The 69,871-nt window shown below is 37.8% G+C and overlaps 5 protein-coding genes across 8 annotated transcripts; 2 read left to right on the top strand and 3 right to left on the bottom strand.

The window, feature by feature from the left end:
* Positions 1-24,456: 24,456 nt before the first annotated feature.
* LOC132117084 (beta-galactoside-binding lectin-like) lies at positions 24,457-27,486 on the bottom strand. The gene is made up of 4 exons (XM_059526178.1): positions 27,336-27,486; positions 25,376-25,455; positions 25,130-25,301; positions 24,457-24,973 (listed from the first exon to the last, which is right to left on the bottom strand). Exons 1-4 carry the CDS (start codon positions 27,339-27,341, stop codon positions 24,827-24,829), a joined length of 405 nt encoding a protein of 134 aa, XP_059382161.1. The 5' UTR covers positions 27,342-27,486; the 3' UTR covers positions 24,457-24,826.
* Positions 27,487-29,041: 1,555 nt separating this feature from the next.
* eef2kmt (eukaryotic elongation factor 2 lysine methyltransferase) lies at positions 29,042-31,280 on the top strand. Its single transcript, XM_059555412.1, has 8 exons — positions 29,042-29,298; positions 29,543-29,605; positions 29,682-29,762; positions 29,856-29,957; positions 30,045-30,178; positions 30,486-30,733; positions 30,899-31,048; positions 31,138-31,280. Exons 1-8 carry the CDS (start codon positions 29,170-29,172, stop codon positions 31,236-31,238), a joined length of 1,008 nt encoding a protein of 335 aa, XP_059411395.1. The 5' UTR covers positions 29,042-29,169; the 3' UTR covers positions 31,239-31,280.
* On the bottom strand, positions 31,250-35,102 carry LOC132144835 (chitobiosyldiphosphodolichol beta-mannosyltransferase-like). The gene is made up of 13 exons (XM_059555403.1): positions 34,798-35,102; positions 34,537-34,614; positions 34,348-34,451; positions 33,917-34,065; positions 33,744-33,833; positions 33,502-33,612; positions 33,221-33,342; positions 33,089-33,127; positions 32,701-32,760; positions 32,494-32,604; positions 32,284-32,398; positions 32,129-32,204; positions 31,250-31,613 (listed from the first exon to the last, which is right to left on the bottom strand). The coding sequence occupies exons 1-13, from the start codon at positions 35,069-35,071 to the stop codon at positions 31,476-31,478; spliced, it is 1,467 nt and encodes a 488-aa protein (XP_059411386.1). The 5' UTR covers positions 35,072-35,102; the 3' UTR covers positions 31,250-31,475.
* Positions 35,103-37,627: 2,525 nt separating this feature from the next.
* Positions 37,628-47,931, bottom strand: ift70 (intraflagellar transport 70). Of its 2 annotated transcripts, none has more exons than XM_059555389.1 (19): positions 47,719-47,931; positions 47,490-47,555; positions 46,913-47,122; positions 46,287-46,343; positions 45,794-45,929; positions 45,376-45,480; positions 45,163-45,291; positions 44,074-44,123; positions 41,650-41,802; positions 41,438-41,503; positions 41,090-41,143; positions 40,944-41,009; positions 40,732-40,808; positions 40,340-40,550; positions 39,511-39,582; positions 39,326-39,429; positions 38,653-38,731; positions 38,179-38,308; positions 37,628-37,900 (listed from the first exon to the last, which is right to left on the bottom strand). In XM_059555389.1, the coding sequence occupies exons 1-19, from the start codon at positions 47,770-47,772 to the stop codon at positions 37,764-37,766; spliced, it is 1,956 nt and encodes a 651-aa protein (XP_059411372.1). In that variant the 5' UTR covers positions 47,773-47,931; the 3' UTR covers positions 37,628-37,763. The 2 variants fall into 2 exon arrangements, with proteins under 2 accessions (XP_059411372.1, XP_059411377.1); XM_059555394.1 differs by having other exon boundaries at positions 40,956-41,009.
* Positions 47,932-50,213: 2,282 nt separating this feature from the next.
* si:ch211-76l23.4 (uncharacterized) lies at positions 50,214-52,361 on the top strand. 3 transcript variants are annotated; one of them, XM_059555368.1, is made up of 5 exons: positions 50,220-50,320; positions 50,566-50,594; positions 50,850-50,970; positions 51,141-51,270; positions 51,527-52,361. In XM_059555368.1, exons 3-5 carry the CDS (start codon positions 50,868-50,870, stop codon positions 51,726-51,728), a joined length of 435 nt encoding a protein of 144 aa, XP_059411351.1. In that variant the 5' UTR covers positions 50,220-50,320; positions 50,566-50,594; positions 50,850-50,867; the 3' UTR covers positions 51,729-52,361. The 3 variants fall into 3 exon arrangements, with proteins under 3 accessions (XP_059411357.1, XP_059411351.1, XP_059411365.1); XM_059555382.1 differs by having other exon boundaries at positions 50,224-50,320; positions 50,555-50,594; XM_059555374.1 differs by lacking the exon at positions 50,566-50,594 and having other exon boundaries at positions 50,214-50,320.
* The last annotated feature ends 17,510 nt before the right edge of the window (positions 52,362-69,871 follow it).

Genomic DNA, 69,871 nt, shown 5'->3' with positions numbered 1-69,871 from the left:
CACTGAGATGACGAATTACCCTCTCCATCTATTGACAGACATACACAAACAAAAATAAGTGGAGGAATGTGAAATCTGGCAGGCCACCAACACCACTAGTAGATTTTTGAAACTCACTCAAGTCGAACGAACCCAGCTTGCATTCCTACCCCTGCAGAGATATTGAGGTGAGTGCTGATTGGTGTTCATTCCCCTAAACAGACCTGTCTCTTCTCTGTCAAACCATTCCCTGCCCCGCACACATCCCATCAGACTCGGAAGGGAAAGTAAACAGAGAGTAGTTTGATCTTCCATTACGGCCGTAATTCTATTATGGCTATTTACGGTATCGATTCTCCAGTGGAGTAGAGAGGAATAAGTCACCCAGGCTGTACAGGAGGGCCACCGAGGAGAGGCGGAATAAAAAGTCAGCCGTCGCTAACCCCAAGTGACACAAATTACTCTGAGTGACATGAGCATTCTCTAAACTCAGTGGGGAACGATGATGTGGCATTGATTAGAATTATTCAAATGTCACTCCTGTCTTCTGAAGGGTAGAATGTGAGATGGCTATGCGATTTTTCACAGCGCTTCGTCTTTTTGAAGATGAGACAACAAAATTAGCAGCACTCTTCTCTTCTTGTCCAAACCTGCCCTGTAGTCACAAAGTGCTTTAGGGAAATACAGCAGGTTGCCAACTCTTCTGCTTTCATCCTAGTTGTTACTCAAACTTGTTTTATAATCAAAATTAAAATGACAAAGTGGCAGTTGTAGAGCCACTGCCTTAGGCAGTTCAGCAAAGTAGGCAGGGAATCAGGAAAGATTGTATTACGCCTTCAGGAAAAGACAGAAAGGTTGTGAGGTGGCAGCAGCACCTCGGACTCCCTGAAGACAAAACAAGACCCCCATGAGAAGTTTTGAGATGAATAGCTACAAACACACTCGCACACACAGATAATACAAAGTCTCTCACATGAACAAACACTTTAAGGGGACTTTACTGCACCTGGGTGGCCAGACAAAGATGACAGGGTGCTTATCAGCTCGAACCGGGTAAGTCAAAAGGTACCAGCGCGAGAAAGCGACAAGATGAGAGAAAAAAGAAAAGGAGAGAGAGTTAGAAGAGGAAAGAGAGAGAGAGTCTGGGGTTACCCACCACTGCTCTCAAGGGCGAGAGTTCCATCATGCACGCTACTGATAAAATTAAACCGGTGCAGATACGTTTGGTGTAAAATACGGTTTTAAAATGTGCCGATTTCAAACGCCAAGAGCTATACCGAAGTGTCCAGTAAAACCGTGTGTGGACTGGTAAATGACTGTAAATACTGCCAATATACTAAACAAAATGTAAACAGTTTATTCCGAGCTCTACATTAATCCCAACAGAATCTTATTAGTATGGTAGTGGTTTTCAACTGGTGGGTCGTTTCAAGGATCTACAATATTTTGTCGAGGAGAGACGGAAAAACGCAATGCAAATAATGAAACGAACCATATAACTGTAAAACAAAAATAGACTTATTAGCCTTAATAGGAAGGAGAAAACACTCTCCATATCTTCTGTTGATGTTAAAGACCCTGTATCCACATTACATTATCACATCTAAATAGTGTTGCTTTTGTCAACAAAAATTATGACTAAAAACTGTTGTCAACAAACCTTTGGCGAAAATATAAATGCTGGTCATATGACAATGACTATAATTAAATGCATAATGAAATATTGTTGACGAATAAAAACGAGACCGTGGTTGTGTGGTTTACAAAATAAAAACTATGCTAAAAATATCTGTTAATTTTCATTGACCAAGTTATTTTGTCTCGTTTAGTCATGATGTTATTATTATTATTGTTTTGCATTATTTCTGTTTCCTGTGTCTCTCTTCAGGGGCTGCATCAGGTTGCACTGCACAGATGCAACCAATGTCAGTTTCTCAAAGCTCCACTCATGGTGTTATTTTAAAGACAACAACAAACAAAGTAAAGCAGGATTTTTACTTTCGCCTGGCTCCACTTCGCGAGCCTCCGCTGACTGCGAGCGCACCTTCCCAAACAGACAAGGTTTTTATACTTGTCAAGTTCGCCATTGCACTATTCTTTGAAATGACAGGAGCGACGAGGAGTAACTGTCCTCTAAAACCATCAAGAATCACCAGTGAGAAGTCATTCTTGTGATGTATGAGTTGATGAATTAATAATTTCTTTATGTACAAACTTAAAACAATCTTAAACTATTGGCTGTATTTTGCATCAAACACAAGACAACTTTAAGCAAATAGTGTATAATTAATATCTAAATGAATTCTAATTCTATTTCATACAATAAAAATAAAACGTACTTCAAATAAGAAGCCTAGCTTGGACAAACTATGTAGACATTTTTTCCAAAAAACAATGTTTTTGTCAAAATCACCTGATGGAGTATGAACTTCACATTAAACTGCTTCTGTTTCACACAAACGCCAGCACAGATGTGCATGTTCAGCTAGAATCGGCCTGATCTCGTGCATGTTCGGATGCGGAGCTATGCAGAAAGTTAAAAAAAAATGCTGTGCACTCCGCCACGTGAAATGAGTTTGCACGCACTCAAAGCGAATTTCCGGTAACACTGCCATGACGTCATATTTTCCGCGCTCACCCAAACAAACTTGCATACGTATCGAGTATAAGGGGGCTTTCACACTGGCAGTTTAGTGTGGAACGGGGCACGGTTCGCATGAAAATCGCTAATGTGAACTCTGTCATCAGACCCTGGTGCGCACTGGGGTACCGAACCCAAGACTACCTGGAGAAGATGGTCTGAGTTCGGTTGCTCCCGAACTGTGGCACGGTTCGCGTGAATGTGCAAGCGACACGGACTCGAGTGCGCTCTTGTTCAGGAAGTAAAGTATCCCGCACATTCGTAATGCTGCCGATATCATTGTTGCCTCAACACACGAGAGAAAAAAAGTCAAAAGTCTCCTAAAAGTCCAAATTAAATTAATTAAAATAAAACAATTAAAATTAATTATTATGCTGTGCATAATGGCAGCAAAATAAAAAAAAAAATTACAACTATGCTGAGTTGCATTGTGTTCTCCATGCATTTCCGTGTGCGTTTGCAATGAAATAAGGTGACTCCAAACGCACCTGGGTTCGATACAACTATTAAGTGTTAAAGCAGACCAATGTTGCGGGTGGCGCCGGGAACAACCGACCAGCCGGGGTTCGTTTGGGAGAAAAATTTGATTTAATCTTTTATTGTTTTAATTTATTTTATTAAAATGTATGTGTGTACTTCTAACATGTTTCGTTGGTAAAATAAATGTTGTAAATTCAAATCAGTGAGTCTATAAGGTAACAATAATATAATAAGATAACCTTGTTTGAAATGGGTTTGGCTAAAAGAAAATTTTGGTTTTGTCTATTCTACTATTTACTTTTACTATATTGACTGGGTTAAATAAAATGGCATTACTAAAAAGAGACTAAAATACAATTTTCATTGACTAAAACTAAACTAAATGTCATCAGTTTTCGTAGACTAAAACTAGACTAAAATGTAATCAGGTTTCTTTGACTAAAACTAGACTAAATGTCATCAGTTTTCGTTGACTAATCCTAGACTAAAATATCATCAGTTTTCGTCGACTAAAACTAGACTTGACTAACAAGAGTATGAACGTGACTGAAACTAATAAAAACTAAAATGACAGCTTCACACAAAGACTAGACTAAAACTAAAATTAAAACAGGCAGCCAAAAACAATACTACATCTAAAGGAGAGAGGCCATGACATGCACAGGGCTCAACGCTAAGGATTTTTTTTGGGCACTGGTCATTAGACGCTGTCACTTCAGATACAATGAATGGGTATAATATAGAGATACACATTTCTTTCTCAAAGGTTAACTGTTCACTTCGTATATAACCAATTGTCAAGGATACTTGCCAAGATGGGTATTTTGACATTCAAGCACAAGAAGTTGACAGAGAAGCGACTCCCTGTTCTGTTGTTTTTCATGTCTTCTTGCACTTGAATACTTTGAATCACTTCAGTGTTTAAATTTAAGGCTTAAAAACACCTGCAAATGATAAACTTTCGTGACGACATAGCAGTGTTTCCCAAAGAATTAGATTCTATTTGCGGTGGTGTGGTGTTTGGGGACCGGGGAAGGGGGGGAAGATTAAGTTTAATATATCATATATATATATATATATATATATATATATATATATATATATATATATATATATATATATATATATATAAATATATATATATCATATATTTTTTGTGACAAGTACACATTTCCAGTGCCAACACTTAGTGTCAGATACCTTAAAGGGATAGTTCACCCAAAAAGGAAAATTCTATCATCATTTACTCACCCTCAAGTTGTTCCAAACCTGTATGGGTTTCTTTGTTCTGTTGAACACAAAGGAAGATATTTGGAAGAATGTTTGTAACCAAACAGATGTCGGTCCCCATTGACTACCATAGTAGGAAAAAATATATAATATATTAGAAAATAAAAAGGGAAAATAATATATTACAATATATCACAATATATTTTAAGAAATATATTGGTAAATATATTTTCCTTTCGTAAGGGACACTCAAACACAGGCTCACACACTCAAACATTCAAAAAGACTCACACACACACTCACACACAGACTCAGACACACACAGGCTCACACACACACTAAACTGGACCTGGAGGTGGACACACACACACACACAAACCTGGAGATTGAGGTAGACAAAAACCAACACACACCAACCTGAACCTGGAGATAATAATAATATAATGTCTAGTCTGGTGGCTGTGATATATATAAACCTACCAACGTCCCTTGCCATGATTTTTGGAATGACTGATCGCGAGAGGAAAAGAATGACGTTTTAGTCGCATAACATCGGTTAATGGAAACGCCGTCATTTCGCAATAGTTGTTTATCGATATTTAGAAAAAAAACACAAAAGTTTTGCGCGAATCTGTAATGTAAACGCGACAGCACTTGACATAGACTATCTTCTCAGAGTTATGTTGAGCAACAGTGTTCATTACTAACCATTCAACTCCGGATTGATTCTGGAATCTTCGCTGGGGGAATAAGCATTAAGCACCGGCAACAATCCGTCCTCTAACTAACGCATGCTCATGTTTTGATTCAGATCGTGTTCGAAGAGGAGGGGCTAGTCGTGCGTGCCTCCGTTGTCAGTTTGTGAGAGGGAGGGAGCAAGCAGCGCGCAGCTCTACAATAAAATACAATTGTACCCATATTAAATAGTTTAAAAATCTGAATCAATCCGTAGCGGTCAGCGTTGATATTGTGGCGGGCCGCCACAAATTAATGAATGTATGGAAAACCCTGCGACATAGCAATGGCCCCACTGGGCCAGTGAAAAATCCATCAACTGTTCCGAGTGTCCTCCCCAGGCCTTTGGGCAGTCCTTATTGTCGAGACCTAATGCACTCCTCCTCAAATACCATGCAAACAAAATTATGCAGGTTAAAAGCAAATTTGTACCAGACAACATTAAAAATTAGTTCACTATAAGGAAAAGCTTGCTTTGTTTTGACCAGAATGTGTTTTGAGCTGTTGACGAGAGCAAGACATTAAAATTGAAGAAAAGATTTATAAATTAAAGTTGCTGTTGTTGTTTTTTCTATTAAGCATGTGTTATGTTAAAGGGGTCATAGATGCTTTTTTAAAGATCATTATTTTGTGAAATCCTTGACATGCTTTAATATTCAAATAAATATTATTTTTTCAAATACTGTAGATTATTGTAGGTCCTCTATGCCCCGCCTCTCTAAAACACGTAATTTTCTACAAAGTCCCTCCTTCTGACAAGCGCAGTCTGCTCTGATTGACCAACTGACCAAGTGCACTGTGATTGGCCGAACACCGCAAGCACTTGTCAGAAATGTAATGCCCATTTCAATAATCGCGAGCTTCATCTTTCAAAATAAATGTAAATACAGTTACTAATGTCCTTAGTTTTACCATCAGTTCAAGCCTGAAAGGGGAACAGAGATGCATGACAGACACAGTGATGATTATCGTATGTGTTTGCAGTACACAAGCCATGGACAGTTAAGACAGCTGACTCCACTGTGTGACCCCGTCTCTCTCTCTCTCTTTCTCTCTCTCTCTCTGACACACACACGCGCACACACACACACACACGCAACCCGCAAAACTCTGCATTTGAACATTCAATAGCAAATACTTAAACTAATGACAAACTATACTTACAGTAGCTGATTCAGAAGCGCCAGATTGTCGTAGCAAAGTCAGAATGACCTCCTCTCCTAGGTTCACAAAACGGTTGTCCATTAAATGTGTTGCTGTTCTGTTGTAAGTAATCTTAAAGATTGCTAAATGCATCTACTTTCAGAAGGTCAAATAAAGTGGTTTTGCTTCCGTCTAGATACACACAGCATCTCCCTGACATGGCTGCTTCAACACTAACTGTGGTTACTGAAACCACGCCTTCTTTCTTTGCGTGAACATTTGGGTGGCATTATGTAAATATTTCCACATAGTGACGTAGAGATGTGGGGGCGTGTTTGAATAAGCCGTTTTGGGTGGGGGGGGGGGGTTGACGACTATAACTTTTATAAAGACTATCTCTTTGGATTTTTGAGACTTTAGTCTTTGCTACTTCACAGATCTTCATCATTCACAATAGCTTGTAACACTCCAAAGAGAAAGGAAAATTTTAAATCGCATCATATGACCCCTTTAATAATATAGAAAATCATTGGATATATGCAGTTCATATAATATTAATAAAGTTTGATGTTTGAATGTAAAAGAACATTTTGTTTACTTACACCAAACAACTTGGGACTGTATCGGATCATCACTTGATCCCCCGAAGCAAGACCTGTTGAGATTAATGTGGAATAAACAATGAGATTATTGATCCATAACTACAATCAAGTAGAATTATAACACCATGACTCTCTATTACAGTCCTAGTGATATTTTGCAACAAACTGATTGCCATTATATGAGCATTTCCAGTCTGCAACAGGGAATTGTTGCATATATGAAAACAATATTAAGTAGTTAACTTGGATTGTGTAAATATTTAAGTATTACTGTCTTAAAGCCAATAAATACGTCAATAAAACACTGGATTCCATGTAAACACAGCATTGTGTTTGGATGTGGTTGCACACACAGTCACATCCAGGTATTCTCATGAATTGCTCTGCCTTTAGGCAGTGCTCTCTCTCTCTCTAAAGCACAAAGCTATATAAACAGACTTTCATTACCTTTCATTTTCTGTCTGGGTCAATGAGCAGCTGTGGTCTGATGCACTAGTACCCAATAAAAACTGGTACTGAATGAGACCACCAGGACCCCTCCAACTGACTCATGCTGACGAACTGTTACATATTGCTTTAACACTAGCCTCCCAAATGATCCACCATGAAAAGAAATTACAACAAAAGATTTAAAGCCAGATAGAGAGAACTTAATTGCTCATATGAAAAGATTTACAAACTAAGCTGTGCATTAGAAATACTGAATTAGAGATTCAGTTATCTGACGGACTTTATTCAGACAATGTAAGGCAGTATGGTTGAGTGCAAGTATAAAGAGCTTTAAAATTAAAATACATTTCACTTTTATAAAGCTTTGCTGCATTTGGCATGGTCATTTTAACTCACCAGTGCTCAATTTGGCCTGTAATGGATTAGATGGAATGTCAGCCGGAGACATTAAAATGAGCTTTAGTTGTTGTAGGTCTAATCTCATTGCATATAAATTTTAAAGGCTACTGGGATCCTTGGCCAAGCATCCTATAGAGAGGAAATGATTTAATCACAGACTGCTGTTCTCCACAGAGTCTCACACTGTGCGTATATGAGTGTGACACTGAAAGCGAGTGCAGAAGGGGAATAGTAAGGGCTGGTTTGAGAGAGCTGAAGGTCATATCAGAAGAGGAGCTCCATGCACAGCTGCAGGGGTTATCGTACTGAGAGTGAGAGTGGCAGCTGGGAGCACGTCTTTACACATTTAAAGCCACCTCAATGGCACCAGTAGGGAGGAAGGTCAGCGGGGCCGAAAACGCATAAACATGCACATAGAAATGGAACAGACATGCAAATAAATTTGTAGGTGATTTTAAATGTAACAGACACAATCGCATCCTCACAAAAAGGATTTCCAAGATAAAACTATTTGTGGAGAGAATTTGTGGAAGCGTCACATATAAACCCAGGACACATTGTGATAAACACACCATAAATCTACAAAGAGCAAGATTACACCTTATGCTGTAATGACACTGACTATCTCTGTTATGGAAACATCAACAACAACTATTCTCCAGATACAAATAATCATGACTGGTACAGTGAATCATCCGGCATCTCATTTATATCCTGATCAGGTCAGAAACATGTTTGGATTCACTACTTTCTATTCCTTGAGAATGCTATCATATGTGTAGAAATTCAGCAAAAAAATAACACATTCACATTCATGCCCTCACAAACAGAGGTTGCACTACAAATAATCATTATCTGTCATTTTGATAGACTGGGTTGTAAGTTTTACTTCATGCTGCACTTTTATCTGTCAGTAAAATATGGTAATGCTTGCTATTTAGAGTGTCATCATCACAAGAACTGCTGTGACAAGAGCTCTTTCAGTCTTAAGCCAGTGTGAGTTCTTTGACTTTACAAAACACAAGATACCTAATTTATCACTGTGAATGTTAGTCATTTTAACAGAAAAAAACCCTGCATGTTACCTTATCATATACTGTAGATAATGACATAAACTACTGTTCAAAAGTTTGGGTCAGTGTCAGTTAGGACAGGTTATTTTATTTTTTTACTAAACAATGACACATTATATGAAAAAGATAAGGCATTTATAATGTAACAAAGATTTTATTATTTCAAATTAATGCCATTTCTTTAATTTTTATATTCATCAAAGAATCCAGTTTCTACAAAAATATTAAACAGCAAACCTTTTTTTTATATTCATAATAATATATAAATTATATAATTTATTAAGCACCAAATTAGCATATTAGAATGCTTTCTGAAGGACCATGTGACACGGAAGATGAGTAGTGACTGAAGAAAATTCAAATTTGCCAAAGGAATCTATTTTTCTACAGCATTTTGATCAAATAAATGTAAGCTTTGTGAGCACAAGAGACTTGTTCCAAAAACATAAAAAAATCATCCAGACCTTAAACTTTTGCCAGGTATTTTATTTTCAAAGATAATACACCTAATTTAACTGAGAATTTCTTTTTTTTTTATTAAAAGAATATTAATTGTATTTATATTTAACAAGGAAATATATATACACTTGACATATTTTCAAAATGTGCTTTTATAAGTATGAATTGTTTAAAAAATAAGGCATTTCCACAATTGCCGGAACATTATCTTTTAAGGTAAGTTAATTTAAATGTAAAGCATATTATAGTGTTTCAAAATGGCATGCATTTTGAAATATCCATCACTGTTTTTAAAGCAAGCCATAAAGCCACTTGTGAGTGTGATACAAGCTCATACACACCAGTCTAATCTACACAGTCTCCTATGTTCAAAACACACTCAAAATCAGCCAATACACAGCAGCAGCAGCAGTCTGATAAGCACCAAGAAATCACTGTGCAGCCTGATACTTACAAACATACAGTATAATAAATTCTCAACAGATTTATGCTATAGAGCAACACACAGCAGAGCAGCAACAGCAGCAGCAGTCCAATACATATTTATCTCCAACAAAGCAGCATTAGGCTGATACAGCCAGGCAAAGGCATTCCGACTGCAGTTTGTGCATGAGCAACACTGAGGCCCACACGCATATCAATGTGGTCGATCACTCTGGTGCAGAAATCTGAAGTCACGCTGTCTAAATATAGAGCTAGGGTTTATGTAAGTCAGGGTGAATAACTCCTTTCCACAGATTCCTTCTCACACACCCGCCCTCTCTTTCTCTCTCTCTACCTCGAATCACATCTCAATAACCTACGGTTGTTATAAATACAATCAAACAGCTCTGCAAAGAAAGTACGATACAGATTTCACTCATATCTGGATGGTATGTAAACACATATGCATACTAGCACCGACAGTGTCTTCGGCTTTAATGAACCAGAAGTACGCCTGGCACGCTGACTCCTTTGCTGTGTAATCTCTACATTCAGCGATGTGGGAAATTGTTCTTAGTGAGGGTGGGTGATAGGGAGTAATATCTATAATGACATACTGTGGCAGCACTGCTGTCAAACATATTAACCTGATTACACTCACACTAGCCCTCATCAAAAAGAAATGGTAAAATCTTTTCCATCTGTTGAATGATAAGACAGGAACACATACTGTTGAAGGGAAGCATAAGTGTTGCTTGAATATACAAAATATTTATTCAGACTTCATTACCCCCTTTGAAAATATATTCGTTCATGTGAGGTAATTACTGAGGCTCTGGTAATGTAAAACTAAGTTACATTTCTGCATCCTCTGCTACTTTGTGAGAATGCGATTATTTCCTCCAGTGTTTGAGTGGTCAGCGTTGAAGAGGTCCAGCTGATGAGAGCAATTAAATACTGCTAATCATGTTTTAATGAGAGAGATTAGGCAGGTGCACTAATAAAAATGGTGTAAGATTTACACTGAGAAATTGCTAGCAAATTGCTTAAAAGAACACCATTGAAACATGCTATTTTGAAGGTTCCAAAAATCAATTTATTGATTTTTTTAACCTGCAATTTATTGATTCCAAAAATCAATAAAAAAAAAATTGTAAATAAAGCAGTGTGAGCTTTTCAGAGCAGAACTAATCTACGCTTCAAACAACTGCTCCAATTGATGAGTTCAATCTTCACTCACTCTTATCGTCACTCAAGACATACACACAAATACGTTGATAAACACAAATCAGACTGGAGGAGGGGAGGAGGTGAGGACATGGCCAAGGAGGAGAGGAGAAATGCGGAGGGAAGCAAGAGGTCTTGAGACAGGGCTAAAAATATCTGGTTGGTGAACTCAATGCTTTCACGCTTTCATGGAGCTCTTTCTCACACACACACACACACACACACACACACAAAGACAGACAGAGATCCAAACAAGCAAACAGTCTGGTCTGAAAATTTCTGTCTGAGACATGTATAAAGCAAGGTGGGTTACAAACATCTTCATCTTGATGATGCAACACACACAGAGACAATCACAATCCCTATACTAGTACATGAACCTGCAAAGAGCTGAACAGAGGAATTTAGTGTGATGGTAATATGGCTCTAATTGAAGCATGGAAGAAAGAGAAACTAGATGTGCACCATGTGTTTTGTAAGGCAGTTATATAATCATGTTAAAGTTAAAGTCAGGTATAAGGCCTTGGTTTGTTATACGAAATGCTATGTCTTGATTCTTTTGTGCAAAACAATGCAGTCACTTCACTTCACAGTTAAGTTAAAATGGTTAAATACATATAAAAAAGACAACACAAATCAAAAATCAGTATTAAAATAGACCTAAGAAAGAAAGATCAAAAGTGCCTGCAAATACCTTGATGTCATTGATATTGTTTACATTTCAAATTCTGTATATTCTTATACTGTAAATTCTTTTGTAATATTAATGTGATTAAGATTCTGTACATTTTGTCTTATTTAATCTTATATTTTCAAACTGTAACTTCACATTGTAACATGTATTGTTTCACACATATTGTAATGTACATGCAAGTGAAACAAATACATTTTAAACAATTTAATTGGTTTAATTGGAAGCAAATCTAAATGTGAGCCTGCAGTCGATTGTAGGAAAAGGCAAGGGTTAACAAGTATTAAATGACTAGAGAAGTGTTGCGTACGTCTCCAGAGAGATGCCTGTCACCTTACATGGAAGACTTATGACATATCCATTAAATATTAAGAGTTGACAACAAAAGCTTGTACAGAGATGAACCATTCACAAGAAGATTAATAACATGCTTGTTGTGATGAGTGGGGTGGGTCTGAGAGCCGTGGGAATGGATCGAGGTTGGTGGAGTAATTGAAAATGAGTGACACCTGCACCACTCCCTGGTCTCGAGTTCCACGGAGGAGCTCTGGAAGGATAAAAGGGGGAGTAACAACAGTGAAGGACGAGAGAGGTCCAGGCCTGGATTTTATTTTGTGTTTTGTTTCTGTTTGCGCTGTTTTGTGTTTATTTTATTATTAAAGTTTTATTTGAATGTTTGCTGGTGCCTGCCTCCCTCTTCCCATACTATGAACGCTGTTACATAGGTGCCGAAACCCGGGAGAAAGGAGGGACACGCTGTCAGAGAGCCCTCGCTGCTGAGGAAGATCCCGGTGCTGAGGAGACCGGGCAGCAGGAAGGCTTGGAGACTCCTCAACCTTCCATTCCTTTTCTCTCGCCTCGTCTGTCTGTCCATAACCCCAGGTGTGCCACGGCTGCCGAGTAGAGCGCAGTCTCGGGAGTACACGAGTACACGGCCTGCGAGGGGTGATGGGGGTATGTGATGAGTGGACTAGGTGGAGTAATTGAAAATGAGAGACACCTGCACAACTCACCGGTCTCGAGTCCCACGGAGGAGCTCCGGAAGGATAAAAGGAGGAATAACGACAGTGAAGGATGAGAGAGGACCAGGCCTGGGTCTTATTTAGTGTTTCTGTATGTGCGCTACTGTCGTCTGCGAGGGGCTGTCACGCTGTTTGTGTTTATTTTGTCATTAAACTTTTATTTGAATGTTCACCGGTTCCCACCTCCTTCTTGTGACTATGAACTTTTTTATAGTTTCAAATTTTCAAAAATAGATTGACGTTGGCCCTCCATGAACAGCTTTACTGCATGGCATCTGTTTAGGACATAGATTAACAGGAATCCACACAATAAGGAATTTCAGACTGAAATATTTCACCATTCAGAAAATGCAACAGGTTCAGTTGCAGATTAGCCACTGTTTTACCAACAGAGAAACGCTTGGTTTGAAAGTAACACACACAGAAGGCTGTTCTTATCGTTACATTATCCTACTTGAGCATTCCAATATAGACAAATATTGTCATAATGACATGACCGTCTGGAATTAATAAAATTATCAACATGATTTGTATTCAAAATTTTAAGCAAGCACTGCTTTGTTCAGTGTTGGTTTCACATTTTTAATCACAAATATGAACAACTGACATCAGTTAGATACAATTATTTTTTCTTACACAATCATAAAATGTACATGCTGTGTTCATGGTGTGTTCAAGCGCAACTTTTTAAACTAGGCACATATGACATAAGGCTTTTGTCACCACTAGTTCTTTGGTGTTGGTTTGGTGTGTCACAACCTTAAAGGTATAGTTCGCACAAATCTCATGAATGCACGTCAAAGACTGTCAAGGAAAATAAAAAATTGTTGAATAAAGTTGTTTGTTTTCTTTGCACACAAAAAGTATTCGAAAATGCTTTAGATTACAACACAATCTTTTTGTACCTTTTTTGTAATTATATTCAGTACCTCCATATAGGTATAAGGAAATAATATGCAAAGTTTGGGGAATAAAAGGCTAATAACCTGTAAAATTACATTTTATTTCTACTGTAAGTATTTTGAAACTAAGGGGTACCTATTCTAATATTATGTGGTATGTATGACCTAACAATCTTATATTTGCAAGCAAACATACGCTGTGCACTTATAGTCTACACATATAAAACACGCTTGGTTATTGTTTCAAACCAAATGCTCGGTTGAGACTGTTGAGTTAGGAAGCTGACTTGATTTGACCCCAATTTGGGTTGATATTAGTAATAAGTAACCTGACAGTGCTGGGTTAGGAAAGCATGCAGCAAGTCACGTTGAGTTCAAACATGAATGGTTCGGTGTGCGACGAAATCCATATGTGGTGCTTAAGATGGGAACATGTGTGGAAAATAGAACAAAACCAATCGAAGTGCAGACGAGGGATAACTTTGAAACAGTCTGTCTGTTTCTTTAAAACTGGACCAGTGAACATAGTGAGCGCAAACTGAAAACAGAATGGCACTTGAGACGAGTCTATCCATATTTGCAGTGCTCATGACAGGAATATGTGTCAAAAATACAAGAAAACTAATCGAAGCAAAGACGAGGGACAACTTGGAAACTGTCATTTATGTTCCTTTAAAACTGGACCAGTGAATGTGGTAAGCACGAACTGGAAACAGCTAGAATGGCATTTTAGACGATTGTGTCAGTGTTTGTGGCACTCATGACAGGAAAATGTGTAGAAAATACAAGAAAACGTCAGTTCACTATAATACACAGTTTAATCTTGACTTTCAGTGTTTATTACTGTGTGTTTACTGGAGTGATGGTTTGGCCTATAGGGGCTGCGTGATTAATCGCATGTGATTGTCATGCTGTTACAGTTGGGTGCCTGTTAACGTAGAAAACAAGCGCTCGAGGAAGGTCTTAATCAAATGAGGAGTTTACTGAACATCGATGGAGATAACAGACAATATACAACACTACTACATTAACACATTAACTAACATCAGGATACAACATCACATAACTACATCAACTTAACCAACATCAATCACGGACCAGGAAGAACTGAACAGACAGGGTATTTGGGAACACAGGAGGTAATCAGGGAACTGGAGACAGGTGGGGATCAATCAATTAACAAAACAAGAACAGGAAGAAGATCAAATAAGGGAACTGAAAGTTCCTCCCGGAGCCGTGCGTCCTCGCACTGCAAGAGGAATACCAGTGGAGGGAGGTTGGGGGGTTCTGGAGGCGGGCGTAGGGCAGGCAAGGGGCAGGCAAAGAGGGAGCAAGGAGCTAGGAACCAGCGCGGAGTGGATGGAGGGAGGAGCCCGGAGCAGGAGGAGCCAGATGGTGCTCCAGAGACCAGCCAGGATGGAGATCCACGGTGGAGTCGACGCCGGGAGGAGCCATGGTGGAGGAGGAGCCGACGACACCAGGGGGCTGACAGACGGAGACTGCGCCAGTGGGTGAGGAGCCCAAGATGTAGCAGAGCAGCCGCAGAGCCAGGGTGAAGCCGAGGAGTCCAGGGCTCGGAGGCTCGGAGGCTGGAGGCGGAGACAGGGAATCCACACGCCAAGGCGGAGCTGGAGACTGAAAGTCCTGCGGCGAACGATCGTGCCCAGATGGTGCGGATAGAGGGTGAGCTGCGGGACTGACTGGCACCAGCAGAGATGAGGTCGAGGAACTGGCTGGTCTAGGAGGAGATGAGAGAGGAAGGATGGGAGGAAACACAGGATCAGGGCTGGACAGGGCCAGCAGAGAGACAGGAGATATGGAGCTGGATTGAACCAGCAGAAGTGGATCAGGGGAACTGGCAGGTCTAGGAGGAGGTGGGAGAGGGAGGCTGGGAGGTAATACAGGAGATTCATGGCTGGGTAGAACCAGCGGAGAAACAGAAAATTCAGGGCTTGGCGGAACCAGCAGAGAAACAGGGGATTCAGGGCTGGGCAGAACCAGCGAAGAAGCAGAAAATTCAGGGGTGGGTCGGAACCAGTGGAGAAACAGAAAGTTCAGGGCTGGGCGGAACCAGCGGAGAAACAGGGGATTCAGGAATTACCTCCATAAACCAGTCCATAAGGTCCATATATTGCTCCATTTCATTTTCAGAAACCAAAAACAGCTCACCTTCAGTCGCAGAAGTGTGGGGAGGGCCTTCCTTCACGCCCTCTATCTCCACTAATACTCCCATGATGCACTGTGTTGCCGGCTTACACACCTGGTCAGTCGCGCTCTCGAGTTCCTGCTCCTTCTCAGTAATTGGCTCGGGCTCTGCGGCTGCGGTGGGCTCTAGCTCCGTGCGGCGTGATGGCGGCTGGCTGGTCTCTGGTTCGGGAGTGGGGCTGGAGATATCCTCTTCGGCGGTGCACATGGTACATGAAGATCCATTTTTCTCCAGCACCCACTCCACGAAGGCGGTGAAATCCTCTCGGGGACCGTTCACTGGTAGGCGTGCCTTACACCGCTCGCTCAGGCCGGAGTAGCAGAAATTAGAGAGCAAGCGGCCGGGGAAGTGGGTAAGGCACGCCAGATTGAGAAAGTCCCTAGTATGGTCCTCCAGCGAACGGTCCAGTTGCTCCAGGCACAGGAGTCGGACTGCTGGAATAGCCATTCCAGGAGAGGAAGGAAAACAAAAACAAAAAGAAAAAAACGGGTCCGTGATTCTGTTACAGCTGGGTGCCTGCTAACGTAGAAAACAAGCGCTCGAGGAGGGTATTAATCAAATGAGGAGTTTACTGAACATCGATGGAGATAACAGACATTATACAACACTACTACATTAACACATTAACTAACATCAGGATACAACATCACATAACTACATCAACTTAACCAACATCAATCACGGACCAGGAAGAACTGAACAGACAGGGTATTTGAGAACACAGGAGGTAATCAGGGAACTGGAGACAGGTGGGGACCAATCAATTAACAAAACAAAAACAGGAAGAAGATCAAATAAGGGAACTGAAAGTCACTGAACATAACACATGCGTGTCTCGTCAGTAAAGCTGCTTCTGTGATTAGCAGCAAATGTTCATCATCTGCTTTCAAATGGAGCGGCACTTAGTATACAGAGCCGTAGTTCGCTGACAAGCTACGCAATATCGCATTCATAACTGCATGCGATTCATCTGCGATTATGATGTGGTATTGCGTAGCTTGTCAGCAAACTATGGCTCTGTGTATTAAGTGCCGCTCCATTTGAAAGCAGGTGATGGATATTTAGTACTAATCACAGAAGCAGCTTTACTGACGAGACACGCATGACAATCGTATGCGATTAATCGTGCAGCCCTAGTTTAGCCATAATAGTTTAACTTCATCAGTAGGTAAAAACAAAATCTTAAATTTTAAATCTTAAAAGGTTTTCAAAAAAAATTGGTTTAACTGTGTAAGCTGTATTAGTATGGAGTTGCTTTGCTTTTTCTAAACTGATGTAATACATTTATGTATTTTATTATCTGTTGCCTGTGTTGTTACTTTTGTCATATTGTGTGTGATTTTAATTTAATATCTATTCATTAACCCAGCAGTGGGCCTATAGTACATTTCAAACAATATTTGTATTAAATAAAACAGTCAACCATGTTCATTTCTATATTGCCTGATATATAATGTATGACCTACTGTATTAACAATAATTTCAGAGCAATTTGAGGTAGCCACTTAACCTGTAACTACATGGAATAAAGGGAAAACAAATGTTGTATTTATCTTATAACTATATGGAATAAGGGGAGATCAAGCACTGCTTTAAATTACAGCCCCAAAATGTTGTATGTACCCTGTAACTACATGGAATAAAGGGGAAACAAGCACCATGTTAAATTACAGCCTGTAAATGTTTATTTACACTGTTAATACATAGAATAAGGGGGAACAAGAACCACTTTAAATTACAGCCCGCAACTGTTGTATTTGCCCTGTAACTACATGGAATAAGGGGGGAACAAGCACCACTTTAATTTACAGCCTGCAACGATTGTATTTAAACTGTAACTGTGGAACAAGGGAGGAACAAGTTGAACTTGAACACAGAACAAGTGAAAATTTGTTCAGTAATTACAGAGAAAAATATTGCACTAGTTTTAATTTAATTGTTCGATGGCCAAATTAAAACCTCTATTTGATTTATTTATTTATTTATTGCTATAAAACCTCACAGTATACTTCCATTGAAATTATAATTTACTATAATAACTATAAATATAAAAAAGTTAGCATTTAACTTTGGTACATGGAACATGGTAGTTCCCTTGCTGTCTTTGCAGTGTCAGAGAGATCTCTGATTTCATCAAAAATAACACAATTTGTGTTCTGAAGATGAACAAAGGTCTTAAAGGTTTGGAACGACATGAGGATGAGTAATTAATGACAGAATATTCTTTTTTTTATGAGCTCTCCCTTTCAGGTTTTAAGGCTTTAACATGATACACAGGATTAGGGGATTTTCTTGTTTTCTACAAATTTTCCAAATCATGTTTTTCTAGGCCAAGCATCTTTTCCAAAAGCAAAAGGAGACAAAGGTCCAAATAGCAGGGAGGAGAATGCCAATGAGTGAGAGAGATATGGGAACAGAGAGGGAGAGCAAGAAAGCATTGACATGGGAGGCAGTAACCTGGTCGTCATGGTATACAAATCTCTGCACTTCTCCAGGGAGATTACCTCTGAAACTCTGATTACCATGCACACACCTGAGACTCTAAAAAACAAATACTCAGACAAAGAGCAAAAACGTTTCCTTCTCTCATACACTCACACACAACATCTGTCTGTCTCTATCACACTGTCCCTCATGAGTAATCATACAGATACACAACACAAGGTAACACACAGCAGTCCCTCAGCGTATGTGTATGGTTTCTCTTGAGTTATGAGAAGAGACTGTTGGGACAGTATTTCAAGCTGGAGAACCAAAAAACACATTTATTGCATGCCGGAGACCAGCATTCAAAACACAACATGGTTGCTCTTCATCTGGTCCTTTCAGCAGGGTCACGTCAGGCAAAAGAGTGGACCCGCAGCTCACTGAATAAATTCTTAATGCCGTTCAATTCTCAACCAAAAAGCACTGTGAAGATCGTGGAAACTTGTGTATGCCATCGTCAAATGAGTCAGCATTTCATATAAACCAATGTTAACCCCAACAAAACATCTTATATTTGCTTAGTTGCAAAAGAGACCTGTTTGTCTTCCCACCTGTCTGCACAAGCTCTTATTTGTTAGCCATAATCCAAGGACTTTCACGAGGATGCATTATCTTACATCAGATTATATGATTAGGAGCCAGACGCAGGCATTCAGTACATTGGTGCTACTGCAGTAAATTACAGCCACCAAGGTCTAGTGACACGAGAGTAAGAGGATCTGATGAGACCGAGTCAAGTGCAGCGGGATGTGAAAGACGGACTGCGATAGGAAGATGCAGAAAGGAGCAGAGCGCTGAGAAAAAGAAAGCTTGATCTGGAAAAGGTGGAATAGCAAGAGATTTGGCAGCGTACAAAAAGTTTGAGGATAACACGAGGAGAGGGGAGAGCCAGAAATGCCAGCAGCTCTTAATCACTCTGGACACAACCCCCCCTATCACTGCAACAAGCAGCTATTCTCCTATCAGCCAGCAAAGCAGCACATCATGCTAGGAGCCTCAGGCAGCACCACCCAGGAAAGAATTCCTCTCTCCAACCCACCACTGTAGCTGAGCATCCAGCGGCTACAACCAGGTCATGGACTTGCTTCTTTCTGCCTCCCAGCTTTGCGCTGAATAAATGAGTCGATTACAGGCTTTTGATCAGAACCAAGGGCAAAAGGCACTCCTGTTCTGCAAACGCTGTAACACGAGTCAAGCGTTTAGGTGTCCTCTGGGTCTGGGCTTCGATCCTAAACCACTGCTTAAAATGACAGTCATCACTATTATAAGTTTTAAGATGGATAAATGAGACACACTTTGAATACTATTCTGAGAAATGCATTGTTAGATATTAATAACAGCCTCGTACTCGACTTCATGAAGGCGCACTCTTCTCCGGGAGACTTGGGTGAGAGGGTCTGTGTAGGACTCAGACCTCTGAGCTCCAGTGGGGTATGAACACACAGTCATCCATCTCACTTAGACTCAGCCCTGCACCCATGCACCAAAGTAACGGATGGGTCCCATTATCGTCTTAGTCTCTCACTGCCACTAAACACATTTCTCTACAACGGTTACTTATTCCATTTGTTTTTCCTGTCAGGACTCTTGACTCTGTCACTCCATCCGTTTAAATGGATAATGCATATGCAGTCTTTTTGCGCGACTCTGGGAGAGAAAAAGAAAGAAGCAGACAAAGAGAAAAGAACAAGTTGAATGATTTGACACTTGTAAAATAAAATGTAGTTTCCATATCTTTAGTACTGTTGTAACCACAGAGACTATGAGACACAGACTGGTAGATAATGTGATGGAGCTTTTTCAAGGCTATAACGATATTAAATTTCCACATAAATGAGAAAACTAGGCAGTGAATGAGTGAAGTATAGTGTGTTCAGTGAATTGTGTCAATAACAAAAAAACTTTCCTAAAACAACTTCATAAAAGTTGTGAGTTCTGAAAATGACATGTGATCTAGGACCCTCATACAGTGCATGCCACTGTAAAACCTTGACTTAATTTTCATATGCATAAAATTTAATATGGCATCTACACACTGAGGTATATGATGTTGTACAAAAATGTATAAACTGTTTCTATGAGGTGAGAAATATGTATGATTAAAAATAAATACAGAAAGTCACACTGTGTATACAAATGACCAAAACCAATAAAACTATGAAAAGACCATTGATGGAAAAATCAGCTTGTTCTTGGTTTCCTAGTGGCATCTAGTGGTTTTTTCAAGACCATATTTTGTCAAAGAGGTAAAAATGTACATTTACAGCTTCAAATATTTTTCTGCTCAGCTTTTAGGCAGTGGATAAAAAATGGAACTAGTGGGGACACAATATTCCTCATGATCTACAATAGAATTAAAACATTCAGTTTTTTCCCGGATAAACTCTTTTTTATGGGATGTGAGAGAAATGTGTATCAATTTTGCGATAATTAAAGTAAAAAAAAAAAAAAGCCTTCTAAGCACTAAGAATGCCCCATTCCTCAAACGGGCTGCCATCTGATTTCATCATAGTAGTTAAAAGAGCGTAAAATGAAGGAATCATCATACTGATTGCCCCATTAACTTGATTTTCCACTTGTTAATTATAGTAATTAGTATAATCTTATATATGCTTTGATAAATTGGTCAGAATGATATAGCTTATTCTAGAACGAAAGACACTTTGTCATTTATATACTTGAAAAATAACTCTGGCAAAGAGTTATGTATTCCCACAACAAAGGATTCCACAAGCGTCGCACATCACAGTATCTCTTACACAATAGTGAGTAGCCAATTATTTCATTTATGTGATAACAGAGGCCGGCAGCTAATCATTTGTCTTGCCCCTTGCCTGTACTTCTGTGGCTGGCACTGCAGACGATGATTTAGAGTAAATACCACCGTCTGACCTCTGTGAATGTTAAAACATGCTAATAACCACTGCACAACTCTACGCACATGCCCAGTACAGACCGTCCTTCCCGATTATGCATGTCCACTCTCAACACTCAGAATGTCAGCTCTCCATGGAAACCAGACCCCTGAAAAGCACCCAGTCAATGACAGAAGACATTCCATGGCAATGAATTAACATCCAGTAGAACAGCAAAGCGATCAAAGGAAATACAAACACAAAGACAGTCACAGAACAGTCACTGCATTTGGCAGTTTGCTATTATGAGATTGTGACAGAATAAATATTTATGTAAAGCAGAAATGTGAGCTACTCACTGTGGACAGAAATGCACATTACTGAATTAATCATTTAAATGTTTTTGTCTGACATTATGATAATCATAGTGGGTCAGCTAATTTAATATAAATTACTCTCCTCTGCTTTAAGAGGCAGTTTGTAAACCAAAGATGTTCTTTAATGTAAATTTGCCAAGGTAGAAAAGTCCACAGAGGGAATGAAATAAGATAAGTATGTGATAGACAGCAGTTAATCATGGCATTTCCACTTAACATGACAACAAGAACAAAAGTCACTTACCAACAACAGTTATATTGTTGCTGTAGTTCAACTGGTAGAGCATGGCGTTAACAAAGTTGAGTTCATGGGTTCATTTCCCAAGGAACACATTCTGGCAATCTGTGTACACTGAACTCACAATGTCATTTTGGATAAAATAATTTGCTAAATGCAATAATGTAAATGTAAAACCTATAGGCAAGGAAACATTTCCTCTCATACCTGTCAAAAGGTAGCTGTTACAGAGGCTGTTTTAGCTCTGTTGAGGGATATGTGGAATGGAAAAAGAACCTCTCTTATAAAAAGCTTTAACAACTAAATGTGCTTCTTACCATTTGTGTATGAATGCCCTCATATTTCTGTAGAGGTCAAGGTGTGTATCAGGCTCACGCGGGGGGTTATGGGACAAACAGCAGAAGAAGCTGAAATGTAAAAAAAAATGTAGAATAAATCATGTTTTAACATAAAGCAATGAAAGAGAAGGAGAAATTACAGGCAAATTAGAGACGAAAACAACATCACGGCTACCAATCACTGCATGATAATGACAGTTACGTCTGTCAGTAATGCTGAAGGAAGTTGCAACATTGAAAAAATAAAGTGCATACTTGTAATAGTACATGTTGACTTCATTGATCGTTCATAACTACACTTTCAACTGTAGCTATAGCAGTGGTTCCCAAACATTTTCTTCCAGGCCCCATTTTTGTAACAAAAAAAGAAAGCCTCTTATGCTCACCCAGGCTGCATTAATTTATATATACAAAAGACAGTAAATACTGTAATATTGAATATTGAAATGTGTCAATTTAAAATATCTATTTGAATGTTTTAACATATACTGTATTCCTGTGATCAAGGCTGATTTTTCAGCAGCATTACTCCAGTCGTCAGTGTCAAATGATCCTTCAGAAATTGTTCAAATAGGCCTATGCTGATTCGCTGCTCAGTAACCATTTCTGATTATTTTATGCTGAAAACAGTTGTGCAGCTTCATATTTTTGAGGAAACTATTTTTATCATGATTCTCTTATGAATATACATACATATATATATATATATATATATATATATATATATATATATATATATATATATATATATATATATATCCTATATGCACCCTCTCAAACATGACCTTGATTGCAAAATGATATATACTTATATAATTATTATTTATAGTAGGCTACTACTTAACTAGCCTACTTACCGTCTAAACTTCTTTAGGCTACACACCTTTTTACTGGTGAATCTGAGGGCGAGATATGCCTAGACATATTTTCTTGTCTTTTCACCACACTGGACTCGAAAAAGTACACATTTCAAATCCAATTGTCCTAGTCATCAGTTCACTATCACGGATTGTCGCGCCGCTGGCATCTGGTGAAGACACGTTGTTTTGGTATTAGTGAATCTTAAGTATATTCATCATCTGCGTTACGTACCTGGCACTGGCAGTACTTTCACAAACTTGTTACATGCTTAGAGCAGAACCATTCGTAGTTCTTTTCTATTTCTACACGACTCCCTGAAATGCAACTCTGATTCATCGATCGCGCCATCTTGTGGTCTGTTATTGATACAACCACAACTGCTACAACTGCTAACGGAGCGCTCAAGCGGGTACTGCGAGTCATGTTGAGATCATTAAAATATGCCAAATTAATATTTTGCGTTCAATTATTTACTTATCTGGCAAGTGGCTGCATCATAAGAGGGAAAATTACACAGTGTAGTCTTTATCCCCTGCAGAGGTTTCTTTTGCAAAATAGTCTGCTGACTGCACATCCCTCAGCGTTGCCGCGCCCCCCTTGTCATAGCTTTGCGCCCCCCAGTTTGAGGATCACTGAGCTATAGACTAAAATACGGAATAACACTTAAGATTAACTGCAGTGTAAAAAAAAGGTTTCACTTTGCTAATGTGATGTAAGCGTGATTCACTTTCATTCCAGCTGACACTTCAAAGGTTAAAATCAAGACCCGAGGGGAAGACTGAATTTGAGACATATATCATGTCCAGTTTACATATTCCGTGCAGTTTTGCTGGCTTATTCATCTCCCAAACCTACAAAGCCGAGGTGTTGATATCGATGTGTGTATTTTAAAAGATTTATTTAGCAGTACAGGAAATAGAAGTAGAATTTATTTGTCATTGGATGGATCCTTGATGTGGTCTTAAGATTGTTCAGATCAAGTTCTTTTGCAGTAGTCCAGGGTTTCACTTTCCCAAAACTGAATGTATCAGTTCATTTATTGGCTCCTTATGATGAAAAATAATTGCAATATAGACTAAATTTTATGGAAAATAACAGCTATTCTTTCACAGATTAAAAAGAAAAACGTTTGAACTTGAATGAAGAAATATAGTTAAGCAAGTTAACGCTATATATTTTATTTTACAATACATTGTACTGTCACTCCAGTAGTGCATTCTCAACAAATCTCCACTAAAGTGATATATCTTCTTTTATGTTTTCTAAGTGTTTTTTTTTATATAAAGAAATGCCTTGCACATCAGTACATTTAAGACTTGTTGTTTTAATGTAATATTTTATGCATATTTTCTCTACAAAAATGCTACTATATATATATATATATATATGTCGAGAATTTGTTGAATTGTACTGTTTAGTTTCTCATGCACTAAATATTTTATTCATGTCCTATTTTAGACTGCAATTGGTCTTCATATTTTTTGACATGTTTGTATGATGAACACCTGATGGAATTCATGCTAATGAATCATACTGAATGTTCTCCATCTGTTCTCTCATAATGAATCATAACTAAATGTAAAAACAAAAGATGTTTCTGTCTGAACACATTAAAAGAAATCACAAAAAGAGTCTTCGTTTATTTGTGAAAACAGGTTTTATTGTATATGCCAACAGCTATAGCTTGTGAATCTGCTTTAGTTACAAACCTGAAGAACATGATGATTCACTGAAGAAAAGCAGTAGGAAAAATCAACTAGATGGAAATGGTTCACATGTACCGCTAAAGCTCATAGCAATTTATTTTAGTCGCGCTCCCTCTAGTGGTTTAGATAGCCAGTGCCACAGCAAAATTAAAACGCTGATTTGACATAAAAGTGTGATTGAAATACTCCGTTCTGAATAAGTGAAAATTGTGGAATGACAGAGCTGGAAAAGTGACAACATAAGGCATAGAAGCATTAAGCATTCCGGCAACAACAGCATCCTTATTTAAGTGTTGATTAGACTACTTGATTTCAATCCCACGGATCCTGACCTCGCCTTCAAAGTGAATATATTTGTACTTCTCAGCACCATGACGGTTAGGGAATTTAATCTGAGAACCATCAGGAAGAGTCACCAGGAACTCCTCATTGGTGAAAGTGATTTTTATCTGAAGGAAGGAAAAAAGATAATATGTTAATTAAAATCCAGAGGGGCCATTAAATTTCACCCACAGCACATTTATTATGATTACTATCTGCTTAAACAGCAGTTTCATTTTATATATATATATATATATATATATATATATATATATAGTTCTTGCCTGGAACTCCTCGTTCTGATTAAATGGAAAGCTGTCCTCTCTCTGCTCATCACACCAGCTGCCGTCCTGGAATGAATTGCACACTACAGTACGCTGGTCACCATGGGCATCAAAACGAGGGTTCATGTGTAGAGCGACGTCCTCAGCGCTGTGACCAATGTTAATAGCAAAACTGCAAAAGAGCAAATGGGAGATATGACTGCTTATAAAGTCCTGAATTCTAGAAGTTGCTTTGCAGAGACTTACTTTGTGGAATCAGCATCGGGGACTCCTGTAATAGTCAGAGTCTGTCCCGTCTTAAAGGACATATTCTGCACAACCACACCCTGTTAAAAACAGAGAGAGCTCAAGTTACTCTTTATTTGTAATTTGATTTTCTTTTTGTATATCTCACTACTGGCATGAAAAGCCGAACATGTGCATCCACTTTAATTTGCCTTGTACAGCTTGGCACTGTTCCTGGTTTTCCCTATAAGCCAAATAGAGACTAGCTATAATGATGGAGTGGACAGAATCAGCCTCACAAAAGCAATGCTTTCAAATTTTCCAATGTGCTGAAAGGAAAATCCTAAGAGACTGACTTGAATCAAAAAACTGCAGATGTGGCACAGTTGCTATATTGGAAAACCTCTGCATGGGTTCTGTCTGAAAAAAGGTACAAAACTGTCACTGGAGCAGTACCCTTTCAAAATGTGCTAATATATGGGCCTACCTTTTAAGGTTAAATTTAGCTTTTGTACTTCCGGGTTCCACTACAGTGACAGCTTTGTACCCTTTTTCTGAGAAGATGGATGCAAGAAGAGCTATCTTTTAATCATTCAATCATTAAAAACTAGTGGCCATGCCATTTCTGAGAGAGCTGGTTTAAGTTTAGAAGTCAAGGTGGGTGGCCAGCTGCCGAGGAAAGTATAGCTGTTGTAATGATGGCAGAATATATAGTGGAATAGTGGAGAGAAAGGAGGGTCAAAAAGAGAGATAGGAAAAGAAAGAAAAAAGGCACTTGAGAATGTGAAAGAACAGATGTGTAGCAGAGGTGAATTCTTTCCACGTTAGTCGGTGCAAGTAACAGTAAACCAGCTCTCGGACAGAAGTTGCTGCAGAACGAAACTCTCAGAGCAGTGTGACATGCCTCAATCTTTCTTTCTGAACTTTCTAAACCGCTTATTGAACTGCAAAAGGGAAGTTGGCCAGTGATGCTCAGTCTTTCGGATTAGCATAAGAAAGACTGAGTCATGCTGCTTTTGCTGAGCTTTAGAGAAAGTGAGCTAAAGGTCTCCTTCCCAATGCTCCTGGGTATTGTATGGTTTCAGACCATTAGTTTGGCTTGAATTGGCCAGTCTTGCTTCATTTCTAGAAATGCCAGAGGACTGAACATGTAAAAGGTATGATGAATTGCCCTAAAATGTTGAAGGGTTACAGACTACGTGTATTGCAAACACTATAGCCAAGGCTACAAAGCTAACCTGTCTCTCCAGTCTTCTGTGTCAAAAAAATGAAATAAATTAAATTAAATAAGTCATTCTAATATGCTGATTTGGTGCTCAGAAAACATTTATTAATATCACAGTTGAACTTGGTTGAACATGCTAGTTAATTATTTTGTGGAAACATGATTTATTTGATTGAACATTTGTTTGAAATGCATATATTTTTTGTAACAATCTAGAAGTCTTGACTTTTGATCAGTTAAATTAATTGATTCTGAAAAGTGTTCATATATTTAATAAAACATTTGAACTGTGTGTGTGTGTGTGTGTGTGTGTGTGTGTGTGTATATATATATATATATATATATATATATATACATACATACATATGTGTGTCATATGATCTGCAGTCCTGGTTTTCTGCCACTGATTTGTTTTGTTTTTTTAAGTTTTTCAAATTTTAATAACTATACAAACAAATTCACCGTAATGTAATTAACCAGTACAACATCATGATATTAATGTGGAGGTCACACCCATGCGCAATGTATGTGGGAGCGCTTCAGTAGACACTACTCTATAACAGCCTAACTATACAATGCACCAAACATACAGCATACTGCACAGCACCAATAGCCATAAATACCAGCTGCTACGAGCACTGTATTATTTGTGCTAACTCAAGATAGAGAAGACATTCTAACATATGCTGTCTTAAATCTTAAAAACACCATTTGACATAAAACTACCGAATAATGTATAGTTTTAAAATCACTCACGCTCATTTTGAGTTCCTTTGATTGCCAATGAAGTGAAATGAAGAGTCTGGGAGAAGTTGAGTTGTGTGGAGGGCTTCTTATATCCACTGCGGACTAGGAGTGTTCAGATCTTGACCGATGTTTATTTCACCCAATTGGGTGTCTTTGCCTTCTCTCTCTCTCTCTCTCTCTCTCTCTCTCTCTCTCTCTCTCTCTCTCTCTCTCTCTCTCTCTCTCTCTCTCTCTCTCTCTCTCTCTCTCTCTCTCTCTCTCTCTCTCTCTCGACCAATCGCAAAAAAAGGCATGTGGCTTTACTGTAGGATTAATCTATTTCTAGCCAAACTCTGGTAATACGCTATAAATACTTATAAATAATTAAAACAAACGACCATAACCACAATGAATGCTGGTTTAATTTACGTTGCGAAGAGAACATAATGAATGTAATTATGCGCTTGTCGTCCATAACTGATCTACTTAGCTTACAAGTGGCTACAGTTTACAAGATGATTAAACGCGTAAAACAATTGCCACGCTTATGAATTGACTGAAAAATTGTTGTAAAAATATATTGATCATGTCACGAAAACAAGTCATGATGAGTTTGTAAGAGAGGTGATGTATTTGTGGTCTGTGTGCTGGAATACTCAGTATTCTGGAGCTGGTGGTGACATGAGGGTGGGGCTCTGTCAATTTGCGCTGCTTTGTGAAACTGACGAGCATTTTAACACCACAGTGTCGTTTGTTAGCTATTAATTTAAACTGTATTAGAATTTTGCCGCATTAAGTTGTTTCTTCTCTTTCTTCTTTTTTCTTCTTCTACGTAAGCTGTCTTAGTAACAACAAAATATTTGTATAGGGCTCCAGGATGTGTCTTAAGATAGTCACAAGATGCTAACCGCAAACTCAGGAAATTATAGACTAAGTGAGAATTTAAGGGGACCACCGCCGAAGGGATATGCAATTTGAAAGAAAACAAGTCTGCTTAATACAAAGTAAAATTTACAGATAATATTTTAATCTGTTTTTAAACGGTGTCTATAATATAATTTTATTTTCATAGTGAAATCATCGATTAGCCTACTGGTCCTAAACGGGACTTTGGGATCAAGGTTTTGTCATGTGAGATGAGGCAGCCTTACAATTACGCACAGGCAATAAAATGTTTTGGCAGCAGTTTGAGTTATATATTTGAGCAACCTCAAATATATTGCTGCATGCACTTCTTCATTATCATTATCATCATAATCGAGATGCTCAGCCAGGAGGAGAGCAGTCTCTCTACTTCCTGCAATCTTCCAAACCACGCCCACGCAAAGCCCCGCCCTGCGGGCACCGCCAGGGTTTCTGGGGCCCCAATGCCAAATAGCATAAACTGTAACTAGCGGTTAACCAAATGATAATCTGTCTTACTTTTTTTTCGGATTCAAATGGGACTAGTCTACGTTTGTCTACATTAAAAGTTATGACCAGTCTTGCAGAAAAAAAAGATAACTTACTAAGGCTAGTCTAAGCAGTTTATGCACCTGGCCACAGATCTCGGGCATTTTCTAACATTTAGACATGATGTACGTTTTTTTCTTTGTCTTTTTTCTTTCTTAAGTTTTTTGTAAAGTACTTTTAGGATACAGTACATTGTTGTGATTCTTGTGGGCGGGTCCTGTAGTCTGTAAGCCACGGCCGTATGATTTGACGCTGATGCACAACTATCCCTGCAGGTGGCGCTGCAACCCAGCATACACGGACTGACACACACGAAGAAATTCACCCATGCATCTTCCGTACTCCGTAGGCTCTAGTAACAGCATCGAGCAAGCAGATTTGTGTGATTTTAAAGTCCGCATGAATTCAAAATATGAACTGTACACAACCCATGACAAGTAAAGGAGCGGATGGAATGAGCCACAAAACTAGAAATGAAGTCATACACAGCTTTCGAGTCAACTTCTTCGCCATGAGTCTATTAAATGCATTTCCATGGGATGTAAGTAGAACATTGCAAACTGCCCCAATGCATTAAGAAAATATTTCAGATTTGTTGATGATTTGTATATACTATTATATAACTATACCATATAACTATTTATATATGAGCTGTGATTCATTTTCTTTCTTTGTTTTTGTTATTTGGTTTTGTTTTTCAGAAAATTAAATTAAAAGTTGTAATGCTTGTTTTCTCTGTTTCATCTCTAACGTTACATCCATAAATAACGCAATGGTTTTTGCAGTCTTTAGACCGAGAAATTATGACTACAACAACTTCAGACATAATAATGGAGATTCTTCAGAAGGTAAACAAACCATTATGAAAGTAAAAATAATTGATGGATTTATATAAAAAAAAATCTCTCTCTTTTTTTTTGGTAGACGTGTTTACACCCCATTTGCCTCAAGAATCCCCCTTCTTTGAAATACAGAAGACGCTTCCTTACAGAATTGATCAAAAGGGTTGGTTCCGTGTTTTTACAAACAAGCATGTTTTACATTTTGTCCCCACATATTTTGAGATACAGCACATTTTCATGAAGGCTGATTGTGTAGCATGAGATGTTGGCTGCTGAACCTCTGGATGTACTGTATGAAGCGCTCGGAGAGGTCATGTGTGCACAGGAGGAGGATGTGTGCTACAAAACCTACTTATTGGTGAGTGTGATCATATCAGCACTGGAACTTAAAGATATGTATACCTCTTAACAAAACATTATATCAGAAAAATGTGTCAAATCTCAGCCAACCGGAGATGCTGTTAGTCTAGCAGAGAACGTGGCTGTCATCTCCCAAGGAACCACGGGTCTGGTTACCTGGGAGGCTGCCCTGTATCTATCTGAATGGGCTTTGGAGAATACACACCTCTTTAAAAACAAGTAAATCTGACACCTCTCAACTCCATGCCATTGTACCTGTGATTGTTGTTTATGTGGGATACAATTATTTAGAAATATTTAAGATGCACTATTTCTCCGTCATTCAATCAAATACACTAATTTGATTAAAAAAAAATCTAATAAATTAAATGGATTAATCATTTATACATTCATTGTTTCTCATGCTATTTTATGTACAATGAAAGATTAATTGAAATTACTTTCTGTTTATTTAATGGTTTGATATATTCCATTTGCATGCAACTATAAGTGTACACTGTTGATCTCCTCCGCGTTGTACATGCAGGACAGTGCTAGAGCTGGGTAGTGGAATTGGACTTACTGGCATTGTAGTGTGTCGGTCATCAAGCCTAACCAAGTACATCTTCAGCGACTGCCATCAAACTGTGCTTCAGAGGCTGAAGGACAATATCTCAAACTGCTTAACTAACTGTGACAGCAACAGTGCGTCAGTGTGTGTGGAGGAGCTGGACTGGGAAAATGTGTCTGACGAGCAGCTGCAAAGAATACAGGCCAACACCATCATTGCCGCAGGTGACACGAAACCCAGGGATTTTGCAGGAACACACACACACACACACACTACAGTTTCATATGTGATTTATTTTCATTCATCGATTTAAAAGGTCTCTGAATCTGATCACATGAAGCTATGATGTTTGATGAGTTGAGTAACATTGATGTGTTTGTTTGAAACAGATGTGGTGTATGATCCTGATATAATTGCTTGTTTGGTGAGCCTGCTGAGCAGGCTTCTGAACGGCAAAGTTCATAAAGAACATCCTGATGTTTACATTGCATCTACTGTACGCAACCCACAGACGTATGACTGCTTCAAGAAAGAATTAGGTAGGCTTCACATTATTAGTTCTATTCTGTTCTATGTTTTCTTAATTCCTGATTTCTCATAATGAATGAAATGTTTCTTTTGTTTACAGAAATGGCTGGACTGAGACACGTCGTCATGAAAGATTCTGTCGCTCATGTATTTCCATACAACCGAGCCTCCTCTATAGAGATGATCAAAATATATGTATGACAAAAACGATCTCTTTGTAATAAAGTATTTATTTACACAATATTTACAAAGATAGTGTGCTTTTTATTCTCATATTCAAGTCTTTCCCAATGGCTTTGCTGGAATGCTGAATGTCCCGTTGTGGGGACAGCTAGCTTAAAAATATGTACCCTGTGCAAATATACCTGACAGTAACTTTCCATTGAATGGGAGTCAAAGGATTTGAGAGAATGTTATATAAACCCATCACCTAGACAGTCAGTCGCAGTGCTCTTTAATAAGTGGCAGGACATTTTGGTCCCAGTTCTCATCCCAGCGCTGCTGCCCGCTTTCCCTCAGATTCTTCCTGAAGATGCCCAGTTTCCCCTGATCACTAGGGAAGTCTGAAAACAGAAGCTACAGAGATAACAGAACTATTAAGATTTATAGCAAGATCTTTAAAGGCGCAGTATGTAATAATGACAAGCTAGAGGTTGCAATCAGGGTTGCCAGGTTTTTACAACAAAACCCGCCAACTGCTACTCATAACTAGTCCAATCACGTTTTGAGGGGGATCCCCTGGTAAATATCGCATTTCGGTGGGGTAAAATAAATGTTTTTGTGGGATTGCCCTTGTAAAATTCACATTTAAGGGGCTAAATGTCATGTTATTGGGATTGCTTAAACCTGTGGGAAAATGGCGGACTTGGCAACACTGGGTGAAATTGCTACTGCAGTCCAAATTTACGCTCCCACCAGTTGCCAGATTGAGGATGCACATCAGGAAGTGACAATGGAAGGCAACGAGTGTAGGATTGTTAGTTGATTTATCTGCATTTTAATATGCCTCTACATACAGCACCTTTAAGAAAACATCTTGATTTTTTAATCTTGAGTCATACAGAACAGTTTTTAATTAACATATATCTTACCTTTAATTGTTCAGACAGCTCTTTGGAGTCTTTGAAAATGAGCCCATTTTCCTCATGTTTCACCAGTTCATGCAAGCTAACAAGATAAGCATAATGAGCAGATGACACCTAAAATAATCCACTCCTACTATAAAAGACCAGTCCCACAATCTTACCACTGAAAGTGTATGGCACAGACTGGTAGGCAACATCCAAACATGTCAACCACTTTCATTGGGAGGTCAAGACCACTGGAGGATTTGTGCAAGCAAACCCCAAGATCAGCAGAACCTGTGCCAAAAAAAAATCATACTCATGTTAATAAGTGTTTTAGGCCAAGACATTGGTCTATGATATTTATAATGCCATTAAAGAGATCCTCTCACCAAGTAAAACTGGATAATCCTCTGCTTCCAGCCATGGAGTGCAAATCTTGATATGTTGTAGTTCTTTAGAGTCAATCAGCTTCTTATAATACTCTTTCTGAGGACCTTTACCTTTATTGATATATCGCAGTGTTTAAAAAACAAACATAGGCATTGGTCAACAGATGCTTTTATGGACATTTATGTATATTAGACATTTTGGTGTACCTGTAATCACACAGACCAATGATGGAAGCTTGTGCCCTGTCTCAACAAACTTCTCATACTCTATTGGAGACAGAAGGAAATAAATCAAACATTAGAGAATACATAGTCCAATAGGTTTCAAAACATAAATATGCAACTGTACAGAAAAGTTACAGAACAGATTGTGATACACTACAGTTCAAAAGGTCGGTAAGATTTCATAAAATGTTTTTATTGAAGGTTTTTTTTATTAAAAATGTAGTAAAAACAGTAATATTCTGAAATATATTATTTCTATTGTAATATATTTTAAAAAGTCAATTACTAAATGTATTCATTTCTCAACAACAACAAAAACCTTACTGACCCCAAACAATTCAGTAGTATATATGTAGAGTTAAATAATAACCTTCAAGAGCTTGTAAAAGAATTGAGAAGTCTTCGTCCTCTAAACATAAAAACATAAATAATGAAAAGTTAGGACATTTCAGTTAAAGGACTGACGAATAGCATCCATGTATTTAGTGTGGATGGCACAGACCAGTCCAGCTGGTGCTGCTGATAAGCAGAGCAGGACGTCCAGAAGAGAGCATCACAGCACCTGTCTGAGTATTACGCTCTGTGAAGGCTGTCAGTTCCATGTACTCCTTAGTGACATCAGGACTAAGAGATTACAAAGAGTAATATGTGAAACATTTAAAAAATGCTCAATGCTCTAGCGAGAGGCTATAACTGCTATTATCGTTTTCAAAAAACTTTGAATACTACTATATGCATAACAGCCAGGAATGGGAACAAATGGTATTATGGGAAAATACTTACCTAGGTCTAAATGGTAAATAAGTACTGCCCATTCTGATAAACAGCTCATGTTGAAGTTTCAGAGGCGTTTCTCTAAATATCGGGGGTGGCTTGTCATATAATGTGGTTGCCCTACAATTGGAAAATTGATTAACTGGCTTGTCTTAAAAGTAAACTGTTTTACTATTATTCTAATTATGTAAATACCTATTTAATAATGATAAAAAGTAAATAAAATATATTCGGATTCAGAATGGACATACTCAATATTCCAGTTTTTCTGAAGATCTTCTCTCATTGCGTTAGTGACACATAAATTATGATCCGAGAGACATCCAAAGAGCTTCTCGTACCTGCATACAACACAATGCACAGTTCAGACGGTTCCCAAATACGACACTGTTCTACCAGGATACTTTTCAAAAGAGTTACTTACCATTTTGCCATCTTGACGATGAAATGATTCTGTCCATGAGAAAGAGCCATTATGGTGTATCCGTAGTTGTGCCAGTCTATAATGAACTGGGTTCCCCTGAAACGACTGGCCACCCACGTCACTGCTATAGCTGGAAGTCCAGGAGGATTCTACAAAATACACACGTGACTTACAATTTCACTTTAAGACGTGATTACACAGCAGTGAGTAATGAACACACACAAACGGCCGGGGAGCAGTGGCGGGTTTGGTGCCTTGCTCATGGGTCTCACCTTAGTCGTGGTATTGAGGGTGGAGAGAGTGCTGGATATTCACTCCCCCAACCTACAATCCCTGCCAGACCTGAGACTCGAACCCGTGACTTTACAAGTCTGACTCTCTATCTAAGTATGAAACGACTTCATGCTTTGCTTAATACAAGAGAGAGATACCTGCATAAGAATATAGCCTTGGTCCTCAATCTTCATCAACACATAGAACAGCTGGAAAGTCTGGAATACCACCTTTGAAGCATACCTGAAAAATTTGGGGCCAACTGAAAGACAAAATTCTTTATATCAGAATGAATGTGATTGGATTTTGTTATTTTGTGTTTTCTTTTCTGTGTTAGTTTATATTACCTGTGAGCCCCTTTAGTTCTGAAATGGGAAGTATGTCCATCCTGTCATCCTCAAGAATGTCTTGATGAGGTTTAGTACCTGTGCGAGCAACATGCCAGTGTTAGAGGAATAAAAACTTGCCCTGTGACCTGTAAATGTAATGCACATTTTAAGTGTTTATTAGCATGCCTTGCATTCATTCATTCATGGGGGGACATTTGACATCATGCATAAAAGCAAAAAGTGGTGCAATGTAAAGAGCATGCGTTAAAATGTATATACCAAGGAAGCCAATTATGGTGACATTGTATCCGTGTCTGCTGAGAGAGAGCGCATGATACTGCATGCGAGGACTGCGCCCTATATCTCCCAGCACCAACACACAAACGTTCAGATGTGCAAGTTCATCTCGCCCCTTTAATCCACTGGCTAGTACAAAAATAAGCACCACTACAGCGACTGGTAGAAGAGCCCACGACAAGCTTAACCCCGATAAAAGTCCTAAAAGAACCAACGAAACTGTCACTACAGCTACTGCCGCATTGGCGTCCGCCATTGTGCTTTCCTGCTTATGACGTGGCTGAATGTAAGGCAGGAAATTTAAAGAGACACGAACCTATGACCAATACATAATATTCTTCAAGAGCATGTTACTTTGTACATTTTAAATAAGTTTGATTTAAATAATGTCTTAAGTTATACAGTTAAGGCCCGTTCACACCAAGAACGATAACTATAAAGATAACTATAACGATTAGCGCCCACACCAGCGAACGATATTGTCTGTGTATTCTAAGCGGTCGCGCGTCTGCTGCTTTAAATTCTCGAGCTCATTACAGCAGGATTGATTCTGATTGGTTGGCAATGTTTTTATCGTTCATCAGAAAAAAAAAATCGTTCTGAAAGTGAATCCAACGATATCGTTTCTCTTTGCCTTTATCATTATAGTTGTGGTGTGGAGTGGACTCCGCTATTCTTTAATATTGAGAACGATTTTTAGAACTATATCTTTATCGTTATCTTTATAGTTATCGTGCTTGGTGTGAACGGGCCTTTACCATTAATAAATACATTAAACATCGAATCTGAATATTTTTATAAGCTTGTCTGTAATTCCATTCAGAACCATTCAATTCCAAATAGCCTAAAGCTAATTATTATTATTATATCATTATAGTCTATGATAAATAATAATAATAGAAAGAAAGAAAGAAACCTTGAATTTAAACTGTCATAGGAATGAGGAGAAATCCCACTCAAAACATATGCTGGGATATTTTCCAGCAAAAGCAATAATATTCAAACTATGTGGTAGTAGCCTATCTCAGGCAGCAGGGTTGACTTGCCCTAAGCGCTGCAGTGACGCCATCCGCAATGAAAGATTCGCTGCGCGTCTACATGGCGTTGCGTGCTAGTGATGGTCACTTTGAAAACCTTTCCAAATCATTAAAAAAATTGGTTTCTACAAATTCTTGTTCTACATCTCCCCCACTACAACTGTGGTCATTTTTATGTTGCTTTACCGTTTCATTCTTTAATAATTGCATCCTAAAATCATCACCAATACTATTTACTACCTCACTCTGCAGACATTTTAAAAAATCATTAACCAAAAAAAAAAAAAAACTTTACGGTTTCATTATTTAATAACTGAATGTCAAACTCATGAGTAATCCTATAACTCACCATACAGACACCATTAAAAAATGTTTTACATCTTATCCAAGTACCACTGTGGTACTTTTTATGTTGCTTTACTATTTCATTCTTTAATAATTGATTTGTCTTTTCTTTTCTTTATGAATTTTTAAAATATGTTTACCAACACACGTGTCTCAGGCCAAAACATGCATAAGACATTTTACAAACCCATTGCAAATATTGAACGTTTAATAATTTAAATACAATTAAACAATGCAATACCATAAGACGTGCCTGTATGTGTTTTTTAATAAGCCTATTATTATCGATTAATTGACTGTGGTTTCAGTTTGATACGCACTCCGTTTTTCTTAATGATTTGGAAAGGTTTAAAGCAGTTAAAGTGGCAGACCTGAGTCACGTGACGGGTTTGCTATGACAAACTGCTTCGCCTTCCTTAAAACAAGGGGAAAAAGCTGACAGACCACTCGTCCATCAACTCTTTTCTCTGTTTATTTTGCATTCTCAAAGCTCTTAAAATGTGGTTTCCTAGTCTGTCTCAGTGCGCAGCTGCTGTTTCTATGTTGAAGAGACTTGAGAGCCTTTCTACTGCCGTCAGCACTCTTCAGGAGACAGACCCCAAATACATCAAGTTTGTTTCTTTAGAAATTCAGAATTACTTGCTTACTAATGGATCCTCTGCAGTGAATGGGTGCCGTCACAATAAGAGTCCAAACAGTTGATAAAACATCACAATAATCCACAAGTAATCCACACAATTCCAGTCCATCAATTAACATATTGTGAAAAAAACAGCTGTGTGTTTGTAATAAACAAATTAATCAAGACGTTTTTAACTTCAAAAAGTAATCTCATTAAAATCAGGTGAGACATTTTCATTTCTGGGTGAACTATTCCTTTGATGTTGTAGTTGCAAAAAATGTTTTAGTTAATGTCAAGTGATTATACAGTTTCAAACGAACACGTTTCTTTTCATAGATGGCTGCTCAAGTCACATGACAGGAGTTGCAGTGAGTGCATTAGGAGGTTTTCTCAACTATTACCTTTCAGAGCAGGACATAACGAAGAGACCCTTAATTTAAGGGCCATGCATCATGAGATAATGGTTAAATAACTCAATTAATACTTTATATAATAAAAAAAAACATACAGTATTATGATACATTTCTTATTCTGAGGAAAAATGATCAAACTGTACAATTTTAATAATAATGAATGGAGCATAAAAGGTTGAATATAGCCATTTTTTTATTATTTTAATGCATACAGAAGTTAGTTTAAATTAACAAAATGCCCTTTGTTGGTGACTATTTTCTCCTAGTTTAAGTTTTCATGTTTGAGGGAGTGGACCCCTGTGTGTTCATTATTATAGAGAAAGCATGCTTAAAAATGCATGTTTGAATTCAGTCCAGAAACAGCATGATCTCTCCAAAGCTGCTTACAAAGTAGCCACGTTGAGATGTCTTTTATTAGTCAGACCTCCATCCATCCATGAAATCAGTGTAAAACACCAGTCAGAAGACTGTGGTCTGTGGTGAATATTTGCCCAATATCTTGTTCTGATATAGCTATATGAAGTTGAATGATTACTCATTCCACCCTGTGACTTCATGGAAGAGAGCTTTTATCAGGCGTGATTCATACGTGACCGTGTTCTTGCCAATGTGCATGCGGTCCTCCTCCAGAGGCTGCTCTATGATGGCAGGCACATCTTTTCCATACACTAGAGGGGAGGGTAAAAAAAAAATAATAATTAGTCCCATGGAGAATCTCGGGATTGAAAATTAATTAGTGTCTCAGCTTTCAAAAACCAGCATTTCATCCCCAATGAATTAAACAATCGAAACAACAGTGAACTAGTAATCACTGGATTAGATTTTGATACTTTGCGAATTACTGGAGGATTAAAGCTATGCGTTAACACAGTCCTGCTACATACGAAACAGGATACAGTGCCTGCTTTCAACCGTTTCAAACCATTTTTTTAGAGGATGTACTTACATTCACAGTGCTCTAGGAACTGAATACACTCTTGCACCACTGAATCCCTGAGCATGATCATGTGCTTGGCCATGTTTTCCAGCAGTGACAGAAAACATCTCTTAGCATAGAACCACGTGTCTGTTCCAAGCTAAAAAAACATAGGATGGCAGTGTCATGTCAAGCACAATGACTACATAATATCACATGAACATCATTTCAGTAAAAGAAGTAAACATCAGACTAAAAGGAAGTGCTGTACATCTGCTACAGCATCATAAGATCAAGAATGCGGAGGTCCTTGAGTAACATTATTTATGCAGCTGGAAACAGCAAGGACCTCTTCAGTGGATATTTGTGTGTACACAAAAATACATGTTGATAACTGTATCAGAGAAGGACTAAGATAAATACAGCAAGGAATATGAAAGTCTATGTGCTGTCTAAACTCAACTAAAGATGGTTATTAAAAACAGTAAATTAAATATTGATTACCTTTTTGTTGTAAGGCTCAAGGCTTTTTATGACACGAGAAATGCCAAAGTCATAGTTCCCTTTAGCACAATACAAAGTCCTGGAAGAAATGATGCATTGTAAGTATTACAAGTAATTCACATTGAGAATAGATGTCTTTAAAATTAAAGGTTTTCTTTTGAAATACATATTTTTAATTAGTTTAGGGCCAGTAAGAGTTTCAAAAAGTTTTATGAAAGAAAGAAATATATACTTTTTTCTATGTTTTTCAAATGCTGCTTAATATTTTTGTGTAAACCATGATTTTTGATAAAAAAAAAAAAAATCATTCTGATAGCAAACTTTTGAATGGCAGTGCAATATTTACAGACTGCTTTTACAGTGTCGTCTTATATTATGATATTTCAGGTTATACTTATAGTATCTGTATGAACTGTATAAGATAAATGTTCATAGAGGATTTTCTTAAAAAAATTATTTGACATCCATGTTACAAGTTATACGTACTTACTTTTATAATAACAATAAATTATGCATAATTACATGCAAGAAACTCTAAGCCAAACCCTAATCCTAACCCTAACCATATAGTAAGTACATGTAGTTAATTAATATTACTCAGTACTTAAATTTATAATTACGCTGTTACAAGGACACCTAAAAATAAAATGTAACCTAAATATATTGTACATACCCTATTACAAGGTTGACAATACACAGATGAAAGATTTTTTTGTCTGGATCATCATACGAGATTTGCTCCTCTTCTTTCTCTATCTTCCTCATCAGTTCCTCTGCCTGTATACACACAGACGCAGATGATGAAACAAAGCTGCTCCAGTGGTATCAACTGAAGTTAAATAAGATTCAAATTTTTACCTCTTCATTTTGGCTGGTCATGATGTATGACACGCACAGGTTAGCAAGGACAATCGCACTGACGTTAAGGATCTACAGGACAAAATGTGACTGTTAATTCATTGTGAGGATGCGAATAACAGTAGACACACTTCGAAATCAAACAACAAAATCAAACATCATGCCGCAAACTCCATGCAGTCACACAGTGAGACTCCCAGAGTCAGAGATCATTTTACCGAGGGTTTTGTTTTGCAGGGACACTCTTGAATGTTACACTGTTCCAGCTAGCAAGCAGAGGAGCAAAGAAGATGTTTTCATTTGAAAGGTTTAGATTTGTTATATGATTGTCTGCCAAGTACGGACAAGTGTCATCCACCATCACAGAAGACAAATAAAATATTATTTATACATTTATCTATTTACACTATAAAATATATAAAAATTTATAGTATATAAAATATTAGCAAACAAATTAACTGTAATTTTGCATGCACAAGTTATTTTATTTTCTAATATCCACGAGTAAAAAAAACGAGTTCTTATTTTACAGGGTTTTTTTTTCACATCTGAATCCCACTGTTTATGCAAAATACCATATTACTGGTTAACTAATTTAGCTTATTGTTATCTACTGTATTTAAAAAAATAAAATAAAATAAAAGACCCTTAGTAACCTCTAAGCACTGAGCACTGACTCCATTTTTCGTCATTTGTATTTCATAAGCTATCATTCTTATTTTTTTATTTAAAGGTGGACTTGGCTTTTATGGAAAGGCATTAGTCTTTAAAGGGACTCAAAATACATTAAAAGTGACCAGCACAGCACATTTAGTAACACTGAACTTACATTCTCATAATGCTTCTTAACGATGGGCTCATAGAAGCCAATGGCTTCTTTATATTTGTTGTCTTGCATGAAGAGCACATGAGCAACATTAAGTTTCCAAGTGTCGTGCTCATTACAGAACTCCAGTGACTTATGGAAGATCTTTTCCACCATGCTGTAGTTCTCACGGTTCCAGTAGACTTTGGCCTGTGCCATTAGTACAGGGATGTACCTTGAGAAAAAAAAAACACTTTTAAGTATTTGTATATGGTGAACATTTTACATGTTTACACAAAAGGACAGAAATTTAAGGACGAAATCACCTTTAGTAATCACCTTTTTTGTAAATCACTTCATACAAAGCATCTGCTAAATGCATAAATGCAATCAATGAAAATGAATCTTACATTTACCTCTCAAGAACCTCGTCATAGTCTTGGACATATTTTTTTAGAGATTCATCATCCCGATTGTGCCTTGCTTCCTGCACCTTTGAGGAAAGAGATTTTAGCGTTTTTAAATTAATTAGCCATTTTAGTGTCAGACATACTGATATCATAATGGTGTTTTTAGGGAGTAACCGAAATGCTGTGAATTGCTGAAAGGCAAAATGCCAAGCTGTAACCTGTTTCGTAACCTTGCGCAGTTGCTCAGTCAGTTTTCCAGCAATTTCATCAAATTTTCGGAAAGCCTACGTTAGAGGAAAAGTCAATTTAATAAAAAAACAAATTCTCACTAGATACTTGCCAAGACTCTGAAAAGATCACTTACTTCCTCAGGTGCTGTCTGACATGTGATAATGGCATCCAGGAACTCATAGAGGTACTATAAACAGGAGAACGAAACTTTAGCCCTACCGTCTCCATGCGAGTTCTGACTGATGCGTTAATATGCACGAGGCAACTCTGCAATTATCACCTGGTGTGTTATTATTTGCAAATGCCTTATGGGCAGAGGAATCAATCAATGTGGATGTTATTATTGGAACGACTATCTGGGCAAATGAAAGTGGAGACTTGTATAACCATGTTTTCATTTTCATAAAACTAACAATGCAAATAGTAACAGGCTACGAGGGAAATAAACCATGAAATTGCTACAGAATCAATACTGCCTTACCGGTGTGAGAAACTTGTAAGTGAGATGAGCATTTTCAGCCAAGACATCTGCAGCAAGGTCAAAGTACTATAGACAACAAAAGCAAAGAAACCTCATAAACCCATTTAAAATGCTTCTTTAAAGTTTCTATGAAAGCTTAAGTACATAATTAATATACCCCTACCAAACAGTTTCCTGAATGCTAGGAACTGTTAGCAATGAAGCAGACTAACCTCATGTTTACAATAAAGCAATAGTAAGTTGCCAAAAGTGACAGGAGGAAAGGGGTTTTGCTGAAGGAGAAAAGCAAGTTTCTCAAAACCCTCTGTGGGCTTGGTGTCCATGTTCATTAGGGCCTGGTTGTGAAGAGTGACTGGATCTAGCTCCTAAATGTAAAAAAAAGAAAGAAAGGAAAATCATCAATTCCTTGGTTGACAGACTTTAAACACACAGTATGAGCCAACTTTCAAATGTAAAAGCTTATCTTACACAGAAATAGACTAGGGGAGCTAATTAACAAATTACTATATAAACTATCAAAGGTCTAGACTAGAGTACATGGTAAATAATCACTGACATTCCAGTCGTTCCACTAGGGGGCAGCAGATAGCTACGTTCGCTTGTCCATTTCGCAGAACAGACCCTGTGACCCTGGACCACAAAACCAGTCTTAAGTGTACATTTTTCGAATTTATTAGGATCGGACAATATTTCTGAGGATGCAAAATAAATCTAAATATTGAGAAAATCGCCTTTAAAGTTGTCCAAATGCATATTACTAATCAAAAATTAAGTTTTGATACATTTACGGTAGGAAATTTATAAAATATCTTCATGGAACATGATCTTTACTTAATATACTAATGATTTTTGGAATAAAATAAAAAAATCGATAATTTTGACCCATACAATGTATGTAAAACCAGCAACATAAGACTGGTTTTGTGGTCCAAGGTCACAAAAAATTAAAGATTTCAGCATGAAGGGTTAGCCTGTCTATCTGTATACTAACATTAAAATTGCACTGTATAATTGCTAGATTTCAGATAGATAAGCACATTTTGTCTATACATAGGCCCTCTTTTAGGGAAATGACATAACCCAGTAAATGCATCTTTGTGCAGTGCCCTGAATTCTTACTAAAACCTGGTACATTCCTTGTACTAGTCCTAGCTGCAGATCCAGTGTTTAAAAATACCTGTCCTGCGGGAAGAAACAGTGTATTTATGAGTGCTTATATAAGATGGATCATTGTTTGGACTCATTAACGTCGAGGTGCCAGTGCAAACTAGCACAGAGACATGTCCCTGCAGCCCACCATCATTCCAGCCGGCAGGTGTGGGCTTACCAGCTCCACCAATACAAACCCGCACCGGAATCTCAGAAACTGCTAATTCCCAGTGCATAATTACAGCCAATCTGGTAAGGATTTGAGAAAATTAAACTTGAATTGTACGATTAAAAGGCAGTGCCAATGACTAGGTTATTTTCTTTCTTCTGAAATAGATGGCACATGGTCTGTCAATTTAGCATAAAAGTTCCTCAAGCGTGCATGTGAACTGGCATGCCTATGACACTGATTCACAAGAAGCTATCCTGCAAGAGTGAGCACGCTCAGATCAAACAGCATAACTAATGAGGAAAATATTCTCTTGACAGGCATCTGATCTTATCTGACAGCCTTTGTTTGCTGCATTGCAATAGAAATTAGAAAACAGAACTCGGAAAATGTTTTACAGCAAAATCACCTGGAAATGTACTAAAATAAAATAGTGATGAGATAGAAACACATAACCAGGTGTTTTCTGTGATCAAATTATAATCGGACACCACTTGAATACATTAAAAGTCAAATGCAAATGCACCTAATATAAGACTGCGATCGGATCTCTGAAAATACTTTCGAAGCTAGTTAGAGATGGTTTCTGTTCTCCTTTCATTGAGTATAAATGTGACAAGGTGTACATGCTAATGCATTTTGATTAAGCAATATGTAATTATTACACTGATTAAGTACTATATAATGAGGTTGAGCAACAGATAAAAATGATCTGTCACTTTGATGGACTGGGTTGTACATTTTCAATCGTGCTCTATTTTTATCAGTGTTTAAAGAGCTTTTGCAGCTTCTTCTCTTTTTATTCTGCTTGCACAATGTGAATAAGTCAAAAAGACACTGAGGTCTTGCAATCTGCTCGCCAATTTAATGAACAATATCCAATGTATAATTTCACTGAACTACACTTACAGTCTCTCATTTCTCTCCCCAATTCCTCAGTAACGTCTCCCTCCTGGTGTGTTTTTGCGGGGGCATTTTAAAAACTAATTTCTTCTCCTTTTTCTTCATATCTAATCATTAGCATCCTTTACAAAATAGACCATATATATATATATTTTTGTCTGTTTTATCCATATATAATGAATTTATAATGGAATGATCCATTATTGTATTAAAAATTCTGTGGTTGGCAGAAAATGGATGGTTAAAGCAATCTATAATGTAATACATGAGTGCCATTACATTTCGAATGGATAAGAGAGATACATTTAAATGCAATCCTGCTAAACAATATTCAGATGCTATCCAGATACAAAATGTATGTGAATGCCAAGTGTCAAGGGGAAAAGTGTTACCACAGAGGTCACATTTTTAGTACCTCTTCTGATCTGGGGGGCATATCAGTCAGTGCTTCCTGTGCGGCAGCATCTGCAACAGAAAAATGTAGATATATTAGGCCATAATCATTAAATCACATTAATTGAAGTTCAATAGTAGCCATTCTGTAGGCAGTCAAAACAGAGCAGTGTATCACCCCAGGCTAAATTATGCAGAAAGCCACTGAGCAAAACATAGTCTGTGCTGTAGACTTCATGCTTAAAGGTGCAATTTGTAAGATATTTGCAGTAAAATATCCAAAAACCACTAGGCTAGTGTTATATATTTTGTCTAGCTGATTACTAACAATATCTCTAATGTTTTCAACTACTTGTAAATCATGAGAAAATTCCCATTCTGAACAGTGACACGGGGCAGTGCAGTTGCCTGTCAATGACGTTAAGTTACCCTTTGTCACCGCCTTTACTGACGTAGAAACCACATGACAACAGTGTCGTGGACAAATGCGGCAGTAGTGTCTAGAGTCCAGCAAACCATATTTACTTCTCCTTGCACGTTTTATGGTGGATTGTGTTACTTAATTATGGAACATAATTACAGTTTACCGTCTGCCGCTGGTTCTGTCGACAAGGACAGCTCCCGTAAACGTAAACGTACGGGCCAACCAAACGACCCAAACGAGTCTGATCGCGCATTTGCATTGACTTTGAATGTAATCTACTCACGCAAATCGTTGAACTCGCATTTGCTATGTATGCCCAATTATTGTATTTGAATGTACACGAGTGTATATATTTGTTGAACAAGTGTTAATCGTTTTCCTATGATCTGATTGATGGCCGTCAGCGCTTGGGTAGAAGACAACAAATCCCATCATTCCATGCTCCTTCTTAGCGTCATCAAACCACGTGATTGTTATTGTTTTGGTAGTGTACCCTCTAGTGGCAGGTCCTACAACCTCTACCATTAATTCTTAATGCAAAGCCACTAGGAGTCCTGGAAGGCCACAGATCTGCTAATGGATTTGCAGTTTATAATACGCTATGAATAAATAGAGTTCACATCAAAAAGCACATGATAGGAAGGCGCCTACAAGTAACATCAGGCCTGGTGGTTGATCTATACTTACAGTTCTTCAGCTGGTATTCAATAGCTGCTTTCAGATTAAAGGCTTCAATCAAAGCAGTTTCGTGCAGGACGAGGGTGTTGCCGACACTTCTTACATCAATGCCTTCTGTTGTCATTCCAATACTGAGCTCTATAAACATAAGAGTCACTCATTGAAAGTCACTCTATAGCACAGCAAATCTTACAACACCTAAAGGATTTCTGACACAAATACCTGGATGCTCTCTGATTCCACGTTCAATAATTTCTGCAATATATTTGAGTGCTGAAGCGTACTGCTTTAAACTGTAGTAACAAAGTGCTATATTGTAGGCCAGATCTGTAAAAAACAACAACAACAAAAAAACAATCAGAGTCCAGCACAGCTAGTTTTCGAAAACATCACAGTGTGTCAAAAGGTCTCCATACCACATTCATTTCCATAAAAAAAAAGAAAAAAAAATCTAAATTACTACCCTTACGCAGTGTGGTCAGCCAGTCAAAGTTATGTTTGTAACTCTTGGCAGAACAGTTACTGGGAGACACCAGTGTGTGTGTTTGTCTGTTTTGTCTATTAAGCTTCTGCATGTAGACACCACAAACACAAAGAGTTATAATTCAATGGAACCAGCGCTAAAGAAACTCTTCCTCACCTGGCTGGTAGCCCAGTACATTCATGGAGGACGTAAACTTTTTGCAAGCCTCTTCATACTCGCCCTCCTTATAAAGCAAACACCCGAGATCTACATCATAGTCTGGATCGTCCTGAGGCAACTGCTCAACCAGAGTCTGGAAGCAAAACCAAATATTCCAACAAAATAAACAGTCAGTCATGCCACATTCAGTGGTCAGATGTTGATTCATTTTCCACATGTGCCATAGCTGAGTTCTTTTTACATCTTTTCATTTACTTGCCCTCATGTCAAAATTAGTACAACTTTCTTTTAAAAATAATAATAAATAAGACTGCACAAATACAGAATTTTTTTTTTTTTTTTTATATTGTACGCTGAACCACTACATTCTTAAACAATTTTACAAATGTGTTCCATAGAAGAATTAAAGTCATACATTTTAGAATGACATTTAGAATTAGGTTTAGAATGACATAAGAGTGAATAAATTACATGAGAAAGAATATGTTACCTTTGCACCTGAAAAATCTTCCTCTCCATATGTGATGGCAGCTTGCAGTTTAATCATCTGTTTAGAAATGGGATGAATAATAATATTTCGTTTTAAAATAAGCATCAATAAAATAAAAGGAATGCAATTTGACATGCCAGCAATAACCATTTTTTAAACTGATGAACACTACCATTTAAAAGTTGGAGGCTTTTAATGTTTTTGAAAGAAGTCCTTCATGCTGCTTACCAAGGCTGCATTTATTTGTTAAAAAATACAGTAAAAACATTCATATTGTGAAATGTAATTAAAATGTACATATGCTATTTTAATCCATTGAAAAATGTAATTTATTATTGTTATGACAAAGCTGAACTTCCAGCAGCTTCCGGTAATCAAAGGTAACTAAGCTTGTCATAGAACAAAATTACCATCCAATCACAATTAAATAATATTAGATATCATGAAATAAAATGTCTCATATTGTGGTCATACAGTACATCACGCCAAACCCAATCCCCCGTCCCGTATTGAACCATGATCAATCTGGTAATCCTATATATAGACCTGCAAACAGTTTTAAGGATGGTACATTTTCTTAATTCACACATTTTTTGCAGATGTGGCCAAAGGTGATGTGTAGTCACCTTAGTATGACTAGTTGTGCTGTCCAAGAGAAAAGTGGCTTTCATGGCCTCTGGGAAGGCACACGCTCCATACAGAGACTGAGCATAGTAAAGTTTGTAGTCCTCGACCTCTGGGTGAAGCTGTGTCAGCTGTTCATAACATTCTGCGGCATTAGTGAAGTCCTGCATGTGATAGTAGCAGTAACCCAGCAGAGACAGAGCAGCCCTGGACTGGACATACACAGACAGTCAGTCATACAAAAATCATACATCTTATAAAAGAGAGATTTTATAAATTCACTCATATTGTGTGTGTGTATATGTATATATATATATATATATATATATATATATATATATATATATATATATATAATAATATATAATAATATATAATATAATATAAAATAATCTTATAATAATAATATCCTAAAATAAAATAATTATATATATATATATATATATATATATATATATATATATATATATATATATATATAAATTGTAATTTTATATTTGAAATTGATTATTTTCCTAAACAACAGAGAACACGGTTTACAGTGTAAAGGATGTGTTCAGTTTGACTGCTGTAACTTACTTTAGTGTGTTTCTGGTGCTCTTTGCTCAGAATATGAATTGCGTCTCCATATCGCCCTTCTTTGATCTTATAAAGAAAGAAATACGCTTATAAAGAAAGCCAATCATTGCGATAAAAATAAAATTGTTAAAAAGCTGTTTTTGCAAAACGTTTTGCTAAAAGTGAATGCAAGCAAACAGCATAGAGCAGGGATAAGTTAGCCCGTTAGCTTGTGCAGCTAATAACTTACCATTTTGTACACGGTGGCCGTGTATTCGCCGTCTTTAATAGTTGTTAGCGGCATTGTCGAAAACAAACGCTACGTGTAGCTTTACCCCATAAACAAAAACGTCAAATTAAGAAAGCTGAAGATGCAACCCTTCTATGTTTTCAGAGACGCAGCCTTCCTGTATCTTAGCAACCGTCCCAGAAACGGATGTGACATAATCATTACAGCGTTACTCTCCAGCGGGTCTCTGGTCTCTGCAGACACTTAAAGGGAACTCATATCTGGGTCATTCCTCGGTATGCGGTAACATTTTGGCTTCATGAATGTTGGGAAAAAAGTTACACGGTTTTTATGTTTTTTGCATTCTACCTAAATAGTGACATGTTTAACTATTAGGAATGGATATTGGTCAAGCTCGGGGACTCAAAAAATAATAATTATGGATAGATTGTTCAGACACTGGCCATGATCATATTCCACCCTGTTAGGGACATGTAGATAGTTACCACAGCATGTTAATAATGTAAATGTTACACAATATTAAGCTTTTCTTGGATAGTATGTCCCTTATGTCATCTTATTATTATTTTATTTGAAAAACAATAACAAAACAATTATTGATGAATAGAATATGTCTTAATTATTAAGAACAGGTACTTTTTGTGCCAATTTTTGCCAATAGGGTTCTAAATAACAATAAAAAATTGCTCAAAAATGTATATATGCTGTTAGTGCTCCTCACCTCACAAAATAAGACAAAAGTATGCCAAACATTTAACGTTGCTATGAAATTATTATTTAAAATGACTTGTCTAACAAGGTGGAAAGGAGCATAACAGGGTGGAACACCAGTGTGAACAGGTTCATTAACGGTGGACAAGCTTTCCATCATTATCTTGCATGATTTCCCATCTGTAATCTGTGGACCTGCACCTATATAATATTGTTTCAAAATGATACAAAAAAATAAATAAAAATAAAATAAAAAATAATAATAATCCATATTTTCTTTGGGGGAGGGACACAAAAAATAGCTATGTGGTTCCTTATCACAATCAATCATGGTGGCAAAACGATTATCTATTCAGATGACTTTACAGCATATACACATATATAGAAATGTATTTGCTATATACATTAAATACTATTTATTCTATTAGAATTTCCACCGTGTTAGTTGCACATTCCACCCTGTTAGGTTTATAGACCTAACATGGTGGAATCTAACAGGGTGGAAAATTTTTAGCTTAATTAGCCATAGCTCATTAAGTGATCAACATTTAGCTAGCTAACCTTCTACAGATTAACAGAACTTTTATAACTATGTCAGATTTGTTTTTAAATGTTTTTGATAGGACAAACATTCTCCATAATATAGCCTAACAGGGTGGAACTTTAAGAGTGGGAGAAGCAGGATAACATTTCAATAACTAAAAAAAAAAAATTAGGAGTGAGAGTTGAAGCTTACCTCAGTTTGTACAGATGAATTCCAGTGGGAAAAATAAATTATGGCACTTATATAAAATGGTCTCAATTAAATTGCAGTCGGTTTTAGAGTAAGAGAAAGTATGTACTAACAGGGTGGAAAATGACTTCAGGGACACGGTTATTGAAGAAAATTGTAAAAAAAAATAACTATATTTTCAAATGATTTATATGTATGATTAGAGGCAGTTTAGCCTAGCCTATAACATAATTAAAACAAATTTTGAGTTTTTTTTAATAATTTTATGGTTTATATTTCTTGTGGAAGTTGATCATTTTGCACCGAGGACATAATAAAATTGAATGCATATATCAATGAAAAGGTGTGTTAAATACAAAATAGTATTTATCATTTCTATTATCACTTTTTAAGTGATAAAGAAGACCTAAATATACAATTTAAGCCATATCTTATAAATATGTGACTCATTTTAGAGAAAATATGATTAAATAAATCATTGGGACATAAAAGTCACTGTATAACAGGAATAACCCATCTGCTTAAAAGATTCTGTAGCCTATTTTTAATACATAAGATACAGCATTGGCATATATATTGTCAATTTCTGTGTCACTATCTTCATATATATATATATATATATATATATATATATATATATATATATATATTTGAAGAAATTGACAATATATTCCAAACAAACTAGGAAATACACACACACACACACACACACACACACACACACACACATGTATATATATATATATACATATATATATATATATATATATATATATATATATGTATATGTATATATTCTCAAATTTGATTAATTTTACATAGAAATGTCAAAACACACTTTAAAAGTGCATGCTAACAAAAATCATATACAAATAACAATATATTTTTAAACATTACATTAAAATTTGTCTACACAGTCACAAATGAGCAAACAAGTTCTTACAGAACTCTTCGGACCTCAAGGAAGAGTTTTGAAATTCAAACCAAAGTGGCTTGCTCATACAAGCCAAGGGTTTGGAAAAGATGTGTGATGAGGGAATGTTTTAAAACAGGAGGGAGTGTTCTTCAGTCTCGGGACAGACTGGCGGAGCAACCGAGACGCAGAACTCCAGGAGCACTTTAAAGAGCACACATCTGCCCAAACTCTCTGACTGACTGGTATGTAAACACCAATATTAAAATTTACACACTTCTATAATTCCGAACATGTTGGTTGTTTTTGGATGATTTTCTTTTAGTGTAAAGATTTCATATTTATATTTCAAGAAATGCATATACTTATGTACTTAATGTAAAAAATATATATATATTTGCATTAAGTTAAGTTTAAACATGAATGTTTATTTCTTGTTTTTATTCTATTTTCACATGCACATTGTTTTTAAAATGTAGCTTTCTTACAGACCAAGAAAATGTCATGCACAGCTATCAGGCAAGTCGGCACAGATTGTGCCCTGAAACCAAATATGGTCTTTATGCACCAATATTATTTTAAGGATTATGATTAATAGTGAGTTTAGTTGCAGAGACCTTTATTTATCTCTCAGTAAACATACGTCATCTGCTTAGAGGAGAGGAACAGACCAGGGCAGACATTTCACCGTTTTAAAAAGGGAGGAAATGGACTTTCAGTAATTCGTTTCAGTAACTACACGTGTAGTCTGAGTTTCTGGGTGTACTTGTGCAGGAATCATAAAGAACCAGGATGAGTTTCAGGGTGAGCCTGTTGTTTCTGACCCTGACTGTGGTCATAGTCTGTGGTCAGAAGAGACGCCTTGCAAAAGAGGAGTGGAATTATCGTGATGGCTGTAAGTGGATATATATCTTTTTGTTTAATAAAACACACACTAGTGGATTTATGCATTAATGTTCTTGCTGATTTGTTATTACATTTTTAGAATTTTTTAACCAAAATATTATTATATTATGTTGTACCAACTGATAAAAATGCCAATGATATTACTTTTCTGGTCCTCAGCTGAGAAGGTAAGCATGCGAGGAGTTGCAAATCTGACTCAAGTGCTTGATGACTGGAGGTTTGACATCCTGAACCAAGTAAAAGGACTCCTGCAGAACGACCATCAGTCCTTGTTGCCTGACTACTCTAGGTACACTATCATGAGGTTCAATCAAACTCTCAGATTCAGGCATTCTTTCTTTCCACAGAAAGAAAAAAGCAGGAACACAACGTTGTTATTTTGGTATCTGATGTCGAAATCTGGACTGCGTTCTTTTCAGAGCAGAACATTTAATTATGCTGGAAACTGTGCAAAATATTTTATGTGCTTAATGGGGAACTTCCTGGCTCCTTATGGTTTGGATTGCTTGCTGCTCTTATATTTCTTTCTCTCTTTAACTCTCCAGGATCCAACCTCTCTCTGAGGCGCTGGATGATTTGTACAAAGAGTTCAATGCCCTGAAAACGCATCTTGGTGAGCTGACCGAGAAGTTCGGTCCATTGGAAACCTTCATAGATGAACTGAAGGCTGAGAAAGCAAGTGCGAGTGCAGCACCTGCTAACCCGGTGCGCAGACGGCTCGTTAAGAAGACGCCTGTTGTCTCCTAAATGGCCGTTTTTAAGTAGAGCTGGATCTCTCCTAACATCAAATCACTATGATATAGATTTCTTTAGCTGCCTTTTCTTGAGCTTCTCACTCTTTTGGCATCTTGTTGCTGTATGTTGCTGGGAAACAGGTAATAAACATTATGCTGAACATTGTGCCTCTATGTGGTTTGGGTTGTACATAAAAGCAGCAATTGAAATGTAACAGCCCACGCATAATTAACATTGCAAAAAAATAATGGACAAAGCTGTAACCACAGGATTTTATTTTCAGAATACCTTCAATTGCTCCTAATCAAAAAGAACCAAATAGGCATTTGTTATTCAGTATAAGAGTATTTCATTTAGCTGTCTTTAATCCTGTTGTTGGAATAAGTCTGTATGAGTATATTCAAATATGCATGACTGTCAGTGAATTGATATGTGGTATTTGCAGCTCTCAAAATGATCAATGGCTCGTGCAGGTATAAACTGATTATGTACAAGCAACGAACATTTCAGGAACACAATAAATTGTGTTTTTCATTGTGTATTTATGCTTATAATCGGATGAGCATGGTAATTAGATGCTTAATATCTCTTGGCTCATATTTGCCATCTCGTGTAAGCTATAATAAATTCAGTCTGTTGCATTCACTTCAAAGTTTCAGTGTGTTAGCTAACTTTTGACATAATTAGCTTTGAACATAATAGTTTGGTGTTTGTTTTGTGCAATAGTCATCTAACGTTATATCTTTGTTTGTCTCTATCTATCTATCTATCTATCTATCTATCTATCTATCTATCTATCTATCTATCTGTCTGTCTGTCTGTCTGTCTGTCTGTCTGTCTGTCTATCTGTCTGTCTGTCTGTCTGTCTGTCTGTCTGTCTGTCTGTCTATCTATCTGCAAGCTAAATTCAACAACATCAGGGAGCAGTAGAAGAGAGGTCCATTTTTTTTTTTTTGACATTGTTTATACCATACTTTATGGCCAGTGATTTGATAATATACGGTCTTCTGTAGCACTTTATTACTATAATTTAAAATGTACTCCCTCATTAAAACACATATAAAAATAGGCAGCACTATTATTTACTGACTCACACACTCTCAGAAAAAAAGGTACAAAAGTTGTCACTGGGGTGGTAGCTTTCAAAAGGCACAACTTTGTACCTAAAGAGTCCATATCGGTACCTTAAATGTATTATTACCTAAAGTGTACATGTTAGTACCTAAAAGGTACAAAAGTGTACCTTTTGAAAAGTTACCACCTCAGTGACAACTTTTGTACATTTTTTCTGAGAGTGAAGTTTCAATCTGTGCTCCACAGTCTACAGTGGCCTATACAAGTATTTGGACACTTTTGGACATCACAGCCAAATACAATTCTTGTTTTTCATTGCATAGATCAATATTCAAATAGAATGGTTTCATAGTTTGTTATAAAATGCAAATATGTTCTAAAGTGTCCAAATTTGAGGGTCTATATAGTACACACACAGGGCCTTGTTTATGAACTATGTTGTGTGTAAATTGTTATAAACCCTTCTTACATAAATTGCTGCAGTCAGTTGACTGCATTCATGTACATCCATTCAGTAATTTATGTAAGAATAGCTATACAATTGATTTACACACAAATTCTATTTGTGTTTCGCAAATGAGGTCGACAGACCGCAGACTGTGATGCATAACTGTAACCACCAGGAGGAAATACAATGTTGTGTCTCTCTGTGGGTATATATTAAAAAGTGGTCAGGACACTGTGGTCATGAAGTCATGTACAGCTCAAATAATCCAAGTCATTTACCATACCACATCTTTTTATGTCTGTTGTATCATCTCTCCTAGAGGAACAACACCAATAGACAGCATCAGGAAAAGATATTAAAATAACTACATATTCACAATGTACACTCAATGACGGAGATATATTATAAATCATAAATCTCAGAAGGAAGTCTCTTATGTCTTTGAAGATTTATGAAGCATCACACTCAAAGGAGGGCAGAACATGTGTTACACAGCCCTACATTGTATAATCATCTCTTATTCTCATAATTATCTTAAGCTGTAAATTCATTTTCATGACTGTAATCCGTCACTGGTGCTTCGGAGTTTGAAAGTTATTGAAAGACTTGTGTGACAGTATCAAGTATCATCTTTTGTTGCTCATCCACATTAAAGTATTATCTTACAGAACATTCAGTCATTCACCCTCATGTTGTTCCAAATCTCTATGACACACTTTTTTTTCTGTGGAACACAAATGGAGAAGTTAAGAAAAATGTTCATGCTGCTCTTTTCCGACATTGAATTGGGACTGGTGCTTTCAAGCACCAATAATGACAATAACAGAACAATAAAACAATAAAATAAAATAAAAGAACAATAAAATCACAATAAAGTAATCCATTTGTGTTCCACTGAGAAAACTAGGCTTGTCTGGTGTGGAACAACATGAGGGTGAGTAAATTATGATGTCTGTTTGAATTAATAATAAATCAGACTATAGATAATCCCTCTTCATCAGATAGCAGGTCAGTATTTGGTCTAGTCATTTTAAAGCCTGTTCCTCAGATATGCAAAGGACAATAAAAACAAGATATGCAAGACAAATTAACATGGAAATAATCATAATTACTGCAGCCTGGTCTTCAATATTTTTTATTTTTACATAATTCACTTATTGTTATAATTGCTTTTGGTAGATCAAATGATCTTTAATTCTTATCTGATGCACATTTTAATTGAGTTTTTTTTTCCTGTTAGACCACAAATCTTTATATTAAAGATACCGATATGATTTGAACATTGTAACATTACATTAAGACATAGAGTGAACTGATTGTATTTAAGAGTTAAAAAAAATTATTAATAAGTCTTACATTTACATTGTGTATATAACTGGTTTCATGAAATACTAATCCGTGATCACATTTGATTTAAGACTGACTTAAAGAGAACCTTTCAACCCAGGGTCAGAGCGAGGCATTCTGACCATTTTGAACATTTATATCTCAAATGGCTTGAACACTTGGTACGGCTTTAACCTTGAGTCATGGACCTCTTATGTCCTGCAAGTCTCATAGTTCTGGGAAAATGGCCATAAGGGGCATCTTTTATTGATTTCTCAGTCATTTACAGAGTGTAATCAAAAGCTCAATTGTAAAATTGAGATGACGATTTAAAAAAGTTAGGAAGGACAGTGACTGCACTGGAATGATGAAGTTCCAGCTATCTGGTTTGATTCAAGGCCAGTGCCCAGACAATGTCAGCACTAAAAAAAAAGCACCTCCTACCGCAAGCTAAGTGAACTGCAACGTATGCATGAGAAATCTCTGGTCACTGACTCCGAGGACATTTGGTATTGCTGTCATAAATCCATAATGGGTCCATATTGGATATATTACCGCAATGTAGTTATGATTTCAACAAGCTATCAGGTAGATGAGAGATCAATGCATGTGTAATATCATAAATTAATATCATAATCATGCATTTTCTGCCAATTTGAATGATCTGCACAGCAATAATATTTCAATATTGCATATGAGTTTCAATCAATATAGTTTGGCAATGGTAAGAGGATTCTGCAAATTACTGTCTGATTTCCAATAAAGTTTTGTGAAAAAGTACGACATTTTAAAAGTTCAGCTAAATGTTTAATGAAGGTAAATCCATCTACATATAGCTTCTCACATTAAAATAAATCAGCCAAAATAAAAAAGTAAAATAAAATAAATAAGTATATACAAGTATAGAACTAAAAAAAAAAGCTTGGAGAGTTGGAGATGCTTGCAATAAGGTAATTAAAACGCTAAACAGCTCAGTACTTCACTCTGCTTGCATCTGGAAGATGTATGCTGTTCTTGAAAAATCAACTTGAAACTAATGTAGCCCATAGTTATTTCAAGTATTCCACATTTTTCTAAGTAAGTTTTTATAAATACTAATTAATTCTTGCCTGCATTACGTTTTTCTTGGTTGTCTTTATGTAACATGGTCTGTAAGGTCATCCTCGTTGAAAGAGAGCACATCAATAAAATGCAATGACAGACATGCATTAAGTCTTGACTGAGTTCCAATCAAAGTGCACAATCTCGACCAAAGATTTAACAAGCTTTTGGAGTCTTGAGAAGTTAATCCAAAGATATTGGAGGTCTTACAACTGTAGATGCTGCCAAGAATTATGTTAACTCATTTCTCTGCCCGGGTTCAACACCAAAGCAACAAACTGCAAAAACCTTGGCCTAAAAGGCCAAATCAAGTGCGTTATTAGATTTTTAACAAATCCGTTTGAATGAGGAAAAGAGATTATTTAAAGAAATCTCAGGAAAGTCATCTCTGGCATCTGGGTTTGTGACTTTTTTAAATTTAATAAATTAGAGTCGTGCTTCAAGTGCATCATTCTTGGTGTCTGTTCCAGGCGGACTCACTGTGACCCTGCAGAAGCTAAGAATGGTCCATTTACTATTCAATAAACAACTGGCAGAGCATGCAGCTGAACCTAAATAAGTAGAAATAGATATTAATGGAAAACATAAACATGGATCTAGGAGCTTTTCTTGTTGATGCCTGTTCAAAAATGTTTAGTCTGCATAACTCATTTTTCTAACTTGATTTATATTCAATTTTGCAGAGCAAATGAAACATTATTTTTGTCTAAGTTAAAAAATATCAGAATGAAACAGCAAAACAAGGGGATTCAAAGAGCAAGTTTATAGAAAATACAAAACAGCTTTACTTCCAGTCATTTACCTGAGGTGAGATATTGAACTCAGAACCATTAAAATGATGGGGAGGACAATTCTATAAGCTTTATCTATTACGCCATTCGCTTTACATAACAGTAAGCTGCTAAAAATAACAAATCCAAACGCATATGGGATTTGACATACAATAGCTCAGGAGTTCATTGTTCTTCAATTTAAAGGATCCGTAAAGTCCTTGGGTGTAATGAAACAACATCTCTTCGCATTTGAGGGTTTCTTATGTAATATATGACAATATGAAACATCAAAAAGTACCATATGCCTTTTATATGAAAAGAAAAAAACATATGGTTTGACAGATCAAAAGTTAAAATAGATTTCTTATTTGCTCTTCTTTTTAAAAATATCTGCATCATCTTTTGTCTTGAAGTATTTAAAAAGAACACACCACACTGGACATTAATTCAGGTTTAAATAAATGTTCTGGTTGCACTTGACTGAGAGAGATCATCATTTTCAATTACGGCATAGGGTGGGATGGGACACATATTACACAATCTTACAGTGTCTCCAACAGCTGTGCCGCGGATTAATCGAATAAAAGGGAGATGGAAAGGAGATTAAGTGGTCCCCTTATTTCACAGCTCTCGAATTCAAGAACGTCTTTGCACAGTGTTGTCAAAAGATTATAACAATTTGACATGATGGTGATGGAAGCTCGGCCTGCTGTCATGTGCTTTGACACACACGCCAAAAAAAACAAATAAGATGGAGACTTATTGTCTCATTTTAGATGGACGAGGGATAACCTGACAGAGATAAGAACATCAATGTGTAAGAGAACCATACATTTAATTGTGCCATATGCCCTACTTTCAGAATGTGACAAGTCACATGTTGAATGCTTGGAGGAGTTCTCAGCAAGTTTTGCTTCTTTTGGAGCTTTTAACTTTGCGTTTCCACAAAAGTGACATAATGTACACCTTTGGAAAACATCTTGGAGAAATTCCAGGTGACAAAGAAATGCCGAGAGGCAACTCTGTGCTGTTAAACTATCTCCATCAAGGCATGATTCCTGTTAGTGCACTATGGATCTGAATGTCTTAGGTATTTATGGATGACAGGATAATTAAATAAGAGAAGCGACCTGCCAACGGGGTAAAGAAACTGGAGGATTCACTCTGCAAACTGCAGCAATTAAAGAAATGTGGTACTTTATAGTATTCATATTCATATTCCCTATAATTTCTAAAGCCCTTTTTAATATCTGTCAAAATTGTGTTGCTATCAAAGTTTTAATGTGTTTAGAGTGTTCAGCAATATTATTTACAAGAACATAATAAAAGATAAGGTGATACAGAGCAAAATACCTTTTAGACACAAGGCTGAACCCCTGTCTTGACCGTATTTTATATTAAATATAAAGAAATAGAATTATGATGAAAAATTCTAGGTCTAATTTGGGAAATAATCATTCTAAACTATTTACAAATAACATTTTAAGATATGCACACATGAATAACGTAAATGATATTTTGATTGAAAATGGGCACTGTTTTGAATAGTGATATACCTGCAGAACGAGTCACTCTAAAATCTCAATCACTAATGACAAATATATTCTACATCTCATTTACAGATTGGTAGATTTGTTGCGGTATCAAAACATAATTGCAATACAAACTCTGTCCATTTACAAGGGCATAAGAAAACAATATCTATTTTTTTTTTAATAGATTGGTTGAAATTGTTTATATATCTGTCCTGTATTACCCTTCAGACTTTGCTGGTCCCTGCGGCTTCCTTCAGGCTGTCTATTCCCTGTTTAGGATTCTGGCCTGCTTTGGGCTGAGGAATGGAATGCACTGGATGTCATATTACTCACCTCCCAGATCACTGATGAAAAAAGGTCTGCCATAAGAAATGCCTGAAAAAAATACCATGCAAGATTGTATTTTTCCCTGGAATTTAGTTATTTTCCATGTATGATGATTCTAGAAAAAAAAAAAAAAAAATTGTGGTGTGCTGAACCTTTTTTATTGGGGGGAAAAAAAGGACTGAGGGAAAATTTCTGGCTTAGACTGACAAGAGTACAAGGCCAATGTGACGGGTTGATTGGGAGGCTAAAATAGCATCAGGTTACTGAATGGCACTATTAAATTAAATGAGGTGGCACATTTTATAGGGTGGACAAATTCCATTTGCTGTTTTAGCCACACGTGAAATGAGTTTAGAGGAAACAGTCCCTTCCTGAGCAAGATGCTCTACCATGCTCTCTTCTCATAAGATTAAAGGAGGCTGAGGATTGGATTACAAACTGCAGCCAAGTCACTCCTGCTGACTGAAAGCTAAGGAACAAATGACTTTATCAATTCGTTTGGAACATTAAATTAGAGCTCAAATGACACTTTGCATTTTCATGCACTCTGTAAGACTATATTGTTGAAATAATAATGAGAAAAAAACTACTTATGACCCTGCAATAATGTGCTAAACAGGTAAGCATGTTGATGAGAATTTTGTGTTATTTCCCATTAAAACTAATTATAGACTAATTATTCTGAAGATGAAATTACCAGACTTTCTGTATCCAAGAAGTCCTTTAAAATCCATTAAGTTCTGACAAAAAACACTTGGTATACAATTATGCGATCAGAAATTTGCAATCTGAATTTCAGTAAGGTGAAGCTGAGACACATAGCCAAGCAACTCTCATTAACCTCTCCAAATGGAACAGCAAATTAGGATAAATCTGGCATATTCAATTATGCACAAGTCCCTATTTTTCAGTTCAACCAAATTCTCTGTCAACCCATTTGTTTAAAGATTTCCATTTTAAAGCAGTGCTTTAAATCCCCTCTGCCTGTGGTGCTGTAATTAATGACTTAGAAAGGACAGAGAAGAGATGTGCAAATTGACTTTTCAGGTATTTCATTAAACTGCCACTTGCCCTCAGAAGCATCCGCTGATCCAATGAGAGCCGCCACACTCCCAGACACATCTGAGACGCCGGTAATAGATTCAGAGGGCTGGGGCTCACAGGGACAGCAGCAAGTCTCTGCTTGAGCCGTTTTCAATTTTAGAGAAGCTCCCATATCTTGTTCCCCTCTCAAAGGGACTATGCAAAAGGTTTAGAACAGTTAGGAAGGAATAGCTGTTAATTTAGCTTCTGTGATAGCCTACTGTGTCCAAGGACATGGCAGAATTTAGTTCACTTCGTCTTTCAAAAAGCATTACGCTTATTTGTACAAATCTTATTTTTGCTGTGAGAGCCATCAGATAAACCATTTTCTAGTTAACCTGGCATGAAAAACTAGAGCTAAAAATAAAAGTAGGCCTACAACCTCGTGAAATTGTTTGTTAGAAACAAAATACTTTATAACATGATTATGCAATGAACTAGGCCTAAAAGACACAACGAATCAGTTTTTTTTTACTGGTTCATTAAAACAAATCAATTGAAATAATTTAATTGGATAAAAATTTAAATGTCAGGGTGAGTCAACAACAGAGAAGTTCAATCTCATGCCATGGAAATGTATTTTTCCTTGAATTTTGAATGATTGAGGTTTTCAATGCGGTGAGATAAAAAATACTGTGTGCCATCAAATAATGACATTGCATTTATGTATTGAGTAAAACTTGTGGGCAGCACACAAAAACATGTCACAGCGCGACAAGTGTGGTGAGATTCATTACCAAATTATTCATATAAGCCTCATTTGAATCCACACATGCAGCGCAACTACGTGCATGATGCATTCATGAACAAATGGCTCTTTTATACAATCTTCCAAAAAGACACAAACCACGTGTTGAATCAGTCTGGTGAACTTTCCTTCATGAATCAGTCGGATCAGTTGCTGAATTAACATCTGACTCACTTGCTAAAGTGAAACGTATCATTACTTGCAGAGACGCAATAAAATATTTTAAAATATACTTTTTAATCACGATAAATGTATTTAATTTAGTTTTTTGTTTATTGCTAGATAATAAAACCACACAAATCAACATTTAAAACTGTAAACGTCAAGTAATCATATGCACAAACATTTGTACAGTTTCAGACCATGTTTTGTTCCCTATTCGTGGAAAGTATTTGGTGTAAAATGCTCTGTCCTTTTCAGTTACATCATGGCAGTTGCCATATTCAACCTTGTTTGTGCCAGGGCCGTATTTTACTTGTCGAATCAATAAGCTTGACACAGCTGAGAGGCACAAGCAGACGCAAAGTCCTGGACTCCTTCCGGACCAGGGATCAGGGAAGCTTTTTTTTTTTTTGCTGTTAAACCCCTCATCTCTGGGAACAACCCACCTCCAAAAAAAGTCCAATGATGTCATGAAACGACAGGAGGTTTATCTGTTATTTTTAGTGGAGCTAATTATGTCAAAAGGGCCTAGTTGAAATCCAGAGTAAACAGAAGTCTACATCTGTTGTCATCCTCTTTAGTCATTATTAGGCATTAACCAGGGCTACATAAAGCTGCGAGATTGCAGCTGACCTCTGACGCAAGATATGACTGGTTTAGCGATTCATGCGCAATAAATTTTGCCGAACCAGACTATTTTTGGAACATCAAGTTTTGACTGACGTTGGTAGTTCATCATCAAACTGAATCCAGTGACGCAGACTATGTGATGCCAATGCAACCTTCATAGATTCTCAGAGAAAAATAAGTAAAAATAAATAAATATTAAGTAAATAGAATAGCTATAAACTTATTGTTATTTATTATTATGTTTTTTACAGTAGACCTATGGAAATTCCCATCGGGACGAGGACAAGGCCTGCTGAAAATAGCACCTGACATGCCGAAGGATTTCTACTCTGACCTAAATGAAGGACATAGATCCATCAAAGCACCTGCCGCTCTGTCAACACCCTCACAGTCAAGCAGACGCCCGACACTGCGGGACTGTTACCGTATTCATATCCTGCTCACGGATCCAGGGCGGCGCCTCGCCTTTATCAGCAAGTGGGCCGGGGAACGTGATGCGTCTCAGACCCCAGGGACATTTTCGCACCTTGGTCATTAGCATGCAGGCTTTTCATCCAAGAGTTTGGCCAGAATGCAGCACAGGAGGAGCTGCGACCGCTCAAGAGAAGCACTCCCTTACGCTTGTGTACTGTATGGCCTCTTTAATTACAGCTCAGGCTGAGATTAGACACTACTAATGAGAATATGGCAGAAGCTGCGTCTCCATAGTTTCACGTCCACTGGGGATGACAAAAGGAATTTATTGGAAAAACATGCTTTTTCTCCAAACAGAACTTACGCAAAGACAAAACAACAAAGAAAAGAGCTATTCCTGAGAATTTCGCTAGCATTTCAACAGTTGGCGAAGGGCTTGTTTTGTCAGTCCAGTGATTGTTATATACGCAGGCACAAGTCCAAAGCACTGAGTGTCATTTGTTATGTTTCTGGCACCTTTACAAATTCAGAATCACTGTATGTTCTTCAGGTCTCTTTAAAGTATTACATTTTTTAATATCCATTTAGAAAATAAAGGACAAATGAATACACAACATCCATGCAATAATAGAACCTGTGCTTTCGCACAAGACAACGTGAAGTGAACTTTCTGTACTTGTCAGAATGGGTATATAACATGTCACTAAAACATAGACACTGATAAGATTTTCACAACAATTGTAGTTTTACATTTCATATTTTAAATGAGATAAAAGCCTTATTTATCTTATATTATCTTTTTATTTTTTATTCCATGGCAGAAACAGGCTTACATATATATGAAAGTTAATAAATAATGGCATCTTTTTCATTTCTGATTGAACTATCTTCTTTTATACTTTTTTATTTTTAATTATCTATTTAAATAGCTTGAGTAAACATGCTCTTCTTGGATGAACCCACTGAGAACTGACATCATCTCGAATCCTGTCCATGTGGTGACTGCATGTGATACTATATATACCGTATATATATAGAAGTCCCCATGCTCTCACATCTTCTTCCCTTCAGTTTGTCCATATTGTGTATTTGCATGCAAAGGCTTGGCAGAGGCTAGAGGCATGTGGCACACAGGTGGTGAGGTCTCACAGCCACTCACACAGGATACAGGCACGGTTCCCCTCATCCACCCCCCGTGGTCAGTGGGCAAAAAATCTGATCTCGCACCACACAACAACACTTGATGTTTGGGAACTGTGAGACCATTTGTAGGACCCATGGGATGTGTTCCCTTATCTTTTTTTAGTAAACTTATCTCACCCTAATAAGTTCATGATCTGATGTCAAACAGAAGAACTACAAGTTTGGGATGCATGAGCCATGATCAATGCTCATTTTTTATAGTATCTCTTATACTATAAAAATAGTATCTCTTTTTTTATTTTATAAAACATGCATTTTAATTTATTCAATAGGCTGATTTCATCAGGTTATGTTTTTTCATTGTAGAAGATTTTACCAAAGTGAATTATGATTGGATGTATTTAAAATAATCATATTGAGTGCAACAGTGCTCGTTCACTTTTTTTTCGGTGGCTTTGAAATACTTCAAAAGTATTTTTGCCATTCTTTTTCCCATAGGAATGAGGGGGAAAAAATCCCATAAATTACATAATTTAAATGGAAAAATATAAAACTTTCAAGATGTTTATTATATATAGAAACAATATATTTGACTTTTACTGCATACAAATATTTGAGAGTCTACACCAGAAACTGACTACATCATTTGCAGTGCTTTATTCTTAAAAAATATGATGAAATGATGCAGGATGTTAGCTTCAACAAACGCATATATCATTGATTAACAATCTTGTGGCTCTCAATAGGTCTGTTTTTAATGGCTCATAAGTTTTAATTAAAAATCAATTATTCTATGGCAAAAATGAATGAAGCGTTTACTTCTGAAACCCGACTGTTGCTCTCAATTCTTTGAATTTCCTTCTTCAAAAAATATTGTTATTATCTATCAGTATTATGTGTTGACAGTAGTCTGTTGCCTGCTTTTTTTATTGCTTCATCTCATTGACAAAATTGTTTATGAAACCTTCCTCAGTAATTTTGTTGAATCTGACGTTTCCCATGATTTAAAATTGCGCTTCCACTACTTCAATGCACTTCAAAATAGACAAGCGCTCTCAAGGCATCAGATTGCCAATGACAATACAAAAGCTGCCATGGTAATAATAGTGATGGAGACCGTCCCATGATCGAGCCAATCTAGCAGGTGGTCAATACTGAGAGGCAGCATGGCGGCTGGTATGTGAGGACCACTTCAGAGGAGTGCCAGGTGGCAAGTGTCACACTCCACCACCTGCAACACTATGCCAGCCAGATGCTTCCTGCCAAGGGGGGCTCAGGATGACTTTACGATGCAGTGTGTATTCGTTTATGTGTGTGAGCTGAACTACATTCTGTGTGAAATGAACTCCTTGAATGACTCACTGGTGTTAATATTGGCCTTGCCAGCACCAAGGTAAGTGTCTCATTAAATCTCAGTGTCAGTTGAAGGTGTTGAATGACAGTCTCCTTTTCGTTCTATTGAGGTTAGCTGGAGGTGGTCCGTCCCATACCAGGGACAGCCCCGTCTTCTAGATAGATTGCTTACAGCAATATCCTTTTGCATATGGAGAACAGCAGATGCCGTCACACGGGGCCCAACCCACGTCATTCTGGGCCAGGGAGAGGGGATATGGGGTATCTCTGCCGATGTCCCCTAACTGCTTATTCAATTGGAATTGCAAATGATGATCTGGTAGAAATGCACACTGTTAAACTTTGGAAAAAACGCCTTGAGGCGTTCAACGCTGCACAGTGTGTGTCCGGTGTCTGCAACTTCCTGCATTCAGTTTCACAGCCAGCTACAAACGTGCCCTCCTCACTCTCTCAGTCGCACAGAATGTGGCCTTTCTGGTCTTACATACATAACAGCCAAAGAGAAACCAGCAACTTTAGATTTATTCTAAACAACTTTTGCTAGACAGTGTTTATATTGCTTGTAAAAATTTGCTAGACAGACCACATACGTGTTTGGCTGTTTTCTTGTGTGTTACTCGCCACTCTAAAAAACACACCACTTTTAAAATAGAGTGTCCAGAGTGTTCTCTTACGAGAGCTCTCTCGTACTGCGTCTTAGCTAAGACGCTACAGGAAAAGTCTCTTTTCACGAAATACTGAAGCAAAAAATTATCCTTAATTTTGTATTTTTGTAAAGCGCATTTGCAGCAGTACACAGCCATAGGCGAGACGGCTCGTTCGCTCATTGGCTTGTTCTGCGGCAACTGCACAGCCTATCGAGCGCGGGCTGATGCAACATCAGACCAATAAGGGCGCTTCGCGCCCTTCTTGCCAATTCCCGCCGAAACGGGTGTGGCCCAACCTATAAAAGGAGCTCGAAAAGGCTGACTCACCTGATTTTTCATCTCTTCAGCGAAGCTCACGCATCGCTGGATCACGGAGGAAGCAAGCGCCGTCTGAGAAAGCACATCAGCAGGACGAGCCATTCTGAAGCTGCTGGCATCGCCGCCTTCCACTGCCGTTCCTGCTGCGCTATCCGGCGCCTATATCCTTTCAATCCTGTTATATCCAAGCTGTTCTTTATGTGTGTGTGTGTGTTCGCCCTGCGACACACACTCGTAAAAGAGCTTGCGTCTTTTTTAAGATGCCTTCCTGCGGCTCGTCAGAGCCCCACTCAGCGAGGGAGACCGGTACGTCATCTGTGTCTCCTGCCTGGGTGAAGATCATGCAGCGCTCGCTCGCTGACGGCGGATGCCCCCACTGCGAGCTGTTGCCATGGTGACTCTGAGGACTCGCCTGGCCTTTTTCTCTGAGCCTGCATTCTCCGCGGCCCCCCCTGCATCGCTTCCCGGTGGGCAGCGCCCGCTGTTTGCCGCTGAAAACGCTCACTGCCCCGCGTTCTTTCCAAGAACGAAAGCGCGCTGTCACGGAGATGGCCGTGCTGCCCGCTTTATGCGTTCCCTCCCGTCTCCCTCCTTCCGCAGGTGATAGAACGGGTGAGAGAAACGAGATGTTCAATACTGCTTGTAGCACCTCTTTGGAAGAACCAACCATGGTTCCCAGATCTGATGCAGTTAGCAGATGTCGCCCCGTGGCCGGTACCGTTGAGGAGAGACCTCCTCTCGCAGGCCAGAGGCTCGATTTGGCACCCTCAACCGGAGTTGTGGTCCCTCTATGTATGGGCACTCAACGGTTACCCGCTGATCTCGCAGTGGGAGTGCTAAATACCATCACTCAGGCTAGAGCTCCGTCGATACGACGTCTGTATGCCTCGAAGTGGTCGGTGTTCTCCAGCTGGTGCACAGCTCGAGGTTATTCACCCCTTAGTTGTGAGGTGACGGAGGTCCTCTCCTTCCTTCAGGAGCTGTTGGATAAGGGCAGAGCCCCATCCACGCTCAAAGTTTATGTGGCTGCCATCGCGGCGTTTTCTGAATCGGCGTCCGGTCAGTCAATAGGAAGGAATGATTTAGTCATCCGGTTCCTCAGAGGAGCTAGGAGGCTGAATCCTCCCAGACCTCCGTCAGTCCCTATGTGGGACCTCGCGGCGGTTTTGGAGGCCTTGAAGGGTCCCCCTTTCAATCCTATCCAATCGATTAGCCTTCAGCATCTGTCGTTCAAGACAGTATTCTTGTTGGCTCTCGCTTCTGTGAAGCGTGTGGGTGATTTGCACGCGCTCTCTGTGAGCCAGTCGTGCTTGGAGTTTGGGCCCAATGACTCAAGAGTCATACTCAAACCTAGGCACGGTTATGTGCCGAAATCCCTCAACACACCGTTTCGGGCTCAGGTTATTGCCCTGTCTGCCCTGCCGGTGTCAGGGGAGGATGGAGACTCGAGTCTTCTTTGCCCTGTCAGGGTTTTAAGAGCTTATGTGTCTCGCTCTGCTGCCTTTCGGCAGACGGAGCAGCTATTTGTCTCGTTCGGTGGGCGTTCCAAGGGAATGGCTGTTTCGAGACAGACGCTATCCAGATGGATAGTTGACGCCATAGCGTTAGCTTACGCTTCCAGGGGCCTTCAGTGCCCGTTGGGCGTCAGAGCACACTCCACAAGAGGCGTCGCCTCGTCGTAGGCGTGGTCTACTGGGATCTCCTTGCAGGATATATGTATGGTGGCAGGTTGGGCCTCGCCGTCTACATTTATCAGGTTCTATAACCTGAAGGTTCCAGCCTTTCAAGCAAGGCTGCTGGCGGTATAGGCGAATCAGGGCCCTGAGGGGAATTCTGAGTTCACGAGCGCTATGCGCTGCCGACTGTTATATGGGCAGTATTGCGTAAGACCCGCATTGCCACATTGGTCAGGCCTTGCCTCGGCTGTGTGATGTCATTCTGCCGCATCTACGGATGCTGCTAGATATGGGACGGAGGGCTTTTTCCCTTTTCTGTCCTGGACTCTCTGTGAGTCCCTCAGGTGACTGTGCACTGTAAATCCTGGGCGTTGCTTCAGGTTTATTGGTGTGTGATCCCTGCGCGCACGGCGTTTTACATTGGGTTCCCGTAGCGTCTTAGCTAAGACGCAGTACGAGAGAGCTCTCGTGAGATAACGTACTCGGTTACTAAACGTAACCTCGGTTCTCTCTAGAAGAGCGAACGAGTACTGCGTTCTCTGCCGTGCGCACAATTCACTCTGGTTCGCTTCGGCGATGAAATAAATCAGGTGAGTCAGCCTTTTCGAGCTCCTTTTATAGGTTGGGCCACACCCGTTTCGGCGGGAAGTGGCAAGAAGGGCGCGAAGCGCCCTTATTGGTCTGATGTTGCATCAGCCCGCGTTCGACAGGCTGTGCAGTTGCCGCAGAACAAGCCAATGAGCGAACGAGCCATCTCGCCTATGGCTGTGTACTGCTGCAAATGCGCTTTACAAAAATACAAAATTAAGGATAATTTTTTGCTTCAGTATTTAGTGAAAAGAGACTTTTCCTGTAGCGTCTTAGCTAAGACGCAGTACTCGTTCGCTCTTCTAGAGAGAACCGAGGTTACGTTTAGTAACCGAGTACGTTTTAAGTGCAAAAATGCATTCCACGAGAAACTTAAGATAGGTTTTCAAAAGATGTTGGCATGAAATGTTAGTTGTCATCTTTTTTTTTTTTTTACCTGTGTCATATAATTGAGTGAACCAGATTCTCAAAAGTGAAAAAATGTAGATGAGGAATCAGTTCAAGATTGGATTGAATATTTCTGTCATTATTGCTTGCTATTGCCTGCCCTAGTGCTGATAAACATATCATCAGAGAAGAGGTGTTGTAGAGAGGAGGAGTGGAAACTAATGTTTCTGATTTGTTTTTGAAAGATTATGAGAGCGCATAAATTAAAAAAAAAATTGTAATTATGGATAAATCATTTATAATAAAAACTCCAATGTTCCATATACCGATAAGGAAATGTCAGTTTTGATTTTATGGTGCCTTTAAAGAAGATAATGTACCCCTGTTTTAATTTTTATTGATTTTATTTGTATGTATGTATGTATATATATATATCAGTAACCTACTTTAAACTTTTTTTTAATTCAAGCAATCTTCTAGCTTACACTGAGCTGAAGACAGAGATGAAATAGTTGAGAAAATAAGTTTGGTGTGCTTATGTAAAATGCAATTTAGTTCAAGGTTTATTTCACCACAAAATTTAAATTCAATCATCATTTACTCACATCCCGAATGAATTTCTTTCTTCCATGAAACACAAAAGCTTAGATCCTGCTATGAACAATTTGGTTCAGTATTTGGAGAAAAAGACCAACAGTTAAATCCAAATCAAATTTATTTGTATTACACTTTTCACATTTTTACATATTGTTTCAAATCAGCTTCATAGAAAATGTTTGTGTCAGTATTACAATATGTTATCAGCCAGAGAGGAATGTGTCTAAATAATGTCCATATGGCAGTAATATACATCTATAATATAATAATGCATTCAGCAATTACAACTTGTGCTTGTACAACATATAAGGATCATTTTACAACATCAGGATATAATTTGACAGTTTTGTGTGTTGATCCAAAGTTGGCATCATATGGCCTACATCTACTTCAGAGCCCAAACACTCACTTTGGCCCCTACATTGTGTTTCCTGCCCAGAGTCCAGAATCATGGAGCATGCTGTTGACTTGATCTGTACATACTCCCTCTAGGGAGGGGACCCAAGCTTTAGAGGGTAAATGCTGGTCTGTGAACTGGCTCATCGTGATGACATCTCTTACACACATTAACATCTGTTCCTCATGCAGATCAGTTCTAAGCCAGGAAGCAATGTGCTTGACTCTTGATAAGATGCTAGCCTTGTCTTTGTATTAAGCATGCACAAATCTTTTCACTAAAGACTAAAAAGAGAGAGAGCTTAGTTCCACATCACAGTTTCAAGAGACACAACTAGGACAAAAGTCAAGTAAAATACTTTGCATCTAAAACAGACACCCAACACAAATGGTAAGTTTTTTTTTCTTTTGAGGTTTCCTTTCATGTGTTTTTTTTATTTTATTTATTTTTTTATTTTTTTATTTGCACACAATATAATTAAATTATGTGGTTTACAGTTTATAGACCTCATCACTTGGTAACCTTTATTGTTTAAGTAAATTACAGGGCATTACAATTTATGTTTATTAAAGTAAAGCAAAAATACATATGCATCAAAAGCACAGTGCTTAATAGGCACAAGCCTTGCTGTTGAGGTGAAGATTACAGAGAACGGAGCACACTAAGTCTGTGGTAAACCCATGGGAATCAAATCTCATATGTGTTTGACCAGTGCAGGGCATGTTGCTTGAAACAGTCACTTTATTGAACAGAAGGATTAGGGCTCACACGCACGTTCAATGGAAACATAATGTGATACATGGAAAGAAACAAGGATAAAGCACAATCCACAGATTATATATTACATACCACAACAATATTCACAACATAAAAGTGTGTTTGAGGCTCTGTGGCAGCATATGCTGGGGTCCCAGATGAGTTTGTTGAACTGGAATAAACTGAGATCATTAATGCAGAATGTGATATGATGGCAGAAAAGAAGTTTTTCAATAAATACTGGAGGAATATTCAGAACGCTAATACTTACGAGAAAAGAGCAAAAAAATAATTAATGAATAATATTTGCCTTAAATGACACAGAGGTTAAACCAGGTTGAATCAGTGTACACACATTTCATATAATCCCAGCGAATAACAATTTGTTGCACTGAAAAATGCAATATTTACATTGTCGCAATAAAACATACATGAACTAAGAGGATAGAGGTCATTTTCAATTAACTCTTCATCATAGATGAATGTATAATCTACTGTACACTGTGCTGATGTAACCCTTATTTAGAATTCCAACCTTTTAAGTTATTTTATATTTCAGAAATTTTTATGGTGCTAGTATTGAGTTTTTTAGAAATTTAAGAAATTTAGAAGAAGAAAAAAAGTCGGTGTGAAGAATTATTGCATCAGCAGTGTTTTGGATTACTGCTTCTT

Source organism: Carassius carassius, chromosome 1 (genome assembly GCF_963082965.1).
Source record: "Carassius carassius chromosome 1, fCarCar2.1, whole genome shotgun sequence".
Taxonomy (NCBI): domain Eukaryota; kingdom Metazoa; phylum Chordata; class Actinopteri; order Cypriniformes; family Cyprinidae; genus Carassius; species Carassius carassius.
The sequence above is the reverse complement of the archived record's forward strand: the minus strand, read 5'-3'. Positions and strand labels throughout refer to the sequence as shown.

Bases quoted from the DNA above. Each gene is read 5' to 3' on its own strand.
- LOC132117084 (XM_059526178.1), bottom strand. The intron at 25,302-25,375 runs GTAAGTCTCTGC...GCTCTTTTGCAG, and splicing joins CCCGATGCTGATTCCACAAA to TTTTGCTATTAACATTGGTC. The intron at 24,974-25,129 runs GCAAGAACTATA...TCCTTCCTTCAG, and splicing joins ATCAGAACGAGGAGTTCCAG to ATAAAAATCACTTTCACCAA.
- eef2kmt (XM_059555412.1), top strand. From the start codon at position 29,170: ATGAACTGTACACAACCCATGACAAGTAAAGGAGCGGATGGAATGAGC. The intron at 29,958-30,044 runs GTGAGTGTGATC...GTCAAATCTCAG, and splicing joins GCTACAAAACCTACTTATTG to CCAACCGGAGATGCTGTTAG. The intron at 31,049-31,137 runs GTAGGCTTCACA...TTTTGTTTACAG, and splicing joins CTGCTTCAAGAAAGAATTAG to AAATGGCTGGACTGAGACAC.
- LOC132144835 (XM_059555403.1), bottom strand. From the start codon at position 35,071: ATGGCGGACGCCAATGCGGCAGTAGCTGTAGTGACAGTTTCGTTGGTT. The intron at 32,605-32,700 runs GTACACCAAAAT...ATATCAATAAAG, and splicing joins ATTGGTCTGTGTGATTACAG to GTAAAGGTCCTCAGAAAGAG. The intron at 31,614-32,128 runs GTAAGATATATG...TTATCTCTGTAG, and splicing joins AGCTGTCTGAACAATTAAAG to CTTCTGTTTTCAGACTTCCC.
- ift70 (XM_059555389.1), bottom strand. From the start codon at position 47,772: ATGCCGCTAACAACTATTAAAGACGGCGAATACACGGCCACCGTGTAC. The intron at 47,123-47,489 runs GTAAGTTACAGC...GTGTATGTCCAG, and splicing joins AGCACCAGAAACACACTAAA to TCCAGGGCTGCTCTGTCTCT. The intron at 38,732-39,325 runs GTATGTACAATA...CATTTCTTCCAG, and splicing joins ATTGTCAACCTTGTAATAGG to GACTTTGTATTGTGCTAAAG.
- si:ch211-76l23.4 (XM_059555374.1), top strand. From the start codon at position 50,868: ATGAGTTTCAGGGTGAGCCTGTTGTTTCTGACCCTGACTGTGGTCATA. The intron at 50,971-51,140 runs GTAAGTGGATAT...TCTGGTCCTCAG, and splicing joins GTGGAATTATCGTGATGGCT to CTGAGAAGGTAAGCATGCGA. The intron at 51,271-51,526 runs GTACACTATCAT...TTAACTCTCCAG, and splicing joins TTGTTGCCTGACTACTCTAG to GATCCAACCTCTCTCTGAGG.